The following is a 72089-nucleotide window of genomic DNA, read 5'->3' as shown; positions in this document are numbered from 1 at the left end:
AACCATTTCGCCGCATTTTCAGGCCCCTATTTGAGAACCTTCTGATGAGACTAGAACTCAGAAAATTTCGTCATCCAGTAAGCTATAATCACATACTTAAAATCCGAAATTTCAAGTCTGTAGGTCATTTAGTTCCGAAGTTATGCGAAAGCAAAGTTTCGCATTTATGACACTCACTCACTCACTCATGATCATCAAAATAGAACTAGTACTTCCCATAAACTCAGAGAGGTGAAATTTGGTACAGAGTTAGGGTTTGATAGGGAAAACTATAAAAACTAAGCTAATTGAAGATCTGGAGTGACCCTGATTAGGAAACACAAGAGCCCAACCAAACTATTAGAGATCGACATACAACCTTTATAAAAAATATTCAACTTGGCGGGCCGCTTCATTTGATGTCAAAAATCGAAAGCTGAAGTATCTAATGAAGAACCCTCAGGTGTATTAGAGATATGGTAATGCCCCCTTCTAATATTGGTACATAAAAAAATCGACTGTCATTGCAAAAGTCCAGCGTAGTGGGACACCATCTTCTAACTTAATCTAGCCTAAGTTTAGTCTACTCGAACATTACACAAATTAAATGTTTCTACAAAAAGAAGTGAAATCCCACCAAAAACATTCTGTAAAAAACTAGCCAAGTCTCGATGGAGCTGCTTGTTTATCTCTAAAAAGTAGTGAAATCTAGACAAAGTCATGACAAGTCTAAGGTTCCTTACTGCGATTTCTTTATTATTATAGTTAATGTTGTGTGACTTGGCCGTTAAAGGGCACACAAGGGTACAAAACCAGGTGCTCCATGACACCATTGCCAGAGCCGGCCTTAAGCCAATTAGAGCAAAAGAGCCCAATGGGGCCCCGCGCCAGCAGGGGCCCCGCTCTAAAAAAAAAAAAAAAAAATCCTCTTAAAAATAAACAAGAAAATAAAGGAAATAAAAAGTTCAAATGAACTTAATTCATATTAATCATAATATGCTTAACTGAAATTTAATTTGGGAGCATGAAGCTACTTTCAGTGCGATTAAGGGAGTAGGGAGAATTTCCTGAGGCTTTTAGCATCCCTATTAAAGTTAGCAAATATATGTCCAAAACTACTAGTCTCCAATAAATTTCCAAAAGAAAAAAATAAAACATATACCCAGTTGAACATTTTTAAATCAATATGTAAGGCCGTACCCTCTGTACCCTAAAGCTTCCGGTCAAGAGAAAGGAACTAGGTAGTGGGGAACCAAAATACAAATTTTTAATGATTAACAGCAGTTAATACGGTCCGCTATAACGTAAGGGTCAAGGGCCCCCTATCCCAGGAACTCACTATCACATGAAAAATGCGGAAATTTACCCGAGACTCCGAAATTTCAGGAATTTCCGAAGTTGACTTTTTAATTTATTTCTTTTATACATTCACTTTTACTATTTTTTACTTTCTTTATTTGTGTTGATAAAAAATCTTAAAATTCATCAGCAATGACAATTTTTTAATACACAATTAACGCTAACGTAGGTGCAATTCTGAAAAATAAATGAATAAATGATAAACTTCAAATACTGCGTGCGTTAATAAGCGTAAAACATCTCCAAAACAATTTTAAAGAAAGCATATTGCCATTCATCTTCTAACGTTTATACACATAGCCCGGAATTTGGTTTTTATATCTTCAAGGCCAAAAAATTTCTCGGGGCAGCCACCAAATCCTGACATATATCTCCTAACGTAACTAAAGATGCGTTTTTAAGACTTCAATTTCAAAAAAATCAAGAGAAGGCTACTCATTACTCAAACATCCACTCTTACCTCTACTTTATCACAAAAAACTGACTAAGATTACATCATTCACTATTCAATTTCAAAGGATTTCCAAGGAAGGAAGATTCATAAATTTCACGACCCTCCTCCCCTTCTTCTCCTCTAACGTCTCCAAAGGTAGCCTAAAACAGTGTTTTTAAGATTTAAATTTTTAAATATTTCATGGGGAAGGTCTCTGAAACATTTTCCTAACTAATGACCCCTTTATTTAGCATCAGCACAATAGCTTACAATTTCCCTTTTAGAAAATACTACCACGACAAATCCCTAAAATTGATTTCAGTTCCGAAAAATTTCCGGGAGGATTCTCCTCCCTTTTCCTCTATTGCTACCAAATAGGGCCTAAAATTGAGTTTTTAACACTTCAATTTTGAAAAAATTTTCAAGGGTCAATGAATTCATTAACGTCACCCTGATAGTCTAAAATTGCGACTTAAAGCTCTCGATTATGAAAGTTTTCCGCAGAAGATCACTAAATTCCCTCCTTCTCCATTTTCTTCAAACATCACCTAGTTGAGACTAAAATTTTGGACAAAGTTTCTGAGAAGAGCCCCCAATTCCCTATCGATACCAAAATTCATATAAACTTATTTTAAGTTTTAAAAATAATTCGGTAGGCAGGGAAACTCTGCCTCTTCCCATTTCCCTTCATTTTACACAATATTGTCCAAATTTACAATTTTAGATTTCAGCTTTGAAGATTCTTCCGGGGACCTTGGGTAGTTTATCTGACCTATTACCTAGTTCTCCCCCTCCATCCCCTAAAACCTCATTTCCGTACCAAAACTGCTTTTTTAAACTTCAATTTCGAAAAATTTCCAATAAGAGCTCTCCCGTTCCCTGCAATTCCGTTCCGCTTCCGACATCCCAAAGCAAAGACGTCTGGTTTTTTGCATGTGTAGTCTAAAATTGATTTTTCAGAACTGATAGATTTTGGTGCATTTTCCTTTTCCGTCTACGCTATAAATTGCTCACATAGACGGCTCGTACGAAAGGGGGGGGGGGGGCAAGCGCCCGCTCACTTCCAACGGTGAAGGGGCTTGCCCCCTCTCCTTGAAATTGTACAAAAATGATCGATAGAAAATGATTTTTTACTGGATGGTTGAGTTATTCAACGAAAATAAAAACTAAAAATTCCAACTAGACTTTTCTCAAGTTATTTCACGACAATCGAACTTTGAATTGGAAGAGCGAAGTCTACGGTGGCCATTTGGAGAGGTTTTGGTTTTGGAGGCCATATTTCACATGTTTTGAAGGTAATTTAATCAGTCATGTTAAAATTTCATAATATCGTCCAATTTTAGAAAAAAAAAGGAAGAAAAAATCAGTATCGGGGCCCCATTCCCTAACCTCCACACTTCGTTTGACCCCCTAATTTTCTCGTGCACCAACCGCATGTGATTGGGCACCAAGCTTCACAGAGCTACTTTTCTTACGTTCTTAGAATTTACACTTATTTTTGTGGCCATTCATTCATTCATATCTTAAGAAAAAAAAGAAGCAAAAACCAAAAGTAGAAATTTGAAGGAAGACGGATAATTGCGGCAGTTTCGAAAAATTGACCGAATCAGAAAAATCGGTCGGCACTTCTCAAATTTGGACAACAATTCTGCAAAGGGCCCCGCCAGATTTCTCCAATCGGGCCCCTCATGTGCTAAGGCCGGCTCTGACCATTGCACCAAACTTTCGCCAGAACCACTACCCATTGACGATGGAAAATTGCCACTTGGAAAACGTGTAAAAAAAATTGACCTGTACCCACTAAGGTATAAAGAATGTCTAACGGCCAAGTCACACAGCATTAACTATAATAATAAAGAAATCGCAGTAAGGAACCTTAGACTTGTCATAACTTTGTCAAGATTTCACTACTTTTTAGAGATAAACAAGCAGCTCCATCGAGACTTGGCTAGCTTTTTACAGAATGTTTTTGGTGGGATTTTATTTTCATTGTACAAGATTTCCATTCACATCAGCAGTAGAGTAATATGGCATTTCATTACCTAAGTATTAAACAGAAAATGGTTGAATTTTGTGTTTTCACACTTATTTCGAACATTTGTTTCTTCCTTGTCGCAGTTCCGTGGAATACTGCATTCCACAAAGTTCCTCTTTCTTTCAACTGAAATGTGCACCCACAATCATGTACTTAACAGGACATGATTTTACAAAAAGTTGAGTTCAGAAGGGAAACAGTGCAATTTTGAAATTGTTTAAAAGGGAATAAACTAAGCACATTTAACCAACTAAGCGGTAGTGCAAAGACAGTTACTTAAAGAATGGTGGAATTTGGTTCGCAGGTGATAAAAGAAATTTCATTTGAAATAATGGAGGTGTTTCCTTCAGTCAAAAGTAGTATTTTTAGTCACTGAAATTGATAGAATAACTAAAAAAAATAACATGGACCCAGAAAATTCTATCATTTTCCCAACGAATACTTTTTAATTAATTTTTTAAAATGTTCGATTTTTCAAACAAGGCGTGGTCTAGATGACGTCACAAATGATGCTTTTTGTCGCATCTTTGTACCGCGTTTCCACGTTATGATAATCAAGCAACGAATTAAAATTGCGTGCTACGCTTGCTATCAACCATATCGTTGCCAATACACGTGAGTAAAGATACGAATTAAATATTTTGCTCCGTGAATGGCAACACAGAATGGCATTTCATAATTTGTGATGTCATCGGTAAGAAATGTAAACAATGAAATATCACCGATTTAAGTATTTGTTTTTAAATATTAAACTTAAACAAATTATTTAAAAAATTGTTAGATCCTATGTTTTTAAGTATATTCTTTCAGAAAAAAATACTTTTAAAACATTGGAAACGACCCCATTGAAAATGTGACACAGATCCAAACTTTTATTTATCGCATTCGGCATGAGAATGTATTTATTAAAACACAAACAAATTGTGTAACAAAAGCCATAGAAGAAAACCCTGTATAGTGACGTAACAAAACTGCCCTTTATATTAAATAGTTTAAAGCATTCTTCAATCAAGTTTTATTTTAAATTTTTTCTCATTTTTTTTTTCAAGGACCTTGCTTTAAATTATAAAGAAAACGGTGAACTTACGGAATTTGTGATGTTTTTGTTTGACATATATGAACAATGTACCATCTTTGCAACATGAAGATGCATTAACAAATGATGTCTATATACAACATAGAGAAGCGCAATTTCTTATTCAAGGATTTGGCTTTGAATGAGAACATTAATTCTTATTCAAGGATTTTGAGTTAAATGATAAAGAAAATTGTGAAGATATGGAAATTATGAATATTTTTTTCCTATCCGACACATTTGAACAATACACTACCATTTATACAACATGAAGATACATTTACAAATAATGTCTGTATACAATATAGAGGATTTTGCTTCAAATTGAAAAAAAAGCAGCGAAATGTTTAGAATTTATGAAGACATTTTTATTTAATTCATTTAGTTTACATTTAGTTCACATTTACGCAAATTTTAGTTTTTATATGACAGAGCGAAGGTTTTTTAAAAAAAGAAAAAAAAGATTTCATTAGATCAACGGCGGAAAAAAAAATAGTAACCGAGGATGCAAAAAGGGTTTTCATTTCTCGTTTTTAAATCAAAACGCATGTTTACCCTCTTTTTAGGAAATAACGCTAATTGTCTTTGAAAGAAAAGAAAGGAATATTTGCACTTTTCAGTAATCAAATCCAGTCGAACTAAAAGTTATACCTAATATGAAATGCATCTAGTTTTTACCTTAAGTTGAAGGTTACTTTTTGTTACATATGTAGGCCATTTCAGAAACCCTATCAGAGCAGTGCAACTGTTACTTTATTCATGTTTCCCTGATTATGCTGAATCATGTGCGAAAGTGAAACTTAGAAAAGTTTACTAAACCAAGTTTTATGAAAAAAATAAGTAATGTCGGTAAAAAAAAAAAAAAACTAACATTGCAGCAAACTTAATATTGTCTGATATCGACATACGTCGCATGGTCCACTTATAAAAAGCATGCTGTTCGATTTGTGGGCAACCGTTAAGATTATTCACAAAACCGAAGATGGAGCTCATGAAATTCTCAAGGTCTAGGCAAGAAATCCCAAGATCACGTAACTAATAATTTTAAAAATTTATTTGCTTTTTTGAAATGGGTGCTGTAACAGCTGCTCCAATTATTAATCTTAAAAATTATGATAAATACTGCAACTGATCACTTGATAATTATTTCTTTGGAACAATTTCTTCAAAAATGGTGTAAAAATCGTCTGCTGGAAAAAAAAAAAAAAAGAAAATAGTTTCATTAACATCCTAATTTAATACAAATACACAGATAGTACAAGACAGAAAATATTTACAAACATAAAGAGAGAGATTACACTGAAGGATAGTGCGTGGAAGTTTTTTCTTTATTAAACTGGAAAATTTTTCATGCTCTTTGCTCACTTCTCGAGAAGTTTCTTTTTTGCCAGGTTGGTGAAAACAGCAGTTTGCCGCGTCAAAACTTATCGGAGGGGTTTATTATCTTTTTTACTTAAGGGCCACATTGCAAATTTTTTGAGGCGAAGCGGGGCGTTCCCATCGCTCCCCATACACCCACGATTTCTTTTTTTTAATTCAGCACTTACTGATAGGTTTTGAGATTTTCTGAGCTTAGTTTTTTTTTTTTTTTTTTTTTTAATGCCTAAAAGGAAATATATTATCAAACTTCCCGCTGACTGGACAAAATCTGTTCGCTGGCCAGTGGCCAGTTGGTTGAAAACCACTGGCGTGGGGACTTGACATCTGCATCTCTATTTTCGGAAAACAACAACAGAAAAAATATTGTTTCAACAGTGAATGAAAACATTACATAATCCCAGAACGTTAGATCATCAACATAATTAAATTGAAAACAATAAACTTGTGCTAGTTTTAAAAAAAAGTCTCGCAGCAAAAAAGTCTCAAAGCAAAAAAGCATTAGTTTCAGAACATCTCGAAAACAAAAAGCCTTTTTGCACTCAAGAATGGGGTCGTTCCCAAAATTTTAAAAGTATTTTTTTCTGGAAGAGTATGCTTAAAAACATAGGATCTGAACATTTTTTAAATAATTTATTTAAGTTCAATATTTTTTTTAAAAAACTTAAATTGGTGATCTTCCATTGTTTACATTTCTTACCGATGACATCACAAATGATGAAATGCCATTCAGTGTTGCCATTTACAGAACAAAATATTTAATTCGTATCTTTACTCACGTGTATTGGCAACGATATGGTTGATAGCAAGCGTAGAGCGCAATTTTAATTCGCTTCTTGATTATCATAACGTGGAAATGTGATAGAAAGATGCGCAAAGTGTATCATTTGTGACGTCATCAAGATCACGCCTTGTTTGAAAAATTGGACATTTAAAAAATTAATTAAAAAATAAATGTTTTGAAAATAAAAATATTTTCTGGGTCCAAATTTGTTTTTTTTTTTTTTTTTTTTTTTTTTTTTTTTTGCTTATTCTATCAATTTCATTGACAAAAAGGACTACTTTTGACTGAAGGAAACAACCCCATTTGAAAGAGTTGTGAAAAAATAGAAATTCATTTTGTCTTTTTTGAATTAAGTTTACCAGTTACAGCTATGATCAAGAGCTGCAGATTAAACATAATTTGTGGCAATACACCTTCTACGTCATCAGAAAAAACTGACACGTGATGAATGGTTTGTTAATGATTCCTTCCCACTTATAAACCTGCGTAAAACCAGAATTATCGAGGTACTACTTGGGTGTTGAACTTAACCTTGGTTTCTTTTGATGATGAGAAGTTGCTTTGCGGCCACAGAATGAACAAGAGAGGCGTAAAAACCATTAAGCTAAATTCAGGAAACACTGGAGGTCAAATATCGTAGCAACGAACTAAAAGAAAACACAACAAAGAAGTAATAACAATAATTCCTGTTTTATTGCAAAGAACGGTAGAGCAAGGTATTTGGTAATACGATGATTTTTTTTTTTTTTAGGCGCATGCGTAAATCAATTAAAATAAAAGGATTTTTATTTGATAACATAGAAGAAAAGTATGTTTTTATTTCATGACATGGAGAAAAAATAATAGATTTTCATCTCATTAGTTGAAGCTATTACTAGACATTTGTTTTAAGTATTAGATTTTGTTGTTTAAAATATATAAAATAATGATTTTACTAATGAATTAGATTTTTGCAAGAAGTCTGCGCAATTTCAAGAAATCTGGGCAAAATAATTTATTATTCATTTATTTTCAGACACGAAAAGATCGTCTGATGGGAATTTTGAAGAGCGGTCTTTTATTTTTCTTGAAAAAAAAAATACTTCTGGCATTTATATAAATATCGTCTGCAAGGATTCTATAAAATAATCTTTACTTCTTTTTCTCAAAAGTCAAATTACCACTTCTTAAAATTAGAAGTTATTGTTTCGAAGTGTAAGTAATGTAAACGTAATTCATATGTTTTTCTAAATAAAGTTCAAAATGTTAAATGCTTCAGACATAAACAAAAATTAAGAGCATGCGACTCATATTTAAATTCTTGAATAACAACAACCTTAAAAAAAAAATCTCAGCGTTTGGCAAAAAGTTTTAATAAATCTATTACACTGAAAGCTTTTAAGTATGGATGACCCTTAGAAAGTTTAATTAGCACTACGTAATAAAAGCTTCCGAAGAAAGTTCTCCTGGAAAGAAAGTGTAAAGAAAAGCAAAATAAAAAAAATATGTTCTCAATAGAGTACTCATAAAAGTAATTACGAACTAAGAACATTCTTATTACTGTGGCTGATGAAGAGACTAATAACGTTGCATTCATTTTTCAAGTCCACCCCAAAAACCAGTTACTTGATGACTGTCATATAAATACTGCAAATTTATTTTTATTTTTTTTTCAGCAGGTCTTGTTGATAAATGAAAAGTGATACGTCCAGCATTGGTTTGGAAGAACATTTTTACATTGACAATAACATGACACATTTTCAATTTGCATTTAATGTGTAGATAAAATGCATTATGATATTTACTTTTCTCAAACTATTAAAATTTAATCTTTAGTAGTTTTTTTTTTAATATTTTTAAATTGCATTATTTATACTTACATTTTCTCTTTGATTGGTTTAATTATTTATTCATTTTTGTTTGCGTTTTCATTTTGAGAAACATATAACTAATTTTTAAATACGGAATGAAGTTGACAGTCAATTTCACTGTTGCCATTTTCTATTTGTTAATAAATAAAATACTTGCTGTTCATTTTGATGTGTAAGAAAGGCTTTTAAAAAGATTTTCAGTTCTCTCTCTTGATTCTGCTTTTACGACTAGAAAATTTTAGTAGTTGTGATTATATTCGCAACTCCAGCGCTCGAATACGCTACCTTGCGGTGATTTACAAAACTGCTCAAAAAACTAAAACATTGCCACATTGCGTGTCGGTTGACGTAAACACAGGCAGTTTGTTAGAAGTATTTATTCGCAACTCCAATAAACTAAAGAGGGCGCTGCAGCCAATGTCTAATGGCGGACGAAAAAGGTAAAACAAACCAATGCTGTAACTTATAACTTACTTTGAAGTTTAGTGACTGACAGTAATTTTTCGTTGCGTTTGTGGGAAGCTTTCTTTTCTCTTTCCTTGAAATTACATTACACCACAAACTCTCTGAAGCCTCTAATTTAGCCCAAAGAAAACACGTGGAACGGAATGTTTTACCTTTTTCAGTTGTATTGTGAATCACCGCAAAGTAGCGTATTCGAGCCCTGGAGTTGCGAATAAACGCATTCGATGTGTTTTAGATTGCTTTCAGAAACAGAAATTGTTTCGTCCCTTAATGGTATTCTCAATCTTCTCAAAATAATATTAGTTTTCATTATTTCCCTCTAAAAAGTGTGATGATTGTATGATGGTGGCTAAAGCGTAAACACAAGAAAACTCTGGGTTAACAAACTTCGCATTTGCTCTGTTCGATGCTTTTTTTTTTTTTTTGAAAGAGGATAACGGTATACCAGGTAAGTTTTTTTTAAATTGTTTTGTGTGAATTTGTAAGAATATGCGTTTTTTTTTTTTTTTTTTTTTTTTTTTTAATATTAAGCTCGGAAGAAGGATTTGATAACATTAGCAGAAGAATAAAGGCTTTCATCTCCGCCTAGTTTAAAAATAACTAATTTAACCAACCTAATCTTACTGCAGCATTTAGTTGGAATGGGCAGTATGCAAAATATCTTCTTGACTATATTATTGTAGCACGAAATGAAAAATTTTTAACCCTGAGAATTTTCCTCGCCAAAATAGTGGGATTATAGTTTAGGGTTATAGTTTTAGTCTTGTGCAAGCGAAGAACATTTGGCGAGATTTCGCATGTCAGTTAAATCATATTTATTTTTTATCATGAGTAGAATAAAATCGTAGAAAGATTACAGAATTCGATAAGTTTAAAGAAATAATGTTAGATCAATTGAAAAGAAAACTATCACCATATATCCGTGAGAATGTTGTTGATGATATGCATGGCATGACATAATTAAATCATAACGCAGAAATTAGAAAAATCCGAAACAGAAAAATTTAAAATTAACCGATTCGGCAATTTGTGAAAAAATTTCAGCTACAAATGCAAAACAATTAGCGCTAGCCAAGCAAGGCAAAGAAGTATCATCTCCTTTTGATAATAATTCGTAATGTCATATAATTAAATTATCTAGCATTAATTGTTATTCTTGTCAGGCCACAATTATTACTTAGTTTTATCAAGAATTGATAAATATCGAATTCAACATCGTGGAAATGGTTGCTTAGAACTATGAACTACGTAATTTGCATTAATTTTTGACGTTTAGTAATGCTTCTTGAATTCTCATTTCTTTCTACGTGGGCCAGAATATCCACAAGACTTTGGCAATTAATTTGAAAAGAATAAAGCGAAAAAATCATGCATTCGAACAAAATTTACTAGGTTTATGAGCATTTTGTACGCTACGGCGCGCGTTTATTTTACCTTTTTCATCCGCCATTAGACGGTGGCTGCAGTGCTCTCTATAGTTTGTTGGAGTTGCGAATTTCTTTTTCCATTTTTTCCATGTTATCTAGAAAAAATGAAAATAATTAAATTTCATCTGTGTCCAGACCCGCGAGATTCATTTTTATATGAGATCGGTAATCACGGGCGGGAAGGTTTTTTAATTAGTTTTTTAATTCAATATTAGTTCTTGTTATTCTGAAATAGTTTTTTTTTCCCCATATAGGTACAGTGAAATTTCGTTACAACGAACTTCAATGGGCCGTAAATTGTGTTCGTTGTAACGGAAATTTCGCTGCATTGGAATACAAGCAAAGTAACGGAAAATAAATCGGAATTGAAAGTTTATTTCGTTGTAACATATATTTCGTTACATTGTTACCGTATTACACCGCATTATCCGGCATGCCGCAAAATTCGGGGATCACCAGATTTTAAGTAACACTTGCCTGGTCCTTTCCGGCATGCCGGGAAAATCGAGGTTTGGAAAAAAAATAAAACTATAAAAATATGTGTTCAGCTAAAAAAATAATATAAGTTCGTTACATGTCGTATTAGTATTAATAAACAGTTTAATTTTGTAAAAATATTAACTAACAATGTCATTTGTTATTTTAGCAAGAAAAATATTATTCAGTAAGGAATAATTTTTAGAAAATAAATTAAAACTAAACAAACATTTAAGCAGTAAGTTACCGCCCCTTGGACAGTGCTAAATAATTTACCATAGCTATTCAATACATAAAAATTAAACTTACCTCTCTAAAAGGAACCAAAATAATTTATTCAAACAAAATTATGAACGAACCGCGGTGATAATGGTTTGGTTTCCAATTGAAACAGAATGGGGAAATTTTCTTTAGTTTTGCTGCAAAATAAACCTCGAATTATCCGGCATGCTGGAAAATTCAAACTTCCCGGCATGCTGACCAACCTCGCTTTTTTCCGGCATGCCAGTTAATGCCGGGTAAGACGGTATTTGTTATAACAGGATTTCACTGTAGAATTAATCACTATTTCGGTCTTCACTTTTTTGTATACCTCACTTCTCCAAATATATATACAGTCAATTCGCGATAACTCGAAGTCCAATAGCTCGAGTATTATTATAACTCGAAATTTTTTTCAAGTCCTGACCCTTTTGTTTTTTTCATGCTAATTATTCTCAATGTCTCGAAGTTAACGAATTTGAAAGAACGAAAAAAAAGGAAATAGAAAGAAAGAAGTGACTATGAGTAAAAAATTAATTCACCTTCACTTGAAATTCCTGCACAATAGACCTCTAAAGAAAGAAGAGTGCCTAGCTAATGCGCGATAAAGGAGTTGCACGTGCGGAAATGAGTTCGCTTGTTTTCTTCTGTTGTACTGTACTGTTTACACTTTGACATGTTGCTGGACTACGAATATGCTTTTAAGCTGTCAAGATGTCAAGTCAACTGGTTGTACCTTTTTTCAAAAGCTGACCTAAGTTAAGATGCTTCTTTCTTTAGTTCGATCATTTGCTAATAAGTTCCTGAGAGACAGAGTGAGTTTTCTTTACTATTAAATAAGTCTAAGAAAGTACTCTGTCAATGATATTAAAAGAAAGAGAGAAACTTCTAAAGCGGTAGAATCGATGAACCCGAATTCGAAACGAATGAAAATGTGCACCTTTCCTGAAGTAGAATCTGTTCTATTCAAGTGGTTCCAGCAGTATCGAAATCAAAACCATGCGTTTGATTTTTTTTTCTCTCAATATTTTTGATTAAACTGTCATATTGTGCTTAAAAACTTTTAAGTTCTGTAATTTTGCCTGTTATATCTACATACTAATTAAAATATTCGATGGTTTTTAATATTAAAATAACAAAACCAAAACTAGCGGTAAGTCGAACTTTTGATAAGTCGAAGTTTTTTGTCAGTCCCTTTACACTCGAGTTATCACGAATTGACGGTATGTATGTATATATATATATATATATATATATATATATATATATATATATATATATATATATATATATATATATTTATATTTATATATATATATATATAGTATATATATATGAAACAATATTTTCACGCCTTCAAAAAACCGTATCTATATCCCCCTGTCTGTTCCTATTGTTCTTCCGTACAGCGGTCAATCGGTTTCACTCTCCATCCGAGATTTTATTGTCTCTCGTCTACGGAGGATGACTCGAGCGAGAGGGAAAGGAAGATGGGATCCGGTTTTCTGGGATGTGCTGGCCCCAAGCTTATAAATTCCTCTCCGATTCGCGCTCTCGGACGGCCACTCTTCATGTGTCGCCCAAGGAACGATGGCACTTCCTCTGGGTCGCTTCTTACCCTCGCTCTGCGGAGTCCTCATCTCCCTATCCCTGGTTATCACTGACAGCGGAACGGACTTCGAACGTAAGTTGAACTATTTTTTTTTTCTAACCACTGATACGTTCTGAATCGTTTGAAATTAATTATCTGAACATTTTTTTTTTTTACCCGTGGACTTTCAAAATATCGCGAACCGGCGGGCGGACTTAGTTCCCTTCCCCTACAAAAACACAAATAAATAAATTTTACTATGCATTAAAACACAATAATAATGGGAATGTTTTTGTTGTGATTAACTTACAATAGTTTTAAGGAAGTGGAAAAGTATTGTTGTTTTTGGTGGGTTTTCCCCCCTCCTCCTCTCTTTTTTTTTGGGTGGTAAAAACCCCTTACAAATACACTCCCCTACAAACACATAAATAAATAAATTTTACTATGCAAAAACACAATAATAATTGGGATGTGTTTGTCATGGTGAACTTACAATAATTTTAGAGATGCGGAAAAGTATTATTGTTGCTCTTGGTTTTTTTTTTTTTTTTTTTTTTACCCAAAAAAAAAAAAAAAAAAAAAATTCCTCCAACATTTTTTTTTTTTAAGTTTTTGATTTTTAACGTGTAATAGCCTTTTGCCGCCTAGTACACAAATTTTCAACCCTCGATAGATACAAATTAATTGATTTTTTGAACAAAATATATGGAAGTGACATCTTGGATATAAGCCAGATTTTCACGTTTTTGCATCATGTTTTAGTGATCGGAAGAAAGGAAAATCAGATGGTGCAATTCGTAACCAGAATATATCGTCTATTATCAGCAGAAAAGGAGTGATCCTGAAGTATGATACAGCAATAGCAAACTACTCAAGGTGAACCACTAAAAAATATATAAGCTGTGGTGAGCTGCTTTGCTCACAAAATTCACCTGACATTGCAAAATCTGACTTACCTTTATTCCGATCTCTATGTGACAAACGCTTGAAAATTTGTCTTGTAATAAGATTGCCATCTCCAGATATTTTGCTCAAAAACCGCATCATTTTTATTCATCTGAGATTGAAAACTTGTGCACTACGCAACAAAAGGTAGTAGATAACGAGGGTAGTAACGTTGTTGAATAAAACTAAACAGTCTTAAAAGTGTGTTTTGGAGAAAAAACAAAATTACTTTTTGAAACACCCCCCCCCCCTAATATTTGAATGTAAAAATAAGTACAGTAAGTGTTAAATGCAATGATAAATTTATAAGTTGTTATTCTTACGTAAATTAACCTTTGGAAAGAACGCAGATAAATAATCACAAAAATAACGTAAACGATCACATACACGTTTACTGGTATTTTCTTGAATGAGGGTTTTTTTTTTTTTTTTTTTTTTTTTCCCCACCGACAGGAAGAAGTCTCCGAGGACCGGTCAAATTTTTAAATGGACCGATATGGGTTCGTCTCCTGACAAAACTTTTTTTTCTCCACTCACAAGAAAAAAAAAACTTTTTTTTTCAAATGTTTTGTTAACATTTATTAGCGTTTCTCATTATTTCACAACAGACAACTGTAATATTGCGAACTAACCCAACGTTGGAAAGAGCTAATATTTTCATCGGCACAAACTTTTGGTTCATGAATCGGCATAAGTTGAGTGACGTGATTTCAAAATTATTGCTAGTGGTATTATTGTTAACTAATATTTTTACTTTCGTTATTTCATAATTTTTAGAATTATTACTGCTCATGAGTTTCAAAAAAATTATTTGTGACTGCACAGTGCACGTTTTAACAGCACGCATTGAAAATAACGTATTTTTACCAAGTTGTTACAATTCAAAAAGTTATTGCTTTTATTTATTATTCATAGAATGTACGAGTATTTTAGAAAAAAGAAAGACAATTTTCTTCCATACCATTTTTTTATCTGTTAGGATTTTTTTGCATCTTCATTGTGATAAAATGAAGATGCAAAAATTAATTTAAAATTTTGGTTGGATAAAGTTTTGTTATCCTATTCTTTCTTGATCTAGAGATTCAAAAGCCGACTGCCTAATTTTCAGCAAAGAGTATGAAAAATGGACTTCCAGATTGCACCACGCAGGGGCGAGGGCGAGTCACATCATCTAGCAAAATTACCAATAGTGCTCAAAATAAAATTCTAATCACATGATCTAAACATAATAATAACGAAAAATTAATAGTCATAAATATTTAATCTTCATAATTTTCGTAAAAGAATTAGTACGAGAGGTTTATTTATTTATTTATTTTTTAATCTTGATTTCACGGTTTTGTTCTTCATGGTGATAATTAATCTTTGATTCATTGTAGGAATTCCTGTAAGGAATTAATTTCATCTCCCGTAGTTTTTCCAAACCTTTAAAATAATGCAAAACTTTTAAAGATCAGAGAGTTTTCGCACTATGCGTAGGAGGGGCAGGGAGAGGAGTTAGCTTTGAATTAGAAATAAATCGAAAACGTATTCGCATTTGCACTTGAACATAGCGAACATTTTCTATTAGGGAGTGACTGAATTTTACTCGAGAGTTTTTCCAAGTGTCCCAAAGAGGGGTGAGTTATATAGGGATGAAATAAACAAACAAATCCACTTTCAAATTTATGGCAGACAAAAATACCTGGGGTGCACGCAAAATTCTAGACAAGTGCAACTAAACAGCAATTTATCACCGTTTCAAACATCCATTTTAAAAAAAAATGCTGAGAGTAAATCATAGGATTACGAGCTCCAAAACTAAAACAGAATTAAAAATCCCGCTTTTTCTTTTTCAGGATGTGGCATCGGACCGGTTTTGACGGGGCGAATCGTCGGTGGCAATGAAACGGAGCCCAATAAATGGCCTTGGCAGGTACATTTCTTTCATTATGATTCTATTCATATATTCCATCTAATGGGTTCTGAGAACAATTTAAGCAAATCCTGAGAATATTATGGAAGCCATCGTCACTACTTAGCCGGAGTTCTTTATCGTTTAATGATAAGAAAGTCTTTTCGACAAGTATTTAGGAGTTGTGACAATAAATTATATAAAACATCTCTTTTGTCTGATAACAAGGTTGACCTTTGAGATGAACTACTGTAATATTTAGTGAGAAGTAAAGTGCACTGCACTTTCTATTATCCGTGTGTGTATTATTCGTTTGTTTGGATTTTCCGTGCAGATAGAAAATTACCTCATTATCCAGGTTTTTTAGCTGTTCTGTGTATCAGAAAAATCTGTAAAATAATTTCTGATCAAGTTTAACAAATCTTAGTTCCCAATAAACTTTTTGACCCTCTCTAATTAGTAAAATCTTTTTTAAGGGTAAGGGAAATGAAATTATCATTGCTGAGAAACAACAACAAAAAAAAATATTCCTCCTTCCTCCCTTCCAAAAAAAGGCAGGTGTAAATTTTGAATTAAATATGTTAAATAACCTAAAGGTCTATATAATTTAATTTTTGGTGAGCTTAATCAAACCTTTAATTTGGTTCAAATGAGATTTAAAACGTCCTTGCAAATGGTTAAAAGTCATTGAAGTATTATTTCGCATTGCCATGGCAAAAATGGGAAAACACGGCCCTGCAAAATTTGAATCATCATGTAAGTGTTTGTGCCATAATGACTGGTTTTTGTATTATTTAGTGTACTGACTCCAAACATGGCAGTAATTTTTCTCAACCATTGAAGTATTTCGACAAAATGGGTTGCAATATACTTGCACGAAAGCTTATTTTGCATATTCTGGGGCTATCTTTCTCAAAACATTAAGCGTTTATTAAATTAGAGCAGTTTCCATTATTTAATACATCCCGGAGAACACGAATTTTCTCTGAGTAAAATCCAAAAAAGTCCTCTAAGTAAAATCTAATCCAATAGTAGTCCGTAGTGAATTGACGTTCCACCTACTTCGGCTTCCCTTCCATCAACGCTCCATCTCTTGGATACCTTAGTGACTTTCTAATCTTCAAGATTTTAGGAAACGTAGTGCAAACAGAAATTTAAAAACTCTTTCCTACTCATTGAACAACCCAAATCTTTGAATTTGATTGAAATTTCCTTCACGATAGCTTCAATTAGGGGTCATTTAAGTTCCCGAGCAATTTCGGAACAACTTTATTAAAAGAGCCAAGCCTCTTTTTCCCTTTATACTTTTATGCATTTCGCCTCCAAAAAATTTCTCCAAGTATTAAGACCTACAAAACCTATTCCTTTTTGTTTGCTTCCGAAAACTCTGGAAACTTGTTGCCTAGATATATTTTAAAATTTAATCGTTTGACAAAGCTTAAACAAATTGTTCAATCAATCCAAACGTGATTTTAAGGGAATGCAATAAAACTTTATTAGGATCTACCAAAGTTTCCTTTACTACATTTCTGTTTTCAAGTTTTAGTATATTTCACAAACTCTCTTTCGATCCAGTTATTTTTCTTCTCCTAATCGTACCGTTCGCACAAGCTGGGGCACTTTGTGTATCCTGTTTGCTAACCAAGAAGCACAGAAGAACTTTTAGATAACTTCTTACACTCAATGAAAGACAGTTTCTTTATGCATTGTACTGGTGAGAGTCAGGCGTGGATCCAAAGGGTCCATGGGGGTCATGACAGCACCATCCTCCAAACCAAAGGACCAAAGAAAGCCCAATTCTGTATTTTAAGCACTTAAATTTCGAAAATTTCGCCCCAGAATCCCTAGTAAGACCCAAAAATGACACATTTGACCCCCGCCATCCTCAAATGATCTCTCAAAAATTTTGACCAATTATTTTGTGCAACGAGAGTTAAAATTACCTGTATAAGCTCTTCCCTGTCTAGATCGTCTCTCTTAGCTATAATTTAATAGCGAAAAAAAAAAGAAAGGATAATGACAACATTGGAAACACAAAATATTTCTTTTTTTTTTTTTGCAGAGATGTGCAGCAACGGATAGTCATAAATAAAAAAAAATACAGCACTAATGATCCGAAGTTTGATAAATTTTTCATTCTTTCATCAAAAAAAATCCATTGAAACTAAGATTATTTATGAAGTTGTTAAGTGGTGTGTCAGCCTAAGAAAGGTAGTAAGAGTGAAAAAACAACTTTACTTCTTCATGAATTTAGTACTCTTATTCCAGGTTTTAACCGAAATCTACGCTGGTAGTATTAAAATTTATTGATGACATGTTTGGGTTGTAATGAGTCTAGATTATTAAATGGAACAAAATCAGAAACGTATGTAAAAATGTTATTATAAACAGGTAGTTTTGTTTTTAGTGAAGAATTCAGTATTGACTTTTAATTTCTTTCCTAATTCTTCAATTAGACTTCAGAGATTGGGTACAGTATTCACTTAAATCCCAAATCAGAGACGTTAGAAACACGAGTCTCTTTTAATTGTTCTTAATACATTTCATCTTTAATATCGAGTGTATAATTACGGATCATTTTTCAGGCCTCTCTCATGTTAACGCATCCCCAGTATGGTAAAGTGGGGCACTGGTGTGGTGCCGTCGTTATACACAAACAGTGGGTCATGACAGCAGCTCACTGCATTTTGAAGTAAGTTTGTACCTAATCAGATTTTATTTACAATTAATTCTCGCGAGTACTGTAATATTTTTTGCTACAATTCAAGCGTATTCTGAGAATTAAAGAAACATAATTATCCTTTTTAAAAAGGATTGTTATATTATAACTATTGCTACTTTTAAAGCGTATTCTGAGAGCTGAAGAGCCAAAATTATTCTTTTTGAAAAATATATTTATAGTTTTTGCTACTTTCAAAGTGCATTCTTAAGGTTAAAGAATCAAAATTATTCTCTTTGAAAAGATAGTTACAATTGTTGCTACTCTTAAAGCGTCAAGGAGTTAAACTGCTCGTAGACGCCTACTCTTACCTACTAAGAGTTACTCTAAAGTAAGCTTGCCAGATTTCTGAAATGTTCTACCGGGACACCGGAATGACCCCCCTTCCCCTTCCCCAGCGACTCTAGTACTCAAAGTGGTTCCTAATTTTTGGAGCGTTTTATAGGACAGTTAAATTTCAATGCTATGAATAAATGGTTACTAATTGTGAATCTAAAACAGGGGCACTAAAAAATGACATAAGCAGGTAAAATTGGAACATTTCACTAAATAAGGTAAAAATTCACAGTTTATTTAAATAAAAAAATATTTGAATGAGGAATAAAAAGTTGAACAACATTTAGATAGACTTTTCACTTTATAGAACTTTTTTAGACAGTCGGGTTTTTTTTTTTTTTTTAGTCTTGCAAAAATCTTCACAAGCTAATCCGGTATTAATGTTACAAATCAATGTTGCAAATGATAAAGTAATTAACCAAAACAATTCTTCTCAGTTAATTATAACGACCTATTTGGTCGTTTGTAATCAAATTCATCTTTTTCCAGGACATGAAGTAAATCGGCCGGGACGCCGAGATTTTCTTTGAAAACCGGGACTGTCCCGGTCAAACCGGGACGTCTGGCAAGCCTACTCTAAAGCTTCTAAGAGTTAAAGAATAAAAATAATTCTTTTTGAAAAGGATAGTTTTACTCGTTAAAGTCGCAACTCCAGAGCTTAATGGGTTACAAACCACCACTTTTTTTTTTGGAAAATTTTTTTTAGAATTAAATTTGTAGGGGTCGGGGTAGAAATGTGACAAGATACAAGGAGTGACTTTTCAATCAAATTTTTTGTTTCTCAAAACTAAAATTGAAATAAACATGACAATGGATTTTGTCATTTGGAGAAAAACATATCTGGTTTTAGCATTGCAAAATATAGATTGTATAATGCCTTTGAAAAATTCTACAAATATTTTTTACAAGTTGGAAATTGACCTACAGAAAATTCACATCATATGGCATATCAGATTCTTACCCCGAGCCCTTCATATATAATCTGTTTTGAGCTTTTTTGGTCAAACAAAAATCCGCCAACCCTGATTCCTACTTTATAAACAGGAGCGTTCCCCCAATTTTTTTTTTTTTTTTTTCCAATTACAGCACTGGCTTTAATGAATTGTGCAATCCCTCTGACGTTGATTTGAGTATCTGTTTTAATCATTTTTATAATTTCAATAATTTGTGAATTGTGGTGTTGCTCTTCTGCTGCCATTTTACTTATTGACCGTTAAATTTAGATCGCATATTTTTCTGCGATTTTGAGTGTATGTAAGGCTTTGTTGTATATCTAACGTAGTATATCTTTATAAATGAAAAATTATCTCTAATTTTCTCAAAAGCATTTTTAAATATCCTGTATAGCACGAACAGGAAAACAAAATTAGCCAGATTCCATATAAACTATGTTTGATGTAGGCTCTTTATGAATAAATAAAAGTTAAAGATGCTACAAAATTATCGGCATTTTATTTATTTATTTTTTTTTTTAATTAAAAAGAAGAAGAAGGGAAAAAAAAGGAGACGAGTATACATTCTATAAAATTTTACCGCTATCTAAAGCATTCCTGCATTAACTTTCCAAATAGTTCTGCTTTCTGTTTGAATATTTCTGCGTTTTGATGTTAATTTGACCAAGCCATATAAGTCCTTTACACAGGGAGCTATGAGGCCGAAATTTAGAATCGATGCAAAGTTCAAAAATATTTACGTGCAACTTTGAGCATAGTAAAAGAGAATTACTTTTTCACTGTAACTAATGTCACACTGAAAGAAGTCTTACTTCCAGTATCTAACTCGTTGTATCTCATTTCACTTCAAGATAACTCAGCTTATTTTTGAAAACATAAAAAACATGAATAGGATTTCTTGTGAGGCAGTTAAGGGAAAAAAGAAATGAAGGCAGCACAGCGTTAGATGTAGGCCTGACCCCACTATGATCCCTCATCCGTTACAGCCCACTGTTCTCCCTACCCCAGCCCGTGTTCTGGAAGGTCCGAGTCGGTGAACACAACCTCAAGCTGACGGAAGGGCCAGAGAAGACGATACAGGTGTCCGAGGTGCACTTCCATCCCTGGTACCACGCCTACGACAAAGACATCGCCCTGCTGAAACTGGAGGAAGAAATGGAATTCAACGACTACGTTCGAGCCATATGCCTGCCAGATGAGGATGCCGGATATCTGGGCATGAGATGCGCCGCCACAGGCTGGGGAAAAGTTGATTTTGGTGAGTGGATTTTTGATTAATGTGCGTTGTGACTGATTACATATGAGATAGTGAGAAGCAAAGGAATGCAAGTGGCAAAATTAAAAATTTCGAAATAACTAGTACAAGGGTAACCCCTCCTCTGTCTTGGGGCAAGAGATAGTACTAGTAGCCCTGGCAGGTGCTGCTGTACATCATGATTTAGGAAAAAAAATCAATGAACGCCTACCTAGGACGTAATCTTTATATGAGTTTTAATCAAAACTTGAAAATGTCCACTTGAATCCCTTTGCTTCTCCTTGCCTCATATGTTTTTGAAAGGACACATTTGTAGTCTTCCATTACCCAGGTTTTCATAAGCAGTTACCAGGGTGGGGGCCATGGCACAGATATTTGACGGGGGTTTTACCAGAGAACCACAAGAATGCTAAAATAATGAAAAAAAATTAAATAGATTGTAATCGAAAGATCAATTTCAGACAATTTTTGACGCACAAATTATTTGGCCTCTTTCTCTCATTATCGAAATATGAAGTCTTAAAACCTGCAAAAATTTTATAAAAGTGCCAAATTTAAAGATTTGGTAAGAAATTGAAATGTACCACGCGATTTCACCATCTACATGTTGCAGGAACTCCGTCTGTAAAACGCGTGAAAGATGTCTTCCTTTACCCCCCGAAACTTGCCAAATTTGGCGACTATTCTCAAAATTTCAGCAGACTTTAAGATCTCATATTTCGTTAGCGGGGACGCGAGAGCAAATAAGTTACTTATCCAGAAACATGTTTTAACATTCCCTTTAGATCGCTACTAATTTAGTTTTTTTTTTTTTTTTTTTCATTATTACACAATTGTATGATTTCTAGGTTAGACTTTTTTGAGGCTCTCGTTTTTGAGAGTGGTCTATCAGATTTGACGGCGGAGGGGGGGGGGCGGGAGGGACATCGCTCTTTGGAGAAAGGCACCTATCTGCTATACCTTATGTAATATCGTTGCAAATTTACGCCTAATACAGTGAACTCTCTCCTTCCTTTTAACTACTTTAGGAAAACATACGCATGACATCGTATGCTAACATTAATTTTGATGGGTATAATGTGGAAGGCTATTGAGGATAATTAGAAAAATTGAGTCAAAAAGACACGTTAACAGGCTTTGGTCAACTTGGATTAAGAATTAGATTTTAGTTTGCAATAGAGAGGACATTTGCATGCTTCCTATAGGAAGGTAAGGAAGCTCATGCCCGGGTTAATCTTTGTTCAATTTGCTCCCTCGGCAGGGGCTTCCCGATAGGAGGTCACGGGAGGTCACTGTGACTTCCCAAAAATTTCCTTATTCAGCAAAATGATCTTCATTCCGCTAAATTTGGAATTCTGCAAAATTGTCATCATTCGGCGAAATTTGAAGTCCATTCGGCAAAATTTGGAGTTCCATTGGGCAAATTGAGAATATCCACCTTCCCAAAAATGTAACTTCGGAGAGCACATGTACCTCGGTTTTCATACCCGTAAACTTAGTTATATAAACTTTACTCTAAATTATTTCGAGCAAGTTTGTATTAATTAATTTTGCTCTTTTATATACATATATATACTTTTTTTTTTGTGAGTGGTTTCAAAGTTTCGAATTGCCGTATAAAATAACTAGAAACAAAATAAAGTCTTTGTAAGCAACCACTTTTACTGGAAGGCCTCCTCCTCAAAACAACCAAAATTTGATGAATCTCTAGTTGTCTCTCATTATTTCTCTGAACCACAGATGTACTTCTTATCTTACTGCATTTCAAGTTTAATCTTCAAAAAAAAAAGATAGAAAAAAATCTCTATCGCCTGTGTGTCATTTAGAATATTTTCTTACTTTTAAGATCATTAATTTATGAAGATTATGCTGAAGAAGTCATCAAAATGCTACCAAAAAGATAGGTTAAGCAAAAGTGAAAAACTTCACCTGTTTGTTTATCTATTCGTTGACAAAAAGGAAAACCAGCTCTGTGAAAAGAAAAAACTCTACTTTATATTCTTATCCGATACTTTTTAACAGGAAGATGCGATTCAAACGGGTGAGAAAATTAGAGGTTGTTATAAAAAGAAGGCACGAAAATTTCAAGGATACATGCGCATTGCTTGACCTTATCTGCACATTTTGAGGGTCGATTTCTTTTGTATATTTGCATTTTTTTACTCATAAAAGCTGAAACCTATTATAATGCATGTCAGGCCACGACGTGCTATTCTTCCAGCTATTAGCAGAAAGTTACTTGAATGACTGCTTTTGTAACATCAGCGGTGTGAAGCCGGTGATTATGTTGCTGAGTGGATCAGTGCTTAGAGGAATTTGTCATTCCCGAATTAGATGTTATGTGTTTAACATTGAAATTAATGTCAGTGAAGAAAAGCAGAACGCATCAATCACTTTAAAGACGTTTCCTTTCAACGTGCTGTGGGTTAAAGTGATCTCAAAGCACCACTAACTTGGTACATCATGGTGAACTCGTGGTGGAATAATATTCTTGGGCTTTTAAAATGGTCACTTAGACTCAAATGGAAGCTCTATGTGGTGGTTTAAATGATTGCTATAAGTGCTCATACCATCGTTATTAGTATAATTATCATCATCAATATCAACCATCATCAATCATCTGCTGAATAAATCTTTCATCTCTCCTGCATGTTGTGATTTGATGTCTTGGATTTTCAGTCAACTACAGAGACTCATTATGTCCGAGACTTTCAGAGACTTATTCTGTCCAAGATTTTCAGTGACTCATTTTGTCAGAGACTTCCGGAAACTCATTATGCCCGACATTTTCAGAGACTCATAATGTCCGAGACTTTCAGACTCATTATGTCTGACACTTTCATAGACTCATTGTGTCTGAGACTTTCGGGGATTCATTATGTCCGACACTTTCAGACCCTCATTATGTCCGAACATTTTGACTGAAGAATATTTATGGTGGCATGGAGGGAGTTAAGCAATGAGATATTCGTTCAGGATCGAAAAGATCACCTTTCATTACACTAGTCAACACCAAAAATGCATCCTGCTTGAAAATAGCTATTTCCGAAATATTTTGCCCCGCTAAATACGAAAATCACCATAAAAAGTTGAGATAAAAGTTGAGTTTTTAAGATATAGAGTCAACTGGGATACTGAATTCTTACGAATGTTATCTTTTCCTGGCAGATAGAAACAACTCCCATAGGACTGACTGTCTTCTAAGTTCGACCCATGATTGGGATAGAAAATCTCACTACATAAAACTGAAATGGACTTCAAGAAATTTAATTTTCTGGGGAGAGAAATGCTCAAAATCAGCCTCTAGTTATCCAACCTATTCTGCTCCCACTCATGCTCATTCTGCTGGGGATAATAAAGAACTTCGTGAAAGCTGTGAACAAAAACAATTTTTGTACACCTTAGAGGGAAATTTCCAAGATATATAAGCTAAGGTTAAGGAGAGAATTTTTAACGGCCCTTCAAATACGCGCATCTATGAAAATCACTGTTTTTGAAAAAAAATTGCGAGGGAAAGAAAACACCCAGGAAGCCTCTAAGGGTTGCATTACAAGTATCTCTAAGCAGCAGAGAAGACGAGAACTAAAATCAGTTGGTCAAACAATCCCTACGGAAGTTCCGTGATCATTTATGAATGATGTGTCTCTGAAACTCGAATTTTGTTCACTTCTTCCAGGATATTTTGTTTAAAAACTAAAGCTATGCGCAGATAGCACGAGGAAAGGTTTCACCAAGATATTTTTTCAATAGAACGCAGGTATCAGGATCATTGGGCTGAGTTAATACTCACCAAATGCTGCTAAACTATTGCAAGAGATGGTTCTTTTTTGACGTACAAAAAGTAATCGAAAATGAAGCGTTTGCAGAAATAAGCCAAAATCAACCACTGCTTTCCAAAAAATAAGCATCTTTACTAATAATAAAGCTGAAAGTCTCTCTGCCTGGATATCTCTCTGTCCGGATCTCTCTCTGTCTGTAAGAATCTCTGTGACGCGCATAGCGCCTAGACCGTTCGGCCGATTTTCATGAAATTCGGCTCAGACTTAGTTTGTAGCACGTAGGTGTGCAGCTCGAAGCGATTTTTCGAAAATTCGATTTTGTTCTTTTTCTATTCCAATTTTAAAAACATTTTCCCGAGCAAAATTATCATAAGATGGACGAGTAAATTACCAAGACATCATAACGTGGAACCGTAACATGGGGCGAGAAATTCATCATACATTATTTGTAAATGTACTGGTGAACCAAAAGACCTTTTAATTTTCTACTAAGAACAAAGTCATGCGGGTGCCACTAGTTGTTTAATAAAGCAGAACCTATTTAATAACACTTACTGCACAAGATTTTTTTCCCCTTTTTAACATTACCTTTAAATCAATGTGTGGGTGCTGTGTATCTTTCTCCAGTGGCCTTTTATGTATTTTGAAAACAAGAGCTGATAAAAAAAAAATCAATTACCATATTCGTTTTTCTCGACCCAAAATTAGTAGGAAGTGACTATTTAAAATCAGGATGTGGACAAAAAATTATTTTTTGTTGACTAGTGTTATCAGTTCGCGCTCGATAAAGCGTCAAGTTCTATTTCAGTCCTTTTCTAGCCCGGTAGGAGAAACAGCGTAACCCTGCAACGTACATCACAAAATTTTTGAGAATTTCTGCATACTATTTCTTAGTAGACTTAGTAGTTTCAAAGTAGCTAAAAAATACCTAAAATTTTTAAAGGAAAAAAATCTGAAACTTCAGCGTGCGAAAATTTATACTGTATTTTCTGGAATATAGTCCACCGGTAGCATTTACTTGTGTTTTTAAAGTTAAGTATTTTATTTTTAAGCATTTCGCGGGGTTTATTTAGTATTTAACTAAAATTCTAATTCCGGTTTATCTTGCAGACAATTTTTGTGATTTTCAATTTTCGTCGCAAAATGCAAAAAGACATTTTGCTGCCGGGTTGAGTAGATGGTACATACTGCACCAAATGATTGATGAAGGCTGAAGTTGCTCTAGTTTCGACCGACTTTTTAATTCTTCCCACAAGAATTTTTCGCTTTGCAAAACTGCTTTTTAATACATCTGTTTCATATTCATTGTTACATGATAAAAGAGTCAGCTTGCCCCTAGGGATTCTAAGGTTTACATTTTGTATGAATCCTTAGAATTACCATGTGTTACTGCATGGCGAAGTGATCAAGTAAAGTACTTCCCCTCCTCCTTCCGGGTTGCTCAGCGCTATAGGATTGGTAAATTCACCATGAAGGTTCCATTTTTAAAAGTCGCTATTCCCACATAGAAACTTCATGGAAAATAAGCGTATTGTGAAAAAAATGCCTTTAATGTGCTTGAAGCTTTAACTTTCTCTAATCCCACAATATTAAGTAGAGAAATTAATTTGCATAGGAGTGTACGGGAGCTCATCTGTTTCTTTCTTTTTTTTTTTTTTTAATGAGTATTTTTACATACTATACTAAATTCAAGTATGAATATAGAGTAAAGAAAGATACATAGAGAGGCCCCATCTATGGTAAAAAGGAGATGGAATTGAAGCCGGAATTATGGGATACAGCGGTGCAATGATGGGCGAGGTTATGATGACATGATCGCTTCGCGAGAATAGTTTTCACCAATCTCGCAGAGAGACCGAATAAAATAGCTGGCGGATTGGTTTGCATTTTGATTCATGTTTTAAAGTAATTTCAAAAAACGTTCTTCATCAACTTGCAAGTATAAATTAATAACCAATTGAGATTCAGTAATAGAATGTTTTGAATCAAGATGTATCTCAAGATACTTAGCAAGAAGCTAAGGACCTTGGGATACAGCGGTGCAACTGCCGGCTTCAATTTCTTAGTATAGCAGGGCCTGTCTATGTAATTTCTTTACTCTATGAGTATGAAAAAAGTTCATAAAACCATACAGATTTCCACCTTTCTCTTTGAAATTAACCCTCTCAATCCTTCATTTGGTGATCTTGTCCTTGTTATGCTCTGCTAGTAAAAGTTTGGTCTGTTAGTGAGAGGAAGGCTGAACTAGATCCAATGATCAAGGTTAGTTTCAGTGAATGAGTGAAACCTATCGATTCTTTACTCTCGGGGAAGTTATTACGCCCCTCTTTCATTCAATCCCGTTAAAGCTTTAAATAAACATGAAAGAAAGCTCAGTGCATCACAAAAAATGTCGCTAAATAGTCAATATTAATGGAATTCATTAAATACGTAGTAGAAAAAAAATTTAAAGTATGGTTTTGAGATGGGAGAGCATTTTTCTTTCCATCTGATCTCTCTCCCTCCCCCCTTTACACGCAATAACTTTTGGGGTTACAGTCCTCAAAAGAACAAGTTCTAACTCAATATCTTTATGTGAAAGATCTTTTCTCACCAACAGCTCAGTCTCTCTCTTTCTCTTTTTTTTCTAACAGTTTTGTTTAGCTTTGAATAGCTCAAAAAAATAAAAGAGAAGACTTTAATTTTCAGTAAATTCTTATGTAACATGTAAAGTTTTGAAATGACGAGCCGTCATAGGAAACTGACAAGAAACAGTTGACGTTAAACGTTGCCAGGATTCTCCATTTGCACTCCGGTAATCTTTTTATGATAAAAGTCAACAAGCACACAATGTTTTTATTTAATGTATTGCAGAAATAGAACACGCACGTTTGACTCTTAATTAAACAAAATCTAGTATAATTTTTCGAAAAACAAACAAAAGGGGAATTTTTGGTTCTTTAAAATTCTGGTGTTATTTTTCATTAACATATCTTTAGCTTTTGAAGGTTTTGACACACATTTTTTCAAAGCAAGGACAGTTTTCGTTGTTATCATAATAGTGAAAACAACCTTGTTAAAATAAGAGAATTAAACAGCAAATTTACATTCCATCAGTTACTTCACTTCCTTCCTTAAGTAGCAAACGATATTTTCTCTTGTTGTTAATTCTTTCTGTTGTGTATACTGACATACTTGTGTATAGTGTAACAAAAGTATAACAAAAACAAACATCTTCAGTAATCTTTGGAGCGTTCGAGTGGAAGAAGATCTGGAAGATCTGAAGATGTCCTTTAAACGCCCAGAAATATCGCTCAAATGGGCGGTAGAGAATTGAGTGAATGTGAATCGCTTACAAATTAAGACATTTTTTAAATCTTATTCTTATCTATGCTTCACGTACTCTCCGACTAAACTGGTAGATTTTGTTTTGAAATTATGTGTCTCAAAGTTGTTCTTCCGTAGCAACCACAATTCTGGCAACTGTTGGACAATTAACTCTTTTTTTTTCAACCCTACAATACAAATGCAAGTAAAGAATCGTTGATATTTACCCGGAAAAACAAGAAAAGAATTAGAACTGTTAATATTTATGCTGCTATATTTACTTGGAAAGTAATCATGATTAGCATTAAGTTTTTAGTACTATTAACTATTTAAATGATTTCTTAAACTGATAATTTTTCATAGATTGTACGTGAAAATGAAGAAATAGATGACGACATATTTGAGAACTCGATTGAATAGCTCTTTAAAGTTTTGCTATCCATGTCTTGAGAAATGATAGTAACATATTAGTATTGCCGGAAATCACCCGAAATTTACAATTTTATTTGAACATAACAATTTAAGCTTAGTGAGAATTTTTCTCTGTCTCACATCAAGGCTAAATGAAATAAATTCGAAAGTTTTTCATTGAAAATCTTACTATTCCGAAAATTGCATATAATTTATTCAGTATTTAATTTTTTTTTTCTTTTTTTTAGTTTACGATATTTTCTTTGGTAAAACTATTAAGCTCAAACTGGTTATCTACTACACTGATGTGAAACTCTACTGAACAAAAAAGTTTGGTCCCCATTAAACAGTTAAAATCATGAAGTGGTTGTTTCTTTATTAAAACTAAGTTTATTAAAAGCTTCTCTAAAGTTGCAATCAGGCCAGTCATTTAGGGGGTCATGAGGATCAAATGCCAACCTGGCTTTGACAAGTTAATGTATTTACATAAAAGTGGGCGTGGATTTTGTTGTCTTACAATGAAATATGGATTGAATATACATCCTCTCCCCCCCCTTCCAAGAAAAACTCGAAATGACAGTCCTGGTTGCAATGTAGAAGGTGCAATATAAATTATATACAAAACCTTTAAGTCATAATTATACCTACCAAAGGCGCAATGCAGGGTTTTGGGGGTTAACTCCCTCCCCTAAGAATTCTTTAGTTTAACCCATATTGTCGGTCCTAAAATGGTGATTTACGTACATTTAAGGCTTGTTATAGCTGACACCTCCTCCCCCGGGGAAAAAAATTCTCCCTGTGAAATTGAAGCACACGTAAACAAATGTTATCAGCTGTACTTAACACATTACTTTCCGTTTTACAATAATACAAACGCTAAAATTCTGCACACACAAATCTTTATCTTCTTGTTTACATAACCTTTGAATCTGGTAATTTGTGTCCAAAGGGAACTTTTTAAAAATGCAAAATCTCTTCTTATTTATTGCGGCTGTAGAAAGTAATTCATTGTACGATAAAAGCTTAATAATTTAAATAAATTGATATTTGGCTTGAAAAAAGTAACCATTCATCATTTTAAAAACTATGGACAAAATATTTGTGTATTTTTGCATTCTTTTTCCCCTGTTAACAAGGACAAAATTCGTTACAGTGACGGTTTATTGTTGCAATTGCGAGGGGTTCCAAAGGGGATCAAAACAGGCACATGAAAAATATTTTGAGTATTTCTGTTCATCTTTAAGCTACCCAATAATGTATTGCGATAAGCCAACAAACCTGTAAATCCGCGACTGATTCATTATAAAAAAAAATTTTAAATCTATTTCTTTAAAAACTTGTTTTTGTAAACTACTGGTTTTTCTTCGAAACTGCGGCATTTTGCATAGCAACAACCTTCAAAAAAGGGGGGGGAGATAATTAAATTTTGTGATGTTTTATCCGATTAGATAACTTAAATGGTAATGTAAGTTTAGTGATAACAGATGGCAGCACTATAGATTTCATTAGTCTCAAAATCAGCTGTATTTTCGTATATTTGAGACAAAATATTTCCCTCAAAATCAAATGTTACTTTAATTCTAAGTTCTAAAGTACCTAAAACATAGGATATTAATTTTAGTAATATCAATAGTCATTTCTATACGCTTTAATTTCCGTTTTAAATTTTCTAAAAGAAATAGCAGGCATTAATTTAAATTCAAATACATCATAGATGCATACCAGTTGTGGAAAATTGGATTGCTCCTTTTGCCACTCACAGTTAAATTATATTGAATTTCGTAATGCATAATATTGCATATTTATTCTGAGCTTTTCTTGTTACTCGTACTCCCCCTCCACCTCGTAGTTCTAGTCTTAGTCCATAGATAAAACGTGCTGCCACCTACATTCATGAAATAGTTTTAATATTTCAATTAACTTATAAAATTCCTAAATTTTACTAATATAGAAATAGATAACATTAGTTCCCCCAATAGGTTCATTAAAAAAAACAGCGACAATCAACATAAAGGTTTTAGTCTTCAAAATAAGTTTTAATCTTGGGGCGTTGCTGTTAAAAAAAAATATTATGTATTTAAATAAATACAAATAACTATTTGCTAGAGATTTCAACAAGACGCTATAATTCGAAAGTACGTTGCTCGGCTGTGCGTTTCAATTTTCACTTTTTGTATATTGACGGACAACCTGTGTGACAAGTAGCGCATACTCCGCGCATATTGTCAGCATTTAAGTAAATTTGTAGATTTCTAAATTTCTACACACAAAATGGCTGCCGACTGAAGAAAAGAACGCGGCTTCCAAGTTCTGATCAGAATTTTTGGGATTTTTTTTTTTTAATGGAAATTGTGTTATTTATCTTTTGTTTTGAGTCTTCAATATTTATTTTCACCAGCACTTCCTCAGAAAAATCTAATTAGCAATGACGACAGATAAATTTGCGTTTATAACTTTGAGAATATTTTCGTATGACCATCGAGTAATGTTACATTATGCGTTAAAATCTCAAAAAAAAAGGAATTTTAGTAAAAAAAATATTTGTTTTCGGGCAATTTTTTTGGAATCATAATTAGTAAAAAAGTCAGACCTGTCATTCTGTCATTTGAAAGATATTGATTTCATCGTCCCAGTTTTTAAAGGCACAATGTATTTAAACGTGTGTAAGTACTTTATTTTAGTGGCATTTAATATTGGCTCCCCCACACTCCTTGAAAACATTTGAAATGACAGGCTTGTGCTAAATTTTCTGTAAAAACAATTCAAGCTTTTCATGTCCGTTTAAATACAATAGAGGTATCAAACGAAAACCAGCATAAAAAAGGAAGTCAGTTACGAAGTATGACAACTAGGTGAGAAAGTACGCAACCTATACAATTGACTCATAATTTCTGCTATATATCGACAGCCCCCTTGTGTCATTCAGAGACTGCAATTTCGGGACTCGTCAGCCTGGAATTGACAATAACTGAGCTGGAGGTACATTTCATCTGATTGAACTTGAGACGGTATATTGCATGTAGTCCTGCTGATATAACTCATATTTGACCGAAATTAAAAATTATTTTAATGTTGCTAGAACTTTGTTGCAGCTTCAGAGCAATAATGATATAGAGCGCGCCTTTCATTGTCGGTAAGGCAGGTATCGCCTTTCAAGAAGAAATTGATTGTGGTCAAGAAATAAGAGGAATTATGCCCTGTGTTTTAGTGAAATTAAACGTTTCATTAAATTTGAAAGAGGGAAAAGCACAGGGCTTAAATTTAGACCTTTCAGCTCCCAAACTGGTCACGTAAATGTGGTCAGAAACGTTTTCATGCTGAAAACCAGTGTATTCATCCTTGATCACTCTACTTGATCACTGAATTCACAACCCAGGTTTAGCTTAGTTAATGAGTTTTTCTTTCTGGCAAATGCAATATACTCTTTAAAAAACGCTCTAATTGAGTCAAACTTTTGGTTACTACAAGCACCAAAAGAAGTAATTCCTGAATTTTGAGAGCAATACTACCGTGCTAAGCACAAACGTCATGTCTGCACTTTTTATCAAAATTGAGTTACGGTCGCCAGGTGGCTCTTTTTATTACATATTTCACCTAAATACAATGTTTTATAGTCATACGCCAAAGGGAATTATTTTTTAAAGAATTGTAAAAAAAAATCCATCTGAATCAAATATATGGAGCAGCATAATTTTAAACGGCAAACTCTCATTTTGAACTCAGCTGCAAATACGACTTTTGTGCTTAGCACGGCATAATAGTAAATACATTTTCCTCCGTCCAAGATGAAATTTAAAACAAAAATTTTAAGTAATGAAAAGCATAACACAAAAAGAAAAATAATATAAATTTCGGTTCATCAAAAATTGAGAATTTAAGATTGACGAATCGATTTTATACCGAAGTATATTTCTTCTAGCTGCTGACCTGGACCTATATTTGCACAAATATACAGTGAAAGTGGGTCAGCAATAAATATTCCCATACTGATAATGGATGAAGTAGCTGCATTTTTAGAAATTACAAGAATCTTTGTGTATCGTGAATTTGATTAAGAAAAACACCGAACTCTGCTGTGTACATCTGATATCGGGGCCGGACCCGAATTAAAAATTTTAAGATAGTAGACCAGACGCATTTGCAAGAACTTCCTTGAGTAGTACAACCGACGAAAGTGCGGTAGAGTTGCAACTGTAGACCTTTAACGCATATGCATCAGGCTGGGGTACACAAGCGTGTACCCCAGCCAATTGCATATGCAGGGGTGCCCGCCCCCCCCCCCCCCCTAAATTTCGCGAAGACCCACCCTTTCTCAAAAAAAAAAGCAAGAGCGCCCCTAAAAAATGAGAAAAATACCCCTCAAACCCTAAAAATTTCAATGGCGCAGTCTGCGCCAGGACCCCACTTCGGTGGGCACCCCTGGCACATGCGGAACCACCTAAGCGCAAAAAATAAATAGAAAAAATTGGCTGTTTTGATGTTGATATGCACTTTATTTATCGAACTTTATTTTAAACTACATAACGTGCAAGTTAAATCCACATTTCGGTACAATTTTCTACATCTGTTAGTTTTGGAGACCGCTGGAGCCAGGGCGCCCCAAGGCCGGACCTCAAGGGCCTAATGGTAAATCAGGAACTGATCGGAGTCGAGGTTGCCCGATCGGTGAGGCATCGAATCATGGCTGAAGTGGCACTGGTTCGATACCACCTGTCTAGGACTCTCCGTGTATGCTAAAGGTCACTTGCACACATTAAATCACAAAAAGTTCCCCTTTTAAATCAGTACCTTTGAGGGTACTAAATCAGGGATTTTTTGACTGTTGGTCTGGATCATTAAAACAAAGCTGTCTTCAGGATCCCATACAACCGGTAAAACCACGTGCTGTGCTAAGTACCCTGTAGTGTGGTGTATACCACCAAAAATCACAAAGTAGGAGATAGCTTACTTTCAAAATTCTTCTTCCTCCTCAAGGATTAGGCCAAAGGCCTGCTCCGGCTTCTTTGTCAAACCAGCCCTTCCTGGGTCTACCTGGGGCCCGTCTTGCAAAAGAATGTGGCGCTTGGTGTGGCGTATTCATTCATTAATTAAATTACTCACATCCTTTATTTAATAATTCAGTTATTTTTTCATTCATTCGTTTATATTCCTATTCATTCCCTATCTATACACTTATTTATTTTTGCTTGTGTATTTATTTATTTACTAGTTTTTTTTATTATTATTCATTTATTCTTTTATTTACTCATTTATTTAATCAAAAAAAAACTTTAATTATCGAATAGAAAATATTTTATCACAAAAATGTTTTATTTTTCACTTTGCTCCATGAAAAAAAGAGTGAAATTTTTCCACCTTTTTTAAAGCACAAATTTATTGCCAAAAATGAAAAATGGCATTTCAATACAAGTTGTATGAAAAAAAAAGAAAAGATTGTTCTTTCTTTATGTACTGTAATTTCAGAACAAAATTCTAATTTGTTCATTTTGAAAAAGCTAAGTCATTTTAGCTATTTCACTTTGCCCCACATTCCCCTACATTATATTTCAGCTTAGTGATAAAATTCTACATTCTGCATTATAGCCTTAGGTTATAATCGGTGAACTGACGGTCCTGACTCACCCATGGGACAAAACCGTCATTTTGCGATGGATGAGAAAGAAGTCCATAAAAGAATAATTATGGGGGGGGGATGTGAAGCAAAGTGAAATAGGGGGACAAAGTGAAATTGCGAAATATTTACTTTGTCTAAAGAGCCACCTATTTGGTAATATTTCAACTATCTTGTGACACTATTTAGCAACACATTCCAGTTCACATCTAAAGATCAAAGCATACGATAATACGAGAAATTTTCAAAAATTGCGACTCATATTGTCATATTTTGCTATAAGTCACAAATTATTTTTGTCATTTTAAAATGACAAGTGTCTTACTTTATTAACATTTTAAATATGAATTGAGACCTTCTAATATTCAATGCAGTATTTATTTAATTATTACTCCTAAACTTACTTTTATTTTAAATGTTAGTTCAAAAAGTCAAGTGACTGCGGGGCAAAGTGGATGGGACAAAGTGAACAAGTTCATTTGTTTACTCATTCAATCGTTTATTAAATCTCTTACATATTCATTTATTAAATAATTTATTTCATTCCTTCATTTAATCATTCATTTCTCTTTATTCATTCATTCACTTATTTCCTTATTTATTCGTTTATTGTTTTATTTACTTTATTCGCTAATTGTTTTCTTTAACTTATTCTCTTTATCTATTCATTTATTTATTCATTCTTTTATTCACTCATTCATTTATCAAAAATATTTTTGGTAATCAAATAGAAAATATTTCATTCGAAAAATATTTTCTTTTCTTTTTTTTCCATGAAAAAAGGCGCATTTATTTCAATATTTATTTAATTATTAATTTTTGAAGGTGCAAATTTACTGCCAAGAAAGTTTTTTTTTTCAATGTATGTTTTATAGCAAAATACTTTTTTATGAACTGTATTTTTCAAAACGAATTTCATATTTATTCATTTTGAAAAAGTTAAGTTATCTTAGCTATTTCACTTTGCCCCACGTTCCCCTACATCAACACTTCCAAAGTTCAGGTTATTTCCTCTCAGATGCATGAGAAAGTATGCTGACTAACTTTTATCGCACTTTGCAACACATTCTCCTACATCAACCTTCCAAGCTCAGATTATTTCCCCTCAGATGTATGAGGAAGTATGCTGACTAACTATTATTGCACTTTTGCCCCATATTCTCCTACATCCATAGGCGCTCATATACGGAATTTTAAAGGGGGCTCAGATATTTTCCCCATGGTTTAGCAGGATATTTTCCCCATGGAAACCAATTTCAGTACAGATTAGAGTTATTTTTAATAACTTATTCATTAATGGCTGGAGAAGAAATGTTTTACATTTCTGCAGAAAAAAAAATACTAAAAGCAAGAGAAGTTCTAATTTCTAGGCTGGGGAGGCTTGAGCCCCCATTTGATCCCCAAATAGGTACCTATGCCCAGGGGCGGTATTTCAGCACTTCTTTTGGGGGGGGGTCGAGTTTCTTAAATATGAGTTTCTTCAGTATAGTAAAAAACAAAACACATACTGGTTACCAGGAGATGGTAATAAAACGGGTCTAATATCAAACAAAAATAGTGTTTAAAAACATGACAACTTATTATAAAATGAATTGAAATTTATGACAAAATTTAAATTCATTTTACGTAAAACACCTTACATAAGTCATCTTTGAAATAAAACGGAAAACATTTGCTTGTGCTTGGAAAAGCTTCGAGTTTCATCAACTATAACTGAAAATTAAAGAGATTTTTAAAAATGAACATTGGTTTGCGATTTACAGAAGTTGAATTTACCCATTTTTTATCATTCTGCTCAAAAAAATTGGGGGTGCGACTACCCCCTCTCACCCCTCCTATTTGCCGCCCCTGCTTATGTCTACATCAACACTTCCAAGCTTAGCTTATTTCCTCTCAGATGCATGAGGAAGTATGATGACTAACTTTTATCGCAGAAATATCACTGAATTTGTTTTATTTTCATATAAAAGCTTAAAAGTGCAACTTTTTCCCACTTTTTCCAAAGATAGGACTTTTGAAACCTTAATTTAAAAAAAATTGGACTATACATTTTAAGGTAGTTCAAAAATACATGTAAAAAAAAGTCTCTTCTAGATAACAGGACACCCCTCAATATTTTTAGACTTTTGGATAGTAATATACTGGAGGAATTTTAGCTTCCTGTTTCAACTGAAAGAGGATACTCAACCCCCTTCCCCAAACTTCATACGTATGGGGAGGCGGGTTAAAAAATACATTGAACTGTAGGAACAATGCTACATATTATCATTTTCGCGATTAATATGCATATACATTATTTACAAAAAAAAAACAGCTTTAGAAATTAACTGTTTCTAAATGTGTGACATTTTCTATGCTACGGCTAATGTTAAACTAAGGGGTCATTGAGCACCCTCTTAAAATTTGAGTCAGAAGCTAAAACTTCTACAGGATAATACTATTAGTAAGTCTAAAAAGAATAGGGGGTGACCTGGACTCTAGCTGAAAAAAAGATTTTTTGAACCACCCTACTATGCATGTACAATGTACATGTATAGTTCAAATTTTACATGCACTGGGGTGTGCTCATTCTTGGCCATATCATCCAATTTCAACGAAAAAATTCGCAGTCAACATTGACATAAGAAAATAATTGTACTATGAAATAGAACATTTTGTTACAAGATCAACGGAGAAAACGACAACCCGAAATTGATTGATGAAAAGAATATTTGATCTCACGTCGGAGCATCAACTCATAAAATATATATCATTTTCCCATCCTCACGAAAAGCTATGAAGCAAGCAGCCGTCAAAGTATCCGAATTCCCAAACCCCCATCTTTCTCTCTGCCTTCAATAAATCAATAACAGCACGAGCGTCTGCATTACAAGTAGCCATCCAGACTAAACGACACACACATTAAAGGAGACCAGCTTTGCACCACACCACAGGCACCCATTGATTTTTCCTTAGATAAACTAGTTACAGCGTAACTGTTTCGTGAAAAGACGTAGATTTTCTTCGTGAATATTTGCCATTCAGAGCTGTTTTCGGAAACTATTTATTTAAGTATAAGTCGTTCATTATTAATATGATTATTGTTTGACTAAACTCATCAGCTCTTTAAATAAAACATTTGTAGAGATTAATTAGTTAAGTGCAACAAAACTAACTTTCTGCAGGTTTTTAATTACATGAATAACAGTAAAAGAGCCTCAAAAAAAAAAAAACAATTTTAAACTTGAATTACAGTAATAAAGTGAAAACAAATATTTCATTTATATTATTCTGGTTTAAATGAAGTCAATTTCAAATAGGGTTGACTGGCTTAAGATCTAAAATAGGTCTTAAAATATTGAATAATAACTTATAACATTTCAACAAAATTCTTCTTTTTTTGTTTAAGATGTAAATAACAGGCTCGCAAAAAATAATGTTTTATTTTCCACGGAATTTATAAATCTTTTAGACAATCAGTTATCATGCATTTGCTCTATGCAGCTTAAAAGCTACAGATTTTAAATGTTCAATAGCTATAAACCGTCTAATTTCATTTACATGGTTTGCATTCCTTGGTGCTTCGATGGTTTATAATGTTCTTTGTTGGCAATTTGATTAACCCTCTATTTTTATCATAACACTGTTTATTGCTTCACCTCGTTGCATTTGTCGAATGTCTTTTCATCCATAAGATCCAATCTCATGGTCGAAACAGAGGTTTGTTGCCCTTTTAACCCCGAAACACGTGTCTACAGATTTTCGAAAATTTGGGCATTTTAAAGTGGTTTAAATTATTTATATTTTTAATGGTGCTATTTTCTATTATTTTCAAAACCTATCGTTTTTACATTTTTATTTATTTTTCAATGTACAAGGTGTTTTCCATAAGTAATGCAACCAAATTCATAAAAAAAACATTTATTGAATAAATTTGTACAAAGAATCAACATTTGGAAGCGGTGTTCCATGCCTGGAAGATATCCTGGAAGGTCTTTTCTGGAATGTCCTTTAGAGCCGATGTAACATGGATGGATGAGACCGCTTGGATGCTTTCAATCGTATCCCAATGATTCCTTCTCATGGCTCTTTTTAACCGAGGGATAATAGAAAGTCAGCGAGAGTCATGTCAGGACTGTAGGGAGGCTGGGGAACGGATGGGGTGTGGGTCCGGGCCAGGAAGTCGTTACAATAAACACGCTGTGACTCAGAGCGTTGTCGTGATGAAGTTTCCACGCCTCCTTGATGTCGGTTCGGCAGCGGACATCCCAAGTTAAACGCAAAAATTGATAGCGTATCGTTGCTTCACAGAAAAATCCATTGTGCCGTGTTACATAAACTCAAACCAGGGTTGACGGAAACGCACGTCCTGACTCTCCGGCAGCTCACAGCAGAATGAGATCGAGTGCGTTTTGAAGCTAACACCCCCTCCACGTAGCCCAGCAGGCGCTCTTGCTTTGTTTTGAATCTTAACTTATATCTACTTGAAGAATAAGTATGAAAACAAGCTTACGTCGAGAATGATTTACCGCTGCAGCTTTATTTGACCAAGTTGGAGCCAAGTATTAATGAACTTTGTAAACAAAAATGCCCAGCATTCTCACTAATTATTTTCTGAAATCTTTTTAACTGCATGTCATCATTAAAGCTTTGAATAAGAACACATTGTTTTGATTCAATTTAATTATTTCGAATTAGTTTTTAGCCGTTAAAAAGTTAAAACTTTTGCTAATTAACCACAGCTTAGTAAAGCTAAAATCCTTTTTTTTTTTTTTTTGGTGATATACGCATTGTTAATGATACACTGCACAAAAAATTCCGAAACGTTACTAGTTATTTCCGTCGAACGTTTCGGAATTTCACAGATTTTCACCTATTTCCCAGTAACATCAAGTATCTTCACAAAAAAGTGTCCTGAATTGGTACAAGTTGCACTAATGCAGACTTTTCACTGTTATGAAAAGTATTTTAAGATATCAGTTTAAAGATTGAGTGAGCGTGTTTATTAAATGTATCTGCTGAAGTTCGATTACGGTCCGTCCATGCTAACGAAGCTTACAGTGAGAGCTACTAAAGTCACTGGGTAGCTTCAGCTTTGCAAGGCAGAAATTGCAGGCAAAAGGTATGCTTGGTTCTTACTTGCAATTCTCTCTCAGCATTGACCATGATTGCTCTAATGCTTCTTGAGCTTTCTTAGTGAATTAAGAAAGTTCCAATTACTTGCATTAAACCTATTTCATTTTTCAAGAAGATTCCCGAGACCTGACTAACTTTAACAGAGGATATTTCACAATTCTTCAGAAAGTTTCAAGGATAATTTCAGAAAGGTTACTGACTTTTATCGGAAAACGTTCCTGGTTTTTGGAAGATATGTTACTAGTAGAAATTGAGCACCTCAGCTGCCTATTATTTTCCAGGAATGTTTCTGACTCGATTTTACGGTGTTACGGTGTACACAATAAGGGGTGCGTTAATTGAGAACCACTGCATTAAGTAGAGATGAATTGACTTCATTGATTGTAAAATTGTTCTTGCAACAACATTCCTGCCTCTGTCATCTACGAAGAACAAAATGCAAAATTCTGTGTAAGAAATGCACATTTTTTGTGAAATGTTACTGAATACCTCGATTTTTTCAGATAAAAGAGGGTCCAATGTTCTTCGAGAAGTTGAAATTCAAGTCTTAGACAACAGTGTGTGCCATGGAGCTTATTATCCAACGTATCAAATTCCTATCAAAGGTTGGCACTTGTGTGCTGGTGAATTAGAAGGTGGCAAAGGAACATGTCAGGTATGTACAATTTGCATTCACTGCGTTAACATTTAAGGAATTATGGCATTGTTGGTTGTATCTATGTTTCGACTCCTCTAGTAATAAGAATAAAGATTATTTTACAATTGTGAAAAGAAAAGTAGAATAGACTTTTCTGTACTACATAAATTTTATAAATTAAGACGATTTTTTTTTTTTTTTACAAAACGTTTCGATTGTATTTTCAACCTAGGTTTCCCGAACTTTCTGCTCTGACTGAACGTTTATTCATTCCTAAGTTTAGGAATCCCTTTTGTTTTACTAATATTTTCCAAAACATCTTTTTAAATTATAAATAAAGTGAAATAATAATGAAAACAAATTATGAATCTAATAATTTTTATGACAAAATTTAAATTAAAACCTCAGTGATTTTTTTTTAATTTCGAGGAACCTCTTCTGTGAATCAATGGGCATCAAAGTAGCACCTTCATCGTACCGAGTGAGGTGAAGATCCAAAGTAATCTGTGGAATTGCATATTGCATAAGGTACATATGCAAACCCTCCCCTCTACACACACACACACATACACAAACACATCCAAATCCAAGTAAATCCGTTTATATATCCGTATATGAACCGGACGTACCATTCTGTATTCAAAAACTGTTGAAAATACTATTATTTATAACTTAAGAGCGAACTTATACATTTACACTAATTTAGCTTTCAAAATCAGCTTAAAAAGTAAGAATAATAATTTTTAACGGAAATAATAAGGTTATTACGTATTTAAAAAAAAAACATTCAGAAAAAATAAATTGAATAAAATACTTTTTTAAATTTATTACTCAAGCATGGTATTTTTGAAGTAAACCCAGATTATACTATACGGAGTAAATACTATATAGAGATTTAGTTTCAAAATCATTGTTTAAGTGCTTGCAAGAAATAAAGCGGTTTTTGCGCATGTACTAGTACAAGATTTAGCGCTTTCTTCTAACTTCCCAGTGTTCATCAGTTCCCCAGGGTTTCTAAAACTCTTGTTCAATTCTCTTTCCTCCTATTAGCTAGATGAGAGAAGGGATCAATCTTGACAACATCGATTTTTCCCCTTACTTGAGTGCTCTTTTCCAGGTTTACACTATTTTTACCCAAGTTTTCACGTTTTATTTAATCCTTGTTTACAACAAAATCCCGTTTACCCTTGAAGTCTTTTTTTTTTTTTTTTGAGATGATCTTAAATCTTACATATTTTTACAGCACTTCATATATGCAACTACTGAGAGAAAAATAATGAGGTTATTTGCTTGAGTTGCCCAATGCCAGATCGGACAATATAAATGTGAGAAATTTGTGACACTCGAGTTAACTTTGGTCGCGAGAAAGATTAGAACATTAGAAAAAAATAGGTTTTGATTTACATGCAGTTATTGTAATTGTATGTTCCCAATAAGCTCACAGCTAAGTAATGAATTCCAATGAGAATAGTTCAGAGTACATTATGATTTTTCTCATTTTGGTAAAGCAAAATAAAAGGACTATGGTCAGAAATTACCCCCAGAAACTTGCTGATCAGGAATTACCCCTGGTGACTCTATATTTTCTGTATTAGTTTACTAGTGGTACCCGCACGGCTTTGCCCGTAATAGAAAAATTAAAAGGTCTTTTGGTTCGCCTGTATATTTGCAAATAATGTATGGTAAATTTTCTCCCCAATTGGTTTATACCCATGTTACGGTTCCACGTTAGGATAATTTCGTATCTTGCCAATTGGCTTGTGCCCATGTTACGATTCCACGTTATGATAATTTCGAAATTTACTCCTCCATCTTATGATATTTTTGTTCTTAAAATTGGAATAGAAAAAGAACCACATCGAATTTTCGAAAAATCTCTTCGAGGTGCACACCCCCATGCTACAAACTAACTTTGTGCCAAGTTTCATGAAAATTGACCGAGCGGTTTAGGCGTTATGCGCGTCACAGAGATCCAGACATCCAGACATCCTACAGACATCCTCCGGACAGAGAGACTTTCAACTTTATTATTAGTAAAGAAGATGACAGGATAGTCGCATATTCACTTTTCAAATTGATAGTTTTGGAAAATGAAATTTTGAACATTATTTTGTTTATTATCGGGTTTTCTCTTTTTATATAACTGGTTTTTTTTTTCTTTTTTTATCGTTGTCATTGATGTATAGCTCAAAACTAAATCTTTGACTGCTCAATTTTTTTTTTTTGAAGCAAAGTCGCTTTAAAAAAGCATTTTTTTAAAAATGAAATAAATGCAAAAATATGTGTAACTAAATTTACAGAAATTACGTTAGGAATTACACTTAATACGATAAACCTGTCCAAAGCTTAGCTCTACATCGCATGTTCTCTACTTCATGTTCCATCAAAATGTATTCTCTCAAAAGATTTATTTGGCAAAAGTGGATTTGTTTCATTAAAATGTATAGAAAATATACTTTTCTTGGTGATACATATTGATTCTTCAGCAACCAATTACTTTTTATTGGTCCATATGGAAGAAAAATGATAAAAAAAAAAGCCAAATTTTACTCTTCCGTGTAGCAAAAAACAGCGATATCGCAATAAAATGTTTTCAAGGAAAAAAACTGTTTAGGAGTACAGAATATTAATGCAGATTGCGTACTAAATTTCATCAATATGACAAAAATGATAAAGCACGAAAATTTTAGAACATTTCTTAATTTTATATGAAATGACTCTGTATTGCAGAAACAAATTTCAAGCAGAAAAAAATAAAACAAAATAGTTTTCTATCAACATAATTCGCTGCAAAAAGTTTACACTCAAGAGAACTCCGGTTTTTTTACTCTCTCCCAGACGAGGTTCATGCAACCAGACTACAGGGTCATTCCATGTAAAATCAAAAAAAATTCTGAATTTTTCGTCTCGTGCCAATTTTGATCTTGACGAAATATAGTAGGCAATTTGAATCAATATTCTGTACTCCCGAATAGTTTTATTTTTTTCTTTAAAAAAATGTTATTCTTGAGGTAGAGTAATTTTTTTGCTCCGCGGATAAGAAAAAGTTGGCACTTTTTATCCTTTTTCTTCCTGTATTGTTAGGGCTTTGCATCATTTTAAATGTTTATTTATTTATTATTTTTGTATTGACTGTTTTGTCTCACTTCACTTAAAACCCGTAAAAAGAAAATTATCTGTAAATAGCTACCAACTAAGAGTTTGTCAGTCATTGTGAAATTTATTTATTTGTCTATTTATTCATAAATTCACACAAATATGACTATTTTCTTATTGTCTTTGAAAAATATTATTATAATTATTATAATTATTACTCTTATAAAATTTTAAATTTTATAAGTACGATCTGTATTTGACATTTTGAGATTTCATTTATTAAAGAGAAACATAATCATTCTCAAAATTATCGAAATTCAAAGCGGTCAATAATAAACTAATAAATTCCAACATTTTCTCATAGCCATCCCGGACAAGCCCGATAACAGCTCCCAGAAAGCGAGCGCCTCATGGCAACAACTCATTTATTAAGGCCGGATTGGTACTACTACTGGCCCTTTCTGCCCGACGCTAGATCGATTTAGGGAAGGTCATTTCCGACTGGGATCGTCTGCTTTGTTACTACCGGTGTCGCGTGAATGGGATGAGGAGGGCCCTAATGAGAGTAGGGCGACGAGAACCGGCAGATGATTTATAATCAGCCCAGTTGCTGAGCATTGGTCAAGGTTTGACCGTGTGATCTCAAACATATTTTTCCTGAATTTGAAAGATTGGTCATAAAAGAACAGTAAATGCTTGATTGTAATATTGGAGGGGAATTTTTAATTGCCTTTATACAATACAAAAAAAATAATAATAATCCTTTCGTCTTAAGCTAGTTTTTTGAACTGCAATGACTAGAATTATCAGAGATTAATTTGCAAGGGAGGTTAACTCGTTTTTTTTTCTATTATATGTGAATGTTTACATATTCGATGGAATTCAGACTACTTAAGAAGGAAAAAATGTTTGAAAACTACAGGGTTTCCCCACTTCTTTAGTTAGAGTCCTGAGTACAAGCTTAGAAATCCAAGTTGGTTATCCGATGAGTGTGTAAGGATATTACACTCTGTAACAAGAAAATCGACCATCAAGAATTAAATGTCAGAGTGAAATGAAATTTTACAGATGTCAGGCCGACGTTAGTATGAGAAAGTAATTACAAAATGAAAACAAAATGATCATATATTACAGGAAAAATCACAAATAAAAAGGAGTTTTAGTACTGTGTTGGGTCATTTGTATCGTGAATGCACGAGGCGATAAAGGCAAGCATTGAGGCATAAAAGCTCAATTCCATGTCCTCCGTCATCTCGTTCTACAGTTACAGTAAACGCGTCTCTAATTTGATCAAATCTCAGGTTGTCCAACTTACCGTTTCAAGTAATTCCAGATATGCTCGATTTGTGACAAATCAGGAAATCGAGCTGGCCAGAGAAAATGATTATGGATGGAAGAAGTCCTGTGACACCATCATTGTGTCTGGCCAGGCATTGTCTTGCAGAAAAATGGATCCCGGAGCCCTACCATGGGTGAAGCCCCACAAGACTGAAACATATGCATGTGACGAACGTATCTCTGAGCTGTCATAGTGTTGTGAATCAATGCTACTTGTGATCGTGCATCGCATGGGATGCCATCCCATAACACACCAGGGCTATAGATGCGGTTTGTTGTTGAAAACAAATGCATGATTTGAGCTTTCAAATTGCCACACCTGTTTGGAGAATCGCGTTTTACGGGATTGAACTGCAATCAAATGCAACCAAGTCACCTTCAGCGACGAACTTAGATTCAATTTGGGAAGTGATGACAATCATGTACATGAGTGGAAAGTACGTATGTGGCTTTTCATCAGCCCACCATACTCACAACAGAAGTTATGGGGTCCCTTAGCATACTTCACACGGAGAGCCCTAAAATTGATCCACAATGGCATTATAGTCCAATGATATCTTCTTCACATGCTATGTGTTGGCACTCATTACAAGTTTTGACTTAGGCTGCACAAACATGGTTCCTCGAATATTTGTAGCTTTGATCGACTGAAAATGTTTGTTTGAAATCATACTGCATATTTGTGATTATGACCAGAATAAAAAATTGGCATTCAAATAATGGTTATGGCACCTATCAAGTGAAATAATATGATTTAATTGAATTTAACAAGGTTCTGAAGCTAAGTATTACTTAATTGTTACTTTATTAGAGTTAAAATGGTTGAAATTTTAAATTAGTATTAGAATAGTTGATTAAGTAAACGTTGTTTCAAGTAGACCGAACAAAGCTCTCAAAATGTGAGCTCCCAAGCAGTGACTTTATTCGTGACTTCAATGAAGTTTAAAATGTTGAGCAAAAATTTAATTTGATATTTGTCTCTTTGATCGATTATTTTTTTATTTTTTTAAGTTAAATGGGATCAAGTTTTAAAAGTTACATGGGAAAAAAAAGCGTATTGGATTTTTTGCAAATTCAATCGATTTATAAATGTTGGAATGAAACCTAAATTTACAAAGATTGAGTATTGTTGGTGTAGAACTTCTTTAGCTCCTTAACTGATTATTTACAGTACGATTATTTACCCACATCAACTTCAGTCATAAAGTCACATTTTCATACATAATTACTCTCAGAAAGTGTAGTCTTGGACTTGGACACACTTTCAAGACTGCACTTAATGCTGAAATGAGCAACATTTCATGTCTTAACTTATGGAAAAGAGAAAAAGTCATCTAAAGTTGAAACATTAAAATTCTGCTTTTTTTTACCACTTCTGTCCTTTCTGATGTTGAATCTTACAAAATTTCCAGGGTGACTCCGGCGGGCCATTGCAGTGCCTGATGAACGGACGCTACTACGTTGCAGGAATCACTTCCTTTGGTTCTGGATGTGCTAAAGAAGGTTTCCCGGACATTTACACCAGGGTGAGCTACTTCGCCGACTGGATAGAAGAGATCATGAGCCGACCTGAACCGCCTCCTGGAAAATAAGTGCCATTGGTTTCAAACTCGGACGGTAATGGAAGGGTGGAACAACAACGGGAAAGCAATCATTTGGATCATCAACTCTCGGAAGTCATCATTTACAACTCAAAAACGAGTTTCCAATAAGTCATTTTCATAAACTCTTGTTACCATTTCAATTTTTCCCAATGTGTTGGTCTAAAATAGGGAGCTCTTAATTCAAGGAACAATCATTGCATGGTTTATAGTTTATTTTTTAATACTGAAGGGTACGCACATGCTCCCTAGATATAAATAGAAGTGGAATTCCGCCTTTTCTACGACAGACTGAATTAGGATTGTTTTTGTATAAATTTTTTACTTTCAAGAAATAAAATAGATTTATTATAATGAAAGCATTACCACGACCATAATTTGTCTCATAATTGAACGCATACCATAAAAGGAACCCATAAAATGGACATAAAGGTTAACACTTCCTCTCCCCCTGCTTTCTCGAAAATTCTGTCTACATAAAAAAAGAGCAGAGAGTGTAGGATTCTTTTTTTTTTTCCTTCTTCTTCTACTTTTTTTAAGGAGATAAAAATTATAATTATGAGAAGTGTTTTATAAGGCAAATTAAGTCACTTCGATATTAATTTAAGAGATTTATATATTAAAACTTAAGCATTTTTGAAACAGATTACTATTCAAATCTCTAAGTCCAAGTCACAAAAATTTTAATGCTGCAACATCAGTATTTTTCTCAGAGTCAGAACTATTAGCCCAACGAGTTAATAATATTATTCCATGGCATTCTTCATGAGTTTGAATTATTTAAACAAGTTGCAAGCATGGAATCAACCAATTTTAGAGAACTTAATCAATTTAAAACAAAACTTCCAAATTAAAAGATTCATTACATTTTCATTGAATTACAATTGAATTAAAAACAATTGACTCTATGTAAACTTGACCCGTGAACCGTTTTATTGTAAAAGTAGTGCAGGCACTTGGAAATCAATATGCCAAGCGTGCATTGTAAGTACATTGATTCTGGTAACACTATTCCTGTCAGAGTTGATTACAACAGCATATGAACTGTTGGGGGTCATCGACTATTGCCGCAGACAACAGTATGTGAATGATCGGGATCATCGGTGGACAACAGCATGTGGGCACTTCTGGATCAGCCACGGTTTTGTGACGCATTGAGACAAAATGCGTCAAAAAAGATCACTTGTCAACTTATTGAAACAGAAGCAGAACAACGTATTAACTCCTTCACACTCGAAAACCATGTGTGATGTAGGATGCTCTGTAGGATACTGTCGCCACTAATGTGAGACCCACTGAGATCCCTCTGCCGATTGCATAGTGCAGGAATAAACCTCCGATATGTAAAAGTGATGCCCAAAGCTATGAGTCAAGATTCACCCTGTTGTTTATCAATGGCAGAAGGAAGTGATCTAAAGTTGACAAGCTACAAGTGAAGGATTCTTCCTACTTGTAGCTGGAAGTGGCAAACGTCATATACTGCTGGGATACTGCTCATATCGGCTAAAATTGGACCCCTTCTGCATGTGACATCATCTCTTGCGTAACACTCTTCCCGGCATGTCCTTGTGCACCTGTTAACACATGTCCGTTTTCAACAACCTTCTGGAAAGGCTGTCATTTATCAAGAAAATGGGCCGTGGAATTGTATCCACATAGTTGAATATAAATCTCATATTTATCAGAGTTGCCCAACTTCGTTGAAAGGAATTACTTTTGGAGTGCAACTGAGATAGATATTTAAGCACCAGATTGGCTTTCATTAAATTTTCTCAAATTCTGGTGAATTATTCAGAAGTATAAGATACGTAAAGCTTCTCATTGGTCCCAATGCCTCGTCGAGCTCATATAGGAAAAACCGATGCAGTTATCGATTCTATTTACTACTAGACCGGTATTCGTAATTCAATCACTCTTTATCATAAAATACTTCACAAAAAATTACCATTGTTTGTGACTTCAAACAATATAAAATCAGCAGCATAAAGTCAACCATTATCTGTGACTCCTAGCTAATAGTTAAATATTGATGTGATTGATGACAATCGTTACTAATACAGTATAACTTCGATTTAACTATACCCGAATTAACGATTTCCTCAATTTAATGATGTATTTCACTAGTCCGCGTTTGACCGTATCTATCTATGCTCCTCAATTTAAAGATATCCTTGATTTAACGTTAACTTTTTTCCAATCTCTGGACAATTGTTAAATCGAAGTACAATGAAACCTGCATAAGTTGACCATTTGCGGTGCACTACTTTAGCGATCGACTTATAGAGGTTGATTTATATGATATAGAACTAATTCTGTACTGGAAAAAAAGGAGTCAACTTAGATAGGTGGTCAGCTTACAAAGGTGGTCAACTTACGAAGATGGTCAACTTTACAGGTTTTACTGTAACTATATTCAGTACCCTGTTCGTATTCAAAATGATTATTTGAAATTTCAGTTGAGGTATGTGCACATTAAGTTTAACAGATTAAATATTTTATCTTGAAATATCCATGAATATTTTTAATATGCGAAAGAAGTATAAAGTGTAATTCTTTAACAGAATTGCAAAATAGATTACTGTCCGTTACTTAGATCAAATCTCAGGGTTTAGTTTTATGTGTTACTCAATTTAAAATCATTTCCATAAAGATACTAGAGCAGGAAATCGATTTTGCATACGCCATATTTCACCTAAAATTATTTCAAAAAGAAAAAGATATTAGAAATAATTTTATGGTAAATTTAATAAATGTCACATTAGTTGAACTTCATTCATTCTTTTTTATTTAAATTTTGAAAAGTTTTTATGTTAATTGAATAACTACGTTATAACAAGCTTAGAACATTGGCTTTCGTTGAGCATTATTCATTTATCAAGATAATAATTGCAAGTCTGTAATAATGAGAATGTATTCAACTTAAGGACTTGTTCCGAATAATTAAGTTTAAGTAACGATAAATTAAGCGCTATTTTCTTCTCAAACAGTATTAATTGATTTTTTCCGGAACAGGGAGAATAAATTTATTTTTTAGGAAACGATACTTTGGATGAGTGCCAGTAAGATGATAATGGAGAGTATGATTTTGAAGCATACTTAAGAATTTAGCATCGATTAGGGATAAGTATTCAAGTTCATTTTAGTTGTTCTTGAGAAGAGGATTGAAAAAAATCTCGTCGTTCTGTATTCAAGGGAATCGCGTTTCTAATGGTCTTCTGCGAACAGGAAAACTGAATGAGCCTGATTACATTTCGTTGAATATGTAGCAAAGAAACTTCAGTATTTTATAGAAATCTGTAATGAAAATTGCAGCAAAAAATGAAAAAAAAGAAAGGAAAACATGTGTAAGCATGAAATGGGACACTCAAAATATGAAAATCGTAAATAGGAATAATGAACTTGAGGGGAGGGGAGGAAGGAGGAATTTAACTGAATAATTCAATTAACTGAATAATATTCTCTATTATCACAAAACTGAAACTGAAAAGCTTAGCGCAGAGAATGATTTGATTGTTATAACAGGGGAAAATGTACAAATGTACTCTTTTTAATTGTAATAATTTATTTTATTTTCTTACAGTTTTTAGGTAAAAGATTCTTCAGTGTAAAGATATGTACTTAAATGTGTTATAAAAATAACAAAAACCAATTCCTTAACTTATACAAATACAAATACAAATGTGACGATCAGCAACAGGCTCTGGGCCCAGCTGAGCTGGTCCTAGTCAATTAATTAGTCCCCAATGAAGATCAATGGCCCTCTTAAAGCTATCCACTCCCTTGCTCATTACCGCCTCTTCCGGCAAGCTATTCCAAGTGCCCACGACCCTGCTAAAGTAGTAGTTTTTCCTGATTCCCAAGTTAGCCTGAGATTTAAATAGCTTAAAACAATGACCCCTTGTCCTGCTTTCGCCGCAAAAATTTAATCCATTTACATCTTTCATTTTGATAAATTTAAATAACTGAATCATGTCCCCTCTGACTCTCCTTTGCTCCAGGCTATACATGTTAAGCCTATTAAGTCTGGTATCATAATCTAAATCTGAGAGTCCCCTTACTAATTTAGTTACCCTTCTTTGAACCCTTTCCAATACTAAAATATCTTTCTTCAGATAAGGCGAACTTATTCTAGAAATGTCTTTAAAAACCGATTCAAAACTTTAGGGATGGAAAAGGTTTGAAAAGCATATGAGAAAATAGTTGCACGGTTCAGTATACTACCGGTGAACTAAATGCTTTCAGTCTTTGAGACGAAAGGGTTTTCAGACTTTCTTTCGATTTGATATGGAATTGTCAAAAAACAGGAAGGTAGTAGCTTCATTTTCTCCTTCTTCCAAAAGTAATAGAAAAATACAACTAGTTAAAGAAGTAGCATGTAACGTGCAAAGAGAATGCATCAAATTTGTAACTATTCAGTAATCCATTCTTTTATTTAGGAAATAAACTTCGCTCTGCTTTGTCTGTAAGTTCACAACAATTCGAGCAGTTATATTCTGCTCTGAATTGAAATTGTCATAGGATGGAGTAGAGATTACTCACTGCTGCAATAATTATTCTCGAAACAATTAGGAATTTCAGTAATTCTAGCCGACCCATTATCCACCGCATATTACACTATCAGGAAACCATTCCAACAAAATTTGCAAATAGAAAGTCTTATTGACCGTTACTATTCCCAGGTGTAGTGGTGCAGTCGGAAAAGGTGCTTTTACCAGGCGTAATCAAAAAATTATTGGGGGGGGGGGGGTATGTACTTTTGTAGTGAAATAACAAGATTTTTTTAAATATATTTTGTATCTTCGTGTCATATAGTCTCATTAATGGATTCAGAATGAATAATAAGAAAAAATGCATTTCATAGTAGGTTGTTTACCCTGACGTTTCATTAAAAGCGCAAAAAATGCTTATGTAATAAACACGCATGATCCAGCAGTAAGTTACTGCCCTTAACCAGGGCTAAGGCACAACTACATGCAATATACCAGACAACTTAGTTATCCCATCCTGAGACTGCAGTTTCGTTCTTATTAGAACTCATCAGTCTGGATTAGTGAATAGCCGAGCTGGAAGCAGATGTCATCTCATTGGAGCTGAGGCAGCCAAAAAACTGGCAGATGGTGTGAATTTATCTCACCAGCGGATGTCCCCAGCATGGTGCGGTTCGACTCGTGAACTGAAGGCAAAGCTTGGGTATTTAGCGGTAACTTACCGCCCCTAAGCCTAAGCCATATAGTCCTGGCTTAGGGGAACTTGCTGGTGCGTTCCATACTTTCAACGTTAACTCCTTCTTCTCTCACATTAACAGCTATCCCTGAAAACCTGAATCCATTCATTCTACTACAACAAAATCCCAACAACTTTCCAACAAATTTAATAAAATTTCTAAGAAGTAGATGCAACTAGGTCAACTTTTTCTAAAACTGCTACAGATTACAGTTCCTGTTCGTTTTTCATATTAAAAGCCATGTAACTGACCCCTGATGAATCGAGTTTGCCATCTCTCTCTTTATCCACTGCCGAGAATTCCAGGTTTTTTGTTGTGTTTTTCCTGATTAGGGCCTTACCTTTAGATATCCTTTACTTTTCCAAACCTCTCTGGTGGATTTTTTTTCAAGTTTTTATGCTGGGCCAAAGTAGGTAGTAATTTTTAGGTTAAAAGATATGTTGTCACTGTCTAATTTTGAAATAAAACCCTTGACACAAAGGACAAGTACAACTATAGCATATACACGGCATAGAGTATTAAATAGTGCTCATGAATATGTGCTTAAAAAACTCTTTGCTGATGTAGAACTGCTTTTGCATGGCAAAATTTGAGAGGTTATGAAGACACATGTTAGAACAAGGAACGCAGAGTCACTAGTGTTGCTCCTTGAACAGAACAATGGAACTGCTTGGAACACATTACTGAGTGCTTGGGGATGCTCTCTAGCAGTTTCTGTCAATCAAAATACGTTTAAAAATTGCTTCCTGTAGTTTGACAGAGAAAGTTGCATTCTTTTCTCCGTTTGGGTAAAAGAAGTACCCTAGGGGCAAAGTAGCCCGCGTTGGCGGTATTTAAAAGTATACTCTAATACACTGAACATCTTCAGGCACCTTTTGAACCCGCACACTTGTCCCCTTTTGACTCTTTGAAGTACACCTTTTCGGACATTTTTCAGGACATTTGTTTGGTTAAGCACACTTTTTTGAACATTTTTCAGAAGACTTATTTGGTTCAGCACAGTTTTAACGATTTTGGGAACGTGTTTAAGAAAAATTTTTAACATTAACACTTGTCTCTTATTTTAGAACACTTCATAGCACACTTTTTGCATTACTAATGGGATACTCCTTTGATTGTACAAGTAATTTTTGCTGTTAACTTTACAGATAGCTTGAAGGACAGCTGTAAACTGTCGCAGGGCAATAAATGGTCTTCGACCAGGAAAGTCTATCCTTTTTAAAGGCATTCGCAACACCAACCGACAGCGATTCGCTGCAACAAAATTTCTAGTAGAATCATACCGATAGATTCTATTGACTTGCAGTTGAAAAAAGCTGTTGAAATTATATTTGTACGTAAAAAAGCGAGGTTTTCACAAGTGTACCCAATCTACTCTCAAATATGCCCCCAATCTGTATTAAAATGAATTCTAAACTTAAAATCCAACAATTATCCTGAGTGGGACACGTTTAGAACAAAATTGTTGTACATTTCAGTGCACTTTCCTTTTAAGGAGCACATTTGGAGTTCATTTTAGTGCATATTCAGAAAACTGGACACTTTTTCTGAATTAAAATGATCCACATGTGTTTTAATCTGTTCTGAGAATTTGGAGTGTAAGATTGACCGCATCGAAAGTTGGATTGATTTCAAATCTTGAGGAAAGCAGAAATAGGCATTACATCAGACCAGCGACAGAGATTTCGTTGTAATCGTGGCTTGTGCGAAAACAGAATTAGGAAACTACCATCTGACCATATACTTACTATCGAATGCTGTACAATCACTCATGAAAGTTCAGAATTTTAAAACTCACAGTTTGCGGTACCATAGGCTCCAAAATTCCCAGATTACCAGGATCCAATGTTGTTGTTGTTGTCTTGTTCAGTGGAATAGTGCGGTGGAACCAAACTGATCCAAAAGTATCCAAAACAGCCCCGACCACATCTATAACTTCCGAGGAATAGAGTTGATGTGGGGGAGCAAGATGGATTCTAAAGAGCTTCGCCAAAATGGAAGGACAGTCAAAGATACGGTTGGGAGAAAGTTCAATGACTGTGCAGTGAGGACAGCTCTTATAGCTTCGATGGCCATCGGGATGTATCCTCATTCCCTTGAAGTGTTTGGTCCTCCGCCTGGCAATGGCTGTAGAGATAGCACGATTACAGTTTAAGACAGGGATGGAGTGCTTCTGGGAAGAAGCACGAAGCAGTACAATTTCCTTGGAAGCTCTGGCAATCTTTTCTCCTCCATGCATTGTGCAATTTCGACCAGGACCCAATGGTCCCACTTTGTACTTGTAATCCATCGATATGGGTGGACACATGTAAATGGAAACATATTTCAGATCTCCAAAAGCGCAACCCCACACCCCCAGTGGCGCAGCTATGGGAGGGGAGTTGGGGTTTTAAAAAAAACTTTAGAACTTCAACACATCCATCTTTTCCTTTTTTTTTTACTTTCTTTCTTTCTTTTTAAAAGAAAGAAATAATTGAAGCTTTTCTAAACGGGCTAAAATTTATCGGAGTAGCTCACTGAGCGGGAACAAGTCACAAACTACTCTCCGATTCTTAAACATATAAGTAATATTCCGTGTTTGGCCCCTCTACCTGTATAAGAGGTATAAAATGGCTTCAAGAGATGGGCTTATAAGATAAATGGTCTAATAGTGCATAGAAACAGTTTGGCTAACATTTGACTAACATTTTCAAATATGAATGAAAACGAAAGCGAGAATTTTCGGTTTTGAAAATTCCTACCAGAATTTTTTCTAGTTGCGCCATCCATCTAAAACCGTGATCAGATATGATTTGAACTTCAACAGAACTTATCCAATACATTTGTGACGGAAAGTGTACAGATTTAAACGTCCTTAAATGAGAATTATAATGAATGATCAGTATTGTTTATTATTGGTAGTATTATTTTTGTAACATAAGCGTTTTAAGTCGCTTTATTAGCAAATATCCTTAAATTCCTGTGCAAAAGCAATTTCCAAAACCATTTTACCGTTTTTATATACTAGAACCACAAACCCGGACCGCCGGTCGACAATTATATCTTCGATATCATGCCCTAATCGATTAAGCATCATAGTCTTCGCATCAGAATCCAGAGATTTCGCATTTTTAGCATCCCAAAATAAAATTCCTTCCTTTTTTTTTCCTTTTTCACTTCTCTTCATCTTGCGACGAGGGAGGAAATCCTTTCATGCTAGCTGTTCCTTTCCGAAGCGCGCGTTTTTATTGACTTTTTCCCCTAAACGCAGTCTGGATGTTTTACGCACAAAGTATCGATCGAGTCTTTGCAGCCGCGTGTATCTGGGTCATATTGTGCTCTGTATCTAGGCCCTTCTGGAATTCACGTGGCGTTCGAGATGTCTTTTTGTATGCGAGCGTTCGGAAATATTTTTATTCTTCCCCTTGTGCTCATGTTATTCTAATGGTTCAGCCAAAGCATAATTGTGGAAGTTGGCAGAGGCGTCAAAATACTGCGGTAGCGGTAGGAATAAAAAGGAGAATGTTATGTCGTGGACTAGAATTTTTTTTATTTTTATTTTTTCATTTTTATTTTATTTTATTTAGAACAAATAAAACGGATGGGTCCAGCTTTTCCAAGAAAAACAAGTTATACATTTCGAAAATTGCTTTTCAAGCTTCTTAATCATTTGATTTTGTTTCAAAATGGAGAGCTGTTTGCTGTTAGCATGGAAGAAAAACCGTAGACATTTACATTAGTTTCATCAATATTATTTATATATTTTTTTTAATTAACAAAAATTATAACACAAAATGATAGTGTAAAGTTACAGGGACGTCACTGCAAATCACAATGGCCACAGTTACAAAATTATATAATTGTGACATGTTATATGTGACTGCTCTACGACGTCACTGCAAGAATTAATTTGTGACCGAGCAACTTATAATATCTTGTTTCATATGGCAATTTGGAACCTTAAGTCCATATAAATCAAGTTACCCCTTACCAACAAGGCAGTGGAAAGTCAACACAGCCCCTTTTTCAAATCAGTCACCGCCACCTTCCTCCCCCCCCCCCCCATAAAACTCGTCAAATTTGTAACACTCTGATTCCGAGCCGGGCCTCCTCAACGAACGGACCCTTAGTTTCCGACTAGGCACACATGGCCTTTCGGCGACCCTGCACTGTAAAAACAATTTAGAAACGTTTCTGGAAAATAATGGACAGCTAATGTGCCCAATTGACGCAAGTAACATAATTATCTTCTAACGAACAGGAATGTTTTCCGCTATTATCCTGGAATCTTTCTGAAGAACTCTTTTTTCCTCCCCGGTTTTAGTCAGTCATGTCTCTTGAACCTTCAGAGCAAACTTAAGTAAGTTTAATACAATAGCTTGATACCTTCCTAATTAGCACGAAAGCTCCAAAAGCATTATTGCAAACATGGCCGAAGATAAGACAGAACTGCAAGTAAGTATCAAGAACCAAGCTCACCTGCAGCTCTTGCAAAGCTACGGAATCAAGAGACTTATTCGCTCTCATTGGCAGCTTGGTCAGTCTGGACTTGCCGTAATCGAACTATAGTCGAAAGTCGATACACTTAATAAATAAGCTCAGTTAATCTTTAAACTGGTAACTAAAAATATTTTTCACAGCACAGAGAAGTCTGAATTCTGCATTTGTGCAGCTTGTAGCGATTCAGGAATCGTATTGACGAAGATACTTGATTTTCACAGGAAGTGGATGAAAATTATTGAAATCCCGAAACATTCCACGGAAATAATCGGTCACATTTCGGAATTTTTTACAGTGCGCTTGCTAATAAGCCAAGAGAATTTTTAAAATCAAATAAACACGATAAAAATCAATTAGGTGAAAACATAACCATAAAAACACAATATTAAAATTCAAGAATAAATATTTAAATATCTAAAAGCTTAAAAATCAAAAAATTCTAAAAACTCAAAAAAAAGAGAATTTAATGTAAGAGTGAGAAGCATATTGTAAGACCATGAGCTCTCTGCCTCTCCAGTATAAGGAACTCACGTTATCCTATTGTTGCAACTTAGGATCTGGTCAACTCCCACACACGCGACTTGAAATGGCCCCACAATCACAGAAATCACAAGGTGTAAGTTCTGGGGGCCATTCTTGCGGATTCTTTATTTCTGAAAAAGTTTTACTGATAAAGATTTCTCAAGCAAAGAAAGAATATATAAACACAGAAGTTCACGGTAAAATTTAACAAAATTCATTTGAAATTCAAGTTTTTTAAACTTCGAAAATCGCTTGCGCAAAGCAACATCAAATCAACATCCTGAGAAGTGAAATGAGAAATAACAACGTTTACTTGATTGCAGTTAACGGTAGGCTCGTGTTTCGGCGTTACAAAGCACGCATTTTTCAGTGCAAAAAAATTGGAACTTATGGATGAAAAGACATCCGGCAAAATTCGGATTGCTTTTGTCGGATAGCTTTTCATCCATAAGATGAATTCTTTCGCACTGAAAGAGGCATTCCTTGTAACGCCAAAACAGAAACACGTGTCTGCATTAATCTGCAATTTGTGCAATCAAACGTTGTAATTCCTTATTACACTTTTCGTGCACAAAGGAATTTATCAACATCCTGAAAGTTTAGATAATATGTAATTAATTTGTTTATTTTCTTCACGCAGGATAAAATTGAATTCTACTTAAAACACTAGCACCAAACTTATAGTCAAAAAGATAACTAATACAGTGAAACCTGTGTAAGTTTACCACTTGTGGTGCAGTACTTTGGTGGTCAACTTAGACAGGTGGTCAACTTATAAAGGGTGGTAATGATTTTTTTTGTTTTTGTCATTTCTTGCACATGGACCATATATTCATTTCTGGAATCATTGGCACTTACTCTTTCTGTTTAACTCACTTTTATTGTTTAACATTACTTTGAAACAATAATTAAAAATGTTATTCAAATATTTTTTTCCTATCTCTTAATCCCTTGCACCAGAAATAAGTAACTTTTATCTTTAGCACAATTCCAGCGTTGCCTCAAAATATTGCTACTGGAAGAAAAGACTTTGTACTTTTTCTACTGACACCAGTTTTCTGTTTTCATTGAACAGAGAGTACAAAAAGCAATCTCAAATAGAACAACAAAAGAAAAACAAGTTTGGAGAATAAAGAGCAGCATAAGCTTTATTTTGCTGTTTTATTTAGTTGGTAAAATGCTGGTCCAAAGCATCAAAATAATTCTTGGAAAGCTATAAAAAAAATAATAATGAAAGAAAATAATTTGCTTGATTAAGTTTAAAGAAATAAATCAAGTGGTCAACTTATAAAGGGTTTTTTACAATACTCTGAACCAAATTTGGTGTGCATTAGTGGTCAAGATAGACAGGTGGTCGAGATAGAGAGGTGGTCAAGTTACAGAGGTTTTCCTTCATTATATAAGATAGGACTAATTCCGTTCCTGACAAATGCGATCAACATAGGCAGGTGGTCAACTTACAAAGGTGGTCAACTTTACAGGTTTTACTGTATATATATCGTTTTATACATAGTTTTATTGTAACTAGTTCAATAATTATAAGGTTCAGAATAGTCTGCTGACTTTTGGATTACCCTGTAGCTAATTAAATCGAATGACATGACTTATTTACAAACTGTGACAAATAGTTAGCTTTATAATGCGATAAACTTTATTAAAAAACAAAAAAAAAAAACTTTTTTGTTGCATATTAAAATAACACTCATTGCAAACTGAAAATTCATAAAAATTAAAAATTAATTAAAAACTATGATTATTAGATGTGTAACTTATAGCGTGTGTACATGAGTTCACGTACCAATTTTTTCCACGCTCCAATTCCTCATCCTTTCCCTCAAAAACTGACGTTAGCTTTTTTTTTTTTTTTTTTCAAGTAATTTTATATAACTCTACAGAATGAGCTGAAATTCAAGTTCAGTCAAGGACTGATACAAAGGAAGGGGTGGGGGCTATTCCCCCCCCCCTTTAACCGAGATACAGGGTAGAGGTCTTTAAGTATATTTTTGATACAAAAGTTCAAAAACGCAATTTTACATAATCTTTGATGGTGTAAGGAAAAAGAGAGCGCTTATCCAGAATTCTTCCGCAATTGAAGTCTTGAAAACGAAACCGTAGCCCATCTTTTATTGCTCTAGAAATAGAGACCGGAACTTTCTATAGGATTTTTTCGAAACTCAAGTTCGAAAACTTCAATTTCAGACAATCTTAAATGGCATTAGAGGTATATTCGAGGGGTCTTCTTAAATACTTTTTGAAAGAAACACAACTATGCAAATGATGGAGTTCAGTAGGTACATTCCTCCGAAAATTTTTAGAAATTCCTAAAAATGAAGAGTAAAAAACAAATACCCCCTCCTTGAAAATTTTTTGGATCCGCCTTCGAGTTCAGCTGAAAGATTTTAACACAAAAATAAGCTCTGTTAATTAAACTATTGTTCATTATTTGAGAGGCCTAGTCAAGTTAAATCAAACAATAAGTTAGCACTGAGAGGAAGAAAAACATTTCAAAACATTTGTTCCCATCCGTTAAAAGTAGTGCGAGTGACCATGAAGTCCCCATCATTAATTAAAACTAAAAAATAACATGTTCCAAACTCATTCCACCATTTCATCACTTTCACGCCGCGCATGAGCAGAAGCGAGCAACCTTGTGACATCAAATGCAAAGTGAAAGTAGGAGTGAAGTGTCACTGCCTCCTACTTCAGCTTCGCGTAGGTTTTCAACAATGAGACAAAGGACTTGAATATCTTGTGAATATGAAGGAAAGCTCAGAAATAATTTTTGTCTAAAAAACAGAAACATTAAGCAGTGTAAGTATTTGATGTTTCTTCCAGCATTAAGAAGTGTAAGCGCTGAGTGTTTCTGCCTCGTAATAATTATAAACCACTTAATTGCCCTAATTTTTAGGCACATTTCCCACATGCTGCTTCTTCCTGAAGATTTCAATCAACTGTTCACATTTTTCGGGAAATTTCGTTTTCAGTGCATTTTTTACCTTTGTTTCACAGTTAATGAGAAAAGAAACGATGCATAAGTTTTCCCCTACGTTCTTTTTCAAACATCATTTATCTCTAAGCATAATCATTGAATCAATGGATCATTCTTAAAATATCGTATCGAGAATCTTTTAGCCAACTATTATGCTTTGACTTTTTTTTTTTTTTTTTTTTCATTTTTTAATAATTTTTGTCAATGTTAAAATCTAAAGAATTCATGTCTAAATAAAAGGTAAACTGCAGTTTTAAAAAATGCTATTTTTCTTTCTCTTTCACACTGTAAAACAAAACAAGAATTCCTAATTTAAATCAAATCGAGTAATTTTATGACTTTAAAATAAAATACTAATAAGTTTAGTCGAAACGCATATAAGGTGAAAACCATCAGTAGTTGTCATTCGCACTAGTAGTTAGAAATGCACTAGTAGAAGACGCTTATAAAGTAAATAAATAAATAAATTTCAAACGTGCACAAAAATAAAAAAATTATAAAATGGTGACTAAATTTTCAATGCTTTTAGTTTATTCTTAGCTGATAATTTTGGCACCAGTGTTTCTCTTGATAATTTATTTTCTCTTTTTAAGTGTCAACTGCAAGAGCAGTGTCGAGTACTAGTGCACTAGAATTACTCGAAATGATACGCCAGTCATTTCGACTTTTCCCAGGTGTTAAAGGGTGTATACAATTTAAAGGTGATTTCGTCCAGCAAGAATAGCAATGCGCCTTTGATGACAAATCATCGATGTTCGAAATTAAAGCACCAAAGATGAAAAAAAAAATGTTACGAACTACCATTAAAAAAAAAAGAAAAGAGAACAATATTTTGTGTTTACTCTGGAATGAAAGGATCCAGATAGTTAATTGTTTCAACTAGGGCACGCTTGTTGAAGTAGCTATTTTCAGAAGGAGCTTCAAAGCACATCAAAGAGCTTCAAAAGGGCACAAAGGCACTTCTTAAAATGGACACCAAGTTACTTCAAAAGGCAACAAAGTACTTCAAAAGGCAACAAGGCGCTTCAAAAGGCAACAAGGCGCCGTACCCCGTCAAAAAAAAAAAAAAAATCATCGTTAGTCATCATTATCTATGCATATACTATAATATTATGTATGCATACATAGTAACAAACACTAGTTATTATAAAAAGCAGCGAGAAGCAAAGGGATGTAAATGAACGTTTTAAAGTTTTAAGTAAAACGTGTTTCAGTTCTGATCCTAGGTAGGCTTACCATTGAAAAAAAAAATTTTTTTTTGACGCTCACATCCCTTTGATGCTTCATATATGCATGCATATTAACAAAAGCAAGTCATCATTGTATATGCATCTAGTAACGAAGACTAATGGTTCTATATGCATTATTGTCTTCTATAACATGTATTTACAGGAAGGAAGTGAGGTTGATTTGACTGTGACTGTGTGCATATGTTGTCCAATTTATAACTAAAATTTAGCTGTCCTAGCACAGCCCAATAAGAGCAATTCAAAATTTATTGTCTTCAAATTGAATAATATAATTTAAATTACATGAAAAGATAAAGCACTCGACATACATTTACTTAAAATCGAAAATATTCGAATATCAACATAAACAGTAAGCTTGCAACTGATATTGCAACAAATTAAACAATAAAAATTGAGACATCAATCATAATTTTTGGTGGCAAGAACTTTGAAACTATTCTCTTATTTTCGAACTAAGTAAAATGAAGGAATGGACTCTTAAAATTTATATTTGCAGGCCCGGATTTACGTACTGGCAGATCCCGCAGTGCGGGGGAGGAGCCAAGTCCTTAAGGGGCCCAACGGCTCAAGAAATTGAAAAAAAAAAGACTAGCACTAAGACTTATTAACGTTGCAATTAGACACTGCTGGCCTCTGGGGGAGAGAGGTCCTACAGATTTTGTTACAGGGAGGCCCAAAATGTATAGATCCGGACCTGTATATTTGATAGAAGTCTCTGAGGCATGTTTAATGAAATAAATGGAAAAATAAATTTTGAGCAACTGTGAAAGCTACAGAAAAAGCTATGAAATAAAAATAAATAATTTAATTAGTCATCCCATTTGTTCTAATAAATTTCTTGGCGAATTTCGAAGATCTCTGAAAAGTAAATATCGGTGACTGCTGCAAAAGTGGCTATTATGATCGAAAAAAAAATGAAAAATGCACTTGCAATGCTTCTATTTAAAAAATAACCTAGTCATGATATTAAATCATAAATCAACGGTGAGTGCTCAAACAGTACAACTATTTGACTGACTATTTGACTTCAAATTTGCAACAATCTTTCTTTTTACTGAATGAAGACAATCGGCTGTTTTGGAAGATCTCAGAACTAGTTTTCGATTCGTAACATTGAATTACATTTAACAGCTTTGCAGGCCCAATATGACCCGCAGGACGTTGGTTAAGCACCAGTCTTTATTGGTATTAGAAAATCTTTTAAGCTTGATTCTTTCCCCACTGGCTCCAGAGAAATTCTAACGCGCGAGTACCATCTTATTTTATTAATTTATTTATTTTATTTTATCTTTTGAAAATCTGTATTAAAAATGGCTTGAATGGCAAAGAAAGCTTACGTGATGGATGGGTTTCATAAAAAAAATAAAATAAAAATAATCTGTGTACGCCTATTCCTCTATTTTCCACGTACTCCCTTGCACAAAGTTTTCAAACGCCTCCGTGCATTTCTGACATGTGATTTTAAAGATTCTTTTAAATATTTTTCTTATTTTTTTCCAAAGCTTCGCAGAATGTATTTCATAAAATTATTCATATTCCAATGCTAATGTCCATAAAAAATGCAAGTTTCAACATTATGGACCAAAACAAAATTTATCGTCCGGTTTCTGAATCAATTCGAAAATTCCGATATCGTGATCACTGCACACCTGAGAGAAGAATCCGAAGTTCTAGCAACGCCTCGCCTCGGCTTCGCCCGAAGCAATTCGAACCACCTTCGCATGACGTCATAAAGTATAGATGTTTCGAGCCGCTGATCCTGCCAGTCTTCAAGCCTTAGCGCCTTCTTGGCGATGGTTGGCGATCGTTCAATCAGCTGACGCTACGGAAGAAAACATGAAATTGCTTCCCGAACGATGTTTCCGTTTTCCAACTTTTTTTGACAACAGTTTTTTGAGCAGACAGGAGAGGAGGAGAGGAAAAAGAAAATGACGAGATGCATTAGCGGTGCTTCGAGAAAAGTTTTTCAAAGTAGTATCAAATGAAACACTTCATTTACTCTTTCATGGATTAGTTTATAAATAATGCATTCTAGGTTACGGTTATGTTACATTTTGTGACTTTTGAGTTTATTCGGAAGGATTCGATTAAAGTGAATCGGACTTCTTTTTTCAAAGATGACTCTTGAGGTTATGAATTCAATTTGTTCGTCTTATTTTTTTATGATACTCATTTTTCATCAGGTTTTTTTTTTTTTTTTCGAATTATGTCAATGCTGGAGAAATGTTCTAGCATGGCAGTAGCTCAACCACAAAGTTTTATGAGAAAAGGATGTCGGTACAAAATCTTCTTTGCATTATACGTATGGTCTTTTCATACATATTATGCATACATATTACAGAATTAGAATTCGTAAAGTAGAACAAACTCTTGGTTTCGGAAATGGAGGTTCTTAACCCCCTTCCCCCCCCTTTTTTTGCGATACTTTTGAGAATCATTAAGCTGGCCCCTTGTCAGTTACGCAACCGGGCCCTTCTCGCCCCCCAAAAAAGGAAAAGAGAAAAAGGGGCAAAAGAAAAGAAAAGGAGGAAAACAGGAAAAAAAAAAGAAAAGAAAAGAGGAAAAGGAAAAAAAAGGAGAGGAGAGAAAAATCAAAACTGCTTACTGGAAAACAATTAATTCTATTTTAAGTGCCAAAACAATAAATACCAAAAGAGTTAATTTTAATAAGCCTCCCTTTACGTTTTCTCTTATTCGGAGCTCCCCCCCCCCTCTTTTTCTTTCTTCCTTTCTTTCTTTTTTTTCTTTCCTTCTTTTCTTTGTTTCCTTTTTTTGCGTCAGTGTCGCCGTCCCCCCCCCTCCCAAGACCCGAACTCCTACTTTCCGACTAGGCAGACATGGCCTCTCGTCGAACCTGCACAAGGCCCCTATACGGTAGGGTTTCCAATCCCGTAATCCCGATCCCAAATCCCGCAGGATCCCGCATGATATTTAGCGGGATTAAGAGCAAAATCCCGCAAGATTTTCAATCCCGCAAATATTTTCCATGCAAACGTTTTCCTACCTTTGCCGCTTATAAAACGAGTATTTTCAAAAGCATCATCTACAGTTTGAATCACCTTCCTCGTTTATCTGCACGATGAGCGAGGAAAACTTTGTGTCCCATGATGAACTGTGGATTTACCATTTAAGAACACGAGAAAAATAATGTATATGTTACTGAGAAAAAATTGGCATCCTCATTTGAGTTTTCAGTTTTCCTATACGTTTAGCTACAGAGAAAGTGCATAAAAAATTATAGACGTTTTCGAAAACCATCAGTAAAGTTGGAGACTCAGAGAATTGCGCTTTGGAAAAAGTTGAGAAAGTGCATTACAGAAGAAATTGCAAAACCCACTAGAGTAAGTAGCCTGAATGCAATATTGGAAAGTTTCTGTAAGCTTAAGGAAGACACTCAAAACTTTTAATTTACTAATAGTGCACAATACTTTTCTCCGAAGAAGAAAGCAATGAAAAACTTGACATTATTTATGCTCTCAAGCCTGCAGGAAGTGCTTGTCGATGTCTTTGTCGCCGTGAAGCTAATATAATAAATGTGGGAGGTACCTTAAAACTTATGTTGGATGATATCTGCAATATTCAACCGGACTCTAAGAGAGGCCACACAATCTTGGATGCAACACAGGATGACTCGCATGACAGTACAGTACCTTTAAGCTGCTCAAGTTTTTAAATGTGTCTATTTAAAGTGAGAGGTAAAATCGGCGAAGTTATTCACATACTTTTACTGAGACTGCGACTTGGCGAAACCAATCCGTGTCCACCTGCTGCATTATTGAATCAAATGCACTGACCAATGTAAATAAAGCAACAAGGGGTCAAGCTCTAATTGCTGTATCTAAATTAGATACAGCATTACACAAATCAAATTGACATCATTTTTGTCCGAAATTTGCAGTTTTTGAGCAATAACCAAGCATTATCCCAATATGATAAGAAAAGTATATTTTAGAAGGTGATGAAGTTTATGGTGATCTTTTTTGCGAAAAAATCCTTTCTAATCTAACACGAGCGATGCTTCGACTTTTTTTAGAGCCCAATTTTGTGCACCAACAATAGTTGTTAACTGGAATGTGACATTTTAGTACTCTATAATTGATTTATGGAATTCGAAAGAACTACTAATTCAAGTAGCACTAGAGTACTTCCTACAAGACGCGACTTTTTATATTTGGCATTCAATTTTTAAAAGAATCAAGTCAATCCCGCGGGATCCCGGGATTCCGCGAGATTGGCTCAATACAATCCCGAAATCCCGCGGGATCGAATTCGGTGCAGGATTGGACACCCTACTATACAGTATATAGCGGCTCCAGCTCCATTCGCAACTCCAATGAACTACAGGGGGTGCTGTAGCCACTGTCTAATGGCGGATGAAAAAGGTAAAACAAACAAATGCCGTAGCTTATAACTTGCTTTGATGCTTAGTGAATGACAGTAATTTTTCATCGCGTTTATGGGAAGCTTTCTTTTCTATTCTTCTGAAATTACATTACACCACAAACTGTCTGAAGCCTGTAAATTACCCCAAAGAAAACACGTGGAACGGAATGTTTTATCTTTTTCTTTAGAATTATTAATCCCCGGAAGGTAGCGTATTCGAGCTCTGGAGTTGCGAATTCGCAACTCCATTTAAATTTTAACAATTACAAATCCAGACTGCACTACGTAAGTCAAACGGAAATTTTTCTTATAAAAAAAACAAGCAATTGCAAAAATAAAAAAACAGCAAGTTCTTATTTTGTAATAAATTTCAGAAATGTAGAATTTCACTTTCGCAACCTCATGTACCCGCCACATAGATTGATTAAAATATAGAAAAAAATATAGCAGTAATTGTAATGATGATTGTCAGGAATTGTCGAAACATGTTGAATTTTTTAGTAAAAAGTCCCTGAAAGTAAGACGGTATATCATGGTTTGGAGAATCGCCCTTATTGTTCAAAAAAATTCTTGTTCTACTTACATGAAATCGAGTTCCATAATTAAAGAAAATATATCCTGTCAGAAAATGACTGGCACGTGAAAAAAGATCGATGGAAACGATTACTATCCTACTGAAATATTTTTAACCAAATCACAGTTCTTGCCATTTTGATAGTTTTAGATAACACATGTTCTGCTTTTCTGCAGAAATGAGAACATAGCTAGAAAGTGTACTTAGTTCGTACGTGAATTAATCGCAGCATTATTTTAACATTCTAGCTATAAATTCGTTATGTATCATTGCATAGCATCGGTTCTTTCAAATTCGGTGTTTTTTTTTTTTTTTTCTAAAATTCTGCTATAAAATACAAATGGCGTCAAAGCCTGATTACCGCACAGGCCAAATAAAGCAGCTGGGCCTGAGGCTCAATCTTCCTAAGGGGCTCCAAGTTACTTGAAGAATTGTGCATAGCATTACAACTATACAAAAAACACATGTAATTTTTAAATAATAATAAAAACGTAATGGCTTGTGTTAATAGAGAAAAAAAATTTCCTTAAAGAAGAACTTTTATTCATTCTGCCAGTAGTGAATTTACCATGTTAAAATTGTAAGGAGCCCTGAAAGGGATTTATAAATGCACATGAGGAATGACTTACATAGCTCTATGATAGACAAAGAGGACCCCAAAAACGCATTCCGACGAGCCTCAAACTTGTAAATCAGTCACTGCATTCCGTTATAGAGTCTTCAGAGGGCCTCCAAATTCTTGTGGGTCTAGGACCTCAAGTTTGGTTAGTCGGGCCCTGAATGGCATTGTAAAATCATCTAGGTCTTTCCATACTTTCAGTGTCATTTATGCTACTTGTAAAAATGGCTTTGTACATATCACAACAACGTGTTCATATTGTTGGATTATTTTGTGAAAATCAGCTTTCATTAAAGAATGTTTGTAAAGGAAAATTACGTGATATTGATGGTTGGCAAAAACGTCTATCTGAACACACTAATCTCCTAGTTGAAAATGTTCACCAAACTAGTTCAGTGGAAGACAAAAGAAGAAAAATGCTGAGCTTCATTAGAACATATTGATTTGGTTAGTGAAAGTATTGCTGTCCATTAGTCGACGTTTATAACAACTTAGACTCTGAATCCACATCATGGCGGGTTTTACAAAGCTCTGAAGGCAATATAAAGTTTAAATCATGGGAACCCCGGTGGAAGGTCACAGGAAGTCACTGTGACCTACCAAAAAAATATTGTTCGGTAAATTTTGTTGAATGATTCGGCAAATTTAGGAACTTAGTTGAAATGTTGCAGTTTTAAAATACTACCTGAATGTCCGTTTTCATTCGATGTGCATACCCGATGTGCATACTCGTATTTTATCATTCCGAAGTTTGATCATTTCCGCCCTCCCAAAAATTTACGTTTGGGGTGCTCCTGGTTTAAAAATCTTTTCAAAAATCATCTTTTCTCCTGAAGCACATTTTGGAATTGATTGTTACGTTAGTAAACAAAATTATCACATTTGAGAAGAAAAAACTCCAAAGGTGACCCCTAAAAAGATTTTACATCCTCAATGAGTCTTATTTGGCTATTATTGCCTGGTGAAGCATTTAAATACGTCATAAAGTCAAAATTTTATGTTTTTCCTGATTCTAAATAAGAGTTAGTTTCTAATTCAAACTGTTGAACTGCTTATGACAAAAATCTGAAGGCGAACGCTAAATTCAATAAACGAATACAATGTTTTGATTCTCTGTTAATCAAGATCTCTTGCATAAAGCAAACAGAACATCCTCTCTATGTTATAATTCCTTTCTATATTTTCTGGGTAAATTATGACTTTGTTGCCAAATCTAGCAAATTCCTCTACTTAGCAACCAGTTCGTTGTAAATTTCTATGAAAATTCTCAGTAGGAATAAATTAACTCTGTAAAAGTAGTTTTTCCACAACTGTAATATAAATGCTAGGAAAACAACATATCTTCTGCTAGAGTAAGCAGTGGATTTTCTTCACTTCACATAAATTGAGATGTTTTATTTGGCTCAATTATAAAGCTCCCACTGCTGAACAAGCCAAGAGGAAATCTATAAAGAAACCACTAGTAAATTCAAAAAGCTTCTCACTCCCTTCTGTGAAAATTTCCGACAAAGCAGACAAAGCTCTGTGAAATTTGTTTCGTTGCTGGCGTAGTGCTAATGCAGAGGAAACAGCGTATCGTCAGTTCTAGTAAGCAGTTAATTTTTCTTACTTGGATCCAGTTGAGAAGTCCTTTTTTTTTTACTCAATTATGAGGGAACTTTAGCTGAACGAACCAGTAGTAAATTCATAAAGAAATCCATAGAAAAATTTAGAAAACCTTTCTCATCCCCCCCCCCCCCTTTTTTTTCTTTTTTTTTTTTTTTTTTTTTTTTTTTTTTTTTTTGAGGCTTTTCCTCAATTGCACGGGGGCCCATCAATAGTAACTCTCACAGATTGTCACTCATTTCATAAAAATTCTCATTTAGAAGATGTAAACTATTTTTTTTTCTAATATAGTGGCAATTTAGAGAAGGCACCCTACCCTCGGGCTACAGAAAATCAGTTAGTTCTATTTTTCTGGCATAAGTTGAGGTACTTCATTTGGCACATTTATATGGCTCCCACAGTTCAACGAAGCAATAGTAAATTTATAGATAAACCAATAGTAAAATCATTAAAACATCAATTAACACACTTATTAAGCTTGACAGCCCCTTCTATGGAAATTCCTAGAAAGAGTAAAAGAGCTCCGTAAAAGTTGCTTCTTTGCCAATATAGCGTCAATGCGAGGAAAACAAAGCGTCTTCGGCTACAGCAGAGGTTCTCAAACTGGGTGCCACGGCACCCTGAGGTGCCGTAAGAGGAGGCGATGTTGTCCATGATACGTTGATGATATGGAGGCCGCATGTTGTCCATGATATGAATATATGTGTATGTAAACCGAAAGAGCAGGGGGCCGCGAATCAAAAAAGTTCGAGAATCTCTGGGCAAAGCAATTCGTTCTCCTTATTTGAAATAAATTGAAATAAATTTTTTTGTAGCATGGTCAATGTTATTTTTTTAATAATCCGTTCATTTGAAAATCGTTCACTTTTTTTTAGCCGTTCATTGGACTCGTTCATTTAAACGAATTCATTGTACGTTCCAGGCCCGGATCTGCGTACCCGCAGATCCCGTAGTGCAGGGGAGACGTCTTTAAAGGGCTCAACGGCCCTAGAAATTGAAGAAAAAAAAATTAAAAACAAACGCAAAGGCTTATTAACGTTACGAATATGCACTGCTGACCTTTGGAGAGGGGCCCTACAGATTTAAAAATCTGGGCCTGGTTCGTTTATTTAAAAAAGAGGCGGGTAAGCTCTTTGCGAGTGTTACTCACGTTCTTAGAAAATGTTTCACTCTATCAGTAGTATTCTTTCAAGAAAAAAGAAATAAATTAAGTTAACAGTAAGAAAATATGCTGATAAAAATTTAATTAAAAATTATTTTATTTAGGTTCTGATACATAAAGATATTATAGTTCGTTTTGTTAGATAGTTCTCGGTAACCCAGTTGTCAGCTATATGTTTTTCGTCTCAAAAATTGCGGTTTCATTCCAGCGTGGTGCAAATTTAAATAAATTTTATTTAATAAGAAATAAATAAATTGAGATGCCGTCAGAAAATTTGCAAAATTAATCTTTTTAAATAATCACCGAATGCAAGCAAGTTTGAAAATGCTTTAAAGCATTTTCAAAGCTGAAAATTTGTTTTTAAAGAAAGAACAAAATACGAACTTACGTGAAATAGTTCATTGGTTCTAAATCGAAACATTGTAGCTCCAAGTGTAGTATATTCACAGGTGAAAACAAAACAAAAAACGATTTTGAATGCGTTAAAAATGAAAGTAATATCAAAAGTCAAAAAGAAAAAAAAGAAAGAAAGAAAAAGACTGAACGAAAAAATAAATATCATAGTTCAAAAGAACGGTCGTTCATTTTTTTTTTAGAGATCGTAATCGTTCATTCGAAGGAGTCGGTCATTTAGACCTATTCGTTCACGAACGACAAGCCCTATTTATTTGGCTCAATAGCATGACTCCCACTATTCAATGTACCAAACCTAAATTTATATAAGAAACAAACGGTAAAATTATATAATATGAAGCCCCCATCTATGGTAATCCTCAGTGAGAGTAAATGAACTCTGTAAAAGTCGTTTCTTTGCTAGCATAGTTACAATGCAGGAAAAACAAAGTGTCGTCGGCTACATTAATGCAGTTCATTCTCTTTTATGTTGAGATGCTTTATTTAACTTACTTTTGTGGTTTCCGCAATAAAACGAACTAATCAATGAAAAATTCATTAAGCTTGTTATCCCCTTCTATGGGAATTCTCTGTGAGAGTAAATGAACTCTGTAAAAGTCATTTCTTTGCTAACGTAGTGTTAATGCCGGAAAAACAAAGTACCGTCGGCTACATTAATGCAGTTCATTCTCTTTACGTGACACATGTTGAGATGCTTTATTTAACTTGCTTTTGTGGTTTCCACAATAAAACGAACTAATCAATAGAAAATTCATAAAGCTTGTTAAACCTTCCTAGGGGAATTTTGAGTGAAAATGAACTCTGTAAAAGTCGTTTCTTTACTAGTGTAGTGTCAATGCAGGAAAAACAAAGTGCCGTCGGCTACATTAATGCAGTTCATACTCTTTACTTGACATATATTGAGATAAAGTAAGAAATAACAATGTCAAAAAACACAAATTGCAGATTATGGCAGACACGTGTTTCGGCGTTACAACGAACGCCTTTTTTAATGCAAAAGAAATGAGCTTATGGATTTCGTTTTATATATAAGCTCATCTCTTTTGCATTGAAAAAGGGGTTCCTTGTAACGCCGAAACAAGTGTCTGCAGTAATCTGCAATTTGTGTTTTTTGACGTTATTTCTTACTTTACTTTTCAGCACAAATATATTTATTTATCTTGTGTGTTGAGTTGCTTTACTTGACTTTCTTTTGTGGCTCCCACAATCAAACGAACTAATCAATAGAAAATTCATACAGCTTGTTGCCCCCTTCTATGGGAACTCTCAGTGAACTCTGTAAAAGTCGTGTCTTTGCTAGCGTAGTGTCAATGCAGGAAAAAGAAAGTGTCGTCGGCTACATTAATGCAGTTCAATCTCTTTACTTGACATCCGATGAGATGCATTATTTAACTTGCTTTTGTGGCTCCAACAACTAAACGAGCTGATTAATAGAAAATTCATAAAGCTTGAAACCCCCTTCGATGGGAATTCTCGGTAAGGGTAAAAGAACTCTGTAAAAGTAGTTTCTTTGCTAGGGTAGTGTCAATGCAGGAAAATCAAAGTATTGCTGGCTTCAGTAATGCAGTTCACTCTCTTAACTTATCATATGTTGAGAAGTTTGTTATATGAACACTAGGGTGATTCAAAAATACATGTAAAAAATTCTCCCAGATAACAGGACACCCCTCAATATTTTTAGACTTGTGGATAGTTATATACTAGAAGAAGTTTAGCTTCCTATTTGAAATGAAAGAAGGTGCTCAACCTCCTCCCCCAAACTTCATAAGTATGGGAAGAGGGGTTAACAAAATACATTGAACTGAAAATACAATGCTACACATTATTATATACACTAGTAATGTGCATATACATTGCAATAAAATAATTATTTACAAAAAAAAAAAAAAAAACAGCTGGGGAAATTAAATGTTTCTAAATTTGTGGCATTTTCTATGCTACGGCTAATGTTATAATAAGGGGTCATTCAGCACCCTCTTAAAATTTGAGTAAGGAGCTAAACTTTCACAGCATAATGCTATTAGTAAGTCTAAAAAAATATGAGGTTTCCTGGACTCTAACTGAAAAAAAGTTTTTTTGAACCACCCTAATGTACACTCTATAACAAAAAAAAAATCGACGCACCAAGGAGTTTTTAGAATGAAACGAAATTCTACATGCGGGAGGACAACACTAATAATATGAGAAAGTGATCACAAAAAGAATGCAATATTATTATTTATTAGTGGAAAAGTTCCAAAGTAATGGAGGTTTTAGTGCCCTTTTGAGTCACCTCTAGCGTGAATGTAAGAGGCGATACAATTGAGCATTGAAGCATAGCAATCTCGAAAAATGTCCTACATTATCCCGTACCAATGTTACTGTAAACGTGCCACTAATTCGATCAAACTTATAGGTTATACAGACTCAATTAATCCGGGACATGCTCGATTTGTGACAAATCAGGGCATTGCGCAGAGCAGAAAAGGAGATAATTTGGAAGAGGATGTCCCCTGACATCCTTGCTGTGTGTGACCGAGCAATGTCCAGATAAAAACGGCTCCCGGGAGCCCCGCCATTAGTGCAAACTCATGTGACTGATGCTTAACACTAACGTACCGTTATACTGTAATGATGATGTGGATCAATATGAGGGGGACCATGCTACGGGGTGCTATTGCTATAGGGTACTATCGTACATGAAACATGGTCACCGCTAATATTGATTCACAACACTATGACAGCCTAACGGTATATTTGGGTCATGCTTCAGTCCCATG

General features: G+C 34.3%; 1 protein-coding gene across 1 annotated transcript; it reads left to right on the top strand.

Annotated features, from left to right (window-relative positions):
- Nucleotides 1-13087: 13087 nt before the first annotated feature.
- Nucleotides 13088-46435, top strand: LOC129220474 (trypsin-2-like). Its single transcript, XM_054854895.1, has 6 exons — nt 13088-13206; nt 15897-15973; nt 18538-18644; nt 20947-21218; nt 39941-40092; nt 45921-46435. Exons 1-6 carry the CDS (start codon nt 13113-13115, stop codon nt 46098-46100), a joined length of 882 nt encoding a protein of 293 aa, XP_054710870.1. The 5' UTR covers nt 13088-13112; the 3' UTR covers nt 46101-46435.
- The last annotated feature ends 25654 nt before the right edge of the window (nt 46436-72089 follow it).

This window comes from Uloborus diversus, chromosome 4, assembly GCF_026930045.1.
Source record: "Uloborus diversus isolate 005 chromosome 4, Udiv.v.3.1, whole genome shotgun sequence".
NCBI classification, from domain to species: Eukaryota; Metazoa; Arthropoda; class Arachnida; order Araneae; family Uloboridae; genus Uloborus; species Uloborus diversus.
This window is presented reverse-complemented; position numbering and strand designations above follow the sequence as displayed.

What these genes read in the sequence shown, in the direction of transcription:
- LOC129220474 (XM_054854895.1), top strand. Translation starts at nt 13,113, where the DNA reads ATGGCACTTCCTCTGGGTCGCTTCTTACCCTCGCTCTGCGGAGTCCTC. An exon ending in CCAATAAATGGCCTTGGCAG is followed by an intron (nt 15,974 to 18,537) that starts GTACATTTCTTT and finishes ATCATTTTTCAG; the next exon opens with GCCTCTCTCATGTTAACGCA. An exon ending in CTGGGGAAAAGTTGATTTTG is followed by an intron (nt 21,219 to 39,940) that starts GTGAGTGGATTT and finishes CGATTTTTTCAG; the next exon opens with ATAAAAGAGGGTCCAATGTT.